This window comes from Osmerus eperlanus, chromosome 27, assembly GCF_963692335.1.
Source record: "Osmerus eperlanus chromosome 27, fOsmEpe2.1, whole genome shotgun sequence".
Lineage (NCBI taxonomy): Eukaryota > Metazoa > Chordata > Actinopteri > Osmeriformes > Osmeridae > Osmerus > Osmerus eperlanus.
In genome coordinates this window covers 7,661,182-7,729,086 of record NC_085044.1, presented here as the reverse complement: position 1 = coordinate 7,729,086, position 67,905 = coordinate 7,661,182, and the positions used below count along the sequence as shown (strand labels likewise).

The 67,905-nt window shown below is 41.8% G+C and overlaps 2 protein-coding genes across 2 annotated transcripts; both read left to right on the top strand.

Moving 5' to 3' along the window:
* Nucleotides 1-23,440: 23,440 nt before the first annotated feature.
* LOC134013849 (solute carrier family 22 member 4-like) lies at nt 23,441-31,422 on the top strand. Its single transcript, XM_062453593.1, has 10 exons — nt 23,441-23,944; nt 25,309-25,412; nt 25,860-26,014; nt 26,246-26,417; nt 26,730-26,856; nt 27,266-27,366; nt 27,796-28,010; nt 28,220-28,402; nt 29,203-29,338; nt 30,849-31,422. Exons 1-10 carry the CDS (start codon nt 23,552-23,554, stop codon nt 30,922-30,924), a joined length of 1,662 nt encoding a protein of 553 aa, XP_062309577.1. The 5' UTR covers nt 23,441-23,551; the 3' UTR covers nt 30,925-31,422.
* Nucleotides 31,423-32,186: 764 nt separating this feature from the next.
* LOC134013573 (organic cation/carnitine transporter 2-like) lies at nt 32,187-62,522 on the top strand. Its single transcript, XM_062453073.1, has 8 exons — nt 32,187-32,615; nt 33,108-33,211; nt 35,621-35,775; nt 36,084-36,255; nt 44,836-44,962; nt 45,136-45,236; nt 61,877-62,008; nt 62,214-62,522. The coding sequence occupies exons 1-8, from the start codon at nt 32,187-32,189 to the stop codon at nt 62,299-62,301; spliced, it is 1,308 nt and encodes a 435-aa protein (XP_062309057.1). The 3' UTR covers nt 62,302-62,522.
* The last annotated feature ends 5,383 nt before the right edge of the window (nt 62,523-67,905 follow it).

The window sequence follows — 67,905 nt, the reverse complement described above, 5'->3', positions numbered from 1 at the left end:
CTATCACCAACTCCTTTGTTTTTGAGGAGTTGAGGACCAGATTGTTGTCAGAGCACCAGGCAGTGAGTTTTTGGACTTCATCTCTGTCGGCAGACTCGTCATTCTTATATATCAGTTCCACTCCAGTAGTGTCATCTGCAAACTTAATAATAATGTTGCTATCGTGGATTGATGTACAGTCATGGGTGTATAGCGTGTATAGCAGAGGACTCAGTACCAAGCCCTGGGGAACCCCAGTGCTGAGGGCCAGGACTGAGGAGTGATGGGACCCCATCCTGACTGACTGTGGACGTACTGTTAAAAAGTCCTTGATCCATCTGCAAGTGTGGTGGCCGACACCCGGGCTGTGGATTTTGGACACCATTCTGCTGGGGATGATAGTATTAAATTCAGAACTAAAAACCACAAGAGCATTCTCGCATATAAGCTGGGTTGTTCCAACCTGATTTCGGTCCGGGCCCGTCCGCGGACCGGAAACGCTGCCCCCTCCTCCCCCAGTTACTACACATTAATTTTTTACAAATATATTTTTTAGACTGCTACACATGTTGTACATCATTGGAAATCTACAATTCTTGTGCTTCCATTGCAATAAACCATTTTAAGATCAAGTCGCAACAGCAAGTACAGTCAACGTCTTTGTCCGGTGACCACTATAAAAACAAAGCCAAAGAAAAAAAGTTGTACTCACCCAAAAAGTTCAGATTGGTCCTGGTATGCAAACAACCCATCAAAACCTGATCTGCGTTACATTCCCAAAGGTCCAAAGTATCTAACCATGTCGAGTAGTTGTCCAAACAATGAATTATATCCACACATAGCCACAATCTTGTTGCTTCATTCTGCATTTGCATTCTGCATTTTTTTTCAGTCTCTCAAGCACTATCGCTCATAGAAATAGATGTGCTTCAAGTATGAATGAGTGGATAGTCTTACAATGGCCGCTACACTGTGCCCTTTCGATTGACACCTTGTTTGACCCAATAGGAGCTTCTATGCCCGGTTGACACCCCTCTACAGCCAACTAGGTCTGTGCGTCCAACCCTCCCCCCCCCCCCCCCCCCCCCCCCCCCACACACACTCGTTCTAAACGAATTTCTCAAACTGGCTTTGACTGGCTCTGAAATTAGCTTGTTAGCCTTGTAGCTTAGGAGATGCTGAAAATGCTAATACCCAACATGCTAGGTATCTGTGGAGCCTTCAAAATCAAAGTCCCGGGCGTAATATAGATAGACACAAGCTGTGTTTCTTTTGCGTCAATCCTGGGAATAAGATAAAGCACTCCATACTCCATATATCCCTTCAACCACATAACAAAAACAATTGGATGTCAACCTTATTGCCAAAGCAATAAGAGAAAAAGTATTCTAATGGTACATTAAGTATTCTAATGGTACATTTGATCTACAGTTTCCTACTTGGCATCTTTAGAAGCACCATGAATGAGTTGTTTCTACTTAAAGCCTCCTTTCAGAGCACAATCACGTGCAGATCCCTGGGTGTTTGAGAAGCTTGGAATGTTGAGTGAAAATGTTGTATGTTCATTGTGCAACAGGGAGAAGTATGGAGGACAGGGATTTGGGCTGAGGCTGAGGTGGGCGGAGGTATGTCTCCCTAAGTGACCTAACGTACTCCAAAGTGTGAGTGTTGAGTTGTTTGTCTTTGAAGGTTCACGTCTTGCCTGGATCCTAGCACCTTCTGGGAGGACTAGATAAAGATGACCATGTCAGGCAGGAGTTGACTCAGTTCTGGGAATGTCTGGGTAGATGATACAGCTGCATTTGGAGGCCCATCAGAGGGGGTGAGACCTATACTTACAGAAAGGGGTCTGTCCCACTGAGAGCTCCCCCTCTTCCGCCCCCTTTCTCCCTCAATCTCACTCGAAAGAGCTGCTTATTAACTCTATACCACATCTCTGGAGTCTCGTGTTTTAGAGGGAGTTGGGGTTTGTTTTGGTATTTTATCACGCTTGTCTGCAACAGGATGGGCAACTATGACGAAGCCGCAGCCTTCCTGCGTCAGAGCGGGCCCTACTTTTGGACAACCTTCTTTTTTTTCAAAACCGTCTTCATCTCCATCGGCTTCAATGGCCTCTGTGCTTGTGGGGGCCACCCCCCAGCACCGCTGCCTGGCCCCTGGGCTGGGTGACCTCAGTGAGGCCTGGAGGGCAGCTGTCATTAGGGATGGGACGTATGGCACTGACGCATCGATGCTTGTGTCGCATAACCAATACCCACAGTTTCGAAAAAGTGTTTTGGAGCTTGTATCAAATTACGATAACCACGTGATTGATGACGTTCAATGCTTCAAACGTCACAAACTGGTTCAAAGTTTTGCCACTCTTCTGAACCAGAGCCATAGAGGGAACAAAGCCACCGCTTCTTGTTAAAGACAAATCACACATGGCCAGAGAAGCAGCACCTCAAAACAACATGACTCCAGGCATCGCTCGAGTTTCTTCCATCGGTCATTATTATTTAGCCTAATCTGTTTTGTAATAATTATAAATATACGTTCACTTATGAAAATGACGTCACCATATTTAGAGTGTTGTTATTTTATTTAAATGAAACGTAACATGATAGGACTAGGTACTCTATACAGTGCCCACAAATGTTGATGATTCGTCAACATTGTGAACAGTAATAATAATTAGTAATAATAAAGTCCCCCCAGTCCACAATAGGCCTACATATCACAAATGTTAAGAATAAGAACAAATCAGTGTAACCTAGTTTAATTGATATAAAGACCGTATCGTATAAAGACCGTCCACCCGCATCAACAAGTAATAACTTTTTCAGTGGTGTAGCTGGTTAAAGCTGTGTGCGACAACGTCTTGTTAAGAGTCTGGATACCCCGATTTCGCGTCCCAGTGCAGGGCACCTTGGACGATATTCTTTTACTGTGAGAAAATGACACAATTATAACGGCCTACAGATGTATCACAACATTTTAATGTGTGAGCACAAATATCAGAACAAAATGAACACATGTAGCCTTAATAAAAATATTGAATAACGTAGGGTAGGCTACTGTTGGAGACAACCACTACACCTCATTCAGACAGTTTAAACGGCTGCTAGATGACACTGTTCATTTTCAATGCGCCGATAGTTCGGCTCTTTGGGCCGGCACAATCCGGAAGAAAGCACCAAAGCTTCACAAGGCATCGTTCGCCCATCCCTAGCTGTCATCCCCCTGGTGGAGGTGAATGGGGTGGAGGAGAAGAGCTACTGTAGTATGTACAGGCTGGATGTGGTGAGGAATCTGTCCGCTTGGGGTGTCATGCCTGGAATGGACATCAATCTGACCGACCTGGAGCACGAGGGCTGTGTGGATGGATGGAGCTATGTCACAGACATCTACCAGTCCACTATAGTCAATGTATGTTAACGGTGTCTGTGTGAGTATGTGTGTGCTTGAGGGTGTTTGTGTGTGTGTGTGTGTGTATGTATGTTAGCTACAGTTCAGACTTCTACTAGTACACTCTAGTTACGTAGGCGTGGGTATGTGTGTGTGGGGGTGTCAGCTACAGTAGAATCCATGTCTAGGTGTGTGTGTTAGCTTCACCAGAGATGTCTAGTAGGAGATTTGTCAACAACGGATACAACTAATAATGTCTGTGGAGATAGAAAACATGAGAATGAGTGAGTGCCTTTGAGCAGCTTGTGTGTTGTGTGTAGGTGACTGATCGGAATCATCACAGTCTTCAGACATCAGTAAAGTTCTCCCCTCCATCTCTAGTGGGACCTTGTGTGCAGTGACGAGTGGAAAGGGACATTTGCGTCCTCCACTCTCTTTATGGGCTACTTGTTTGGTTCCTTGATCTCTGGCCAGATGTCTAACAGGTATGGTCACCTGCACAAGATCACTCAAGATCACTCAGACTACTACATTTCTCTATTACTGCGTAGGCTACATGACCTTTCCCTGGATCACCTATGCCATGAGGGAGTGGAGGATCTTGCTGGTCATCCTCTCCTCTGTTCCCGCTCTGGTGGTACGTTCCCAGTCTGCACACTACACACTCATAACATCACCTCTGCCCTCTACATACGCATACAATTAACCTTTGTCCTGTTGATACTGTTCAATATCTCTACACACTCAAAAGTTTATTATGAGACAAGCATACTTTGATTAGGTGTTGTTTTCGTGAAGCAATTTCATGACCTTGAAATTTATATATTTTCACCCCTTAAAACCAGTAGCGTGAGTGAAAGAACCTGTAAAGACTGTCACCAGCATAGTGCCCATTCTATTGAGTGAGACACATTTCAGGTAGATGACAACAACCAACCAATCATCATCTAGGAGGTGTGAACCCACTGAACGCTCCTCTCCATTTGGTTGCTAGCCAGCCAACATATTAATCAGAATTTTTTTTAAATGGAAGCGAATGACCAAGCACTCAAGCTTGCTTGCTAAATGATGATTCGAGTCATTGTAAGCTTTAGTTGATGTTTACGCAGACGCGTAAGTTAAATATAGACAGTGCAGGCAGTGCAGTCGCACTGGGGCCCGTGCGGTCCGAGGGCCCTTCAAGAGCGGGCCCGGCAGCTGGAAGTTGGGAGGAGAGCAGCGGGCTCCCCTTACAAAAAAGAAGTATATTAAAGTATACTATAAGTATACTAAAATATGGATAGTACACTTTTAGTTCACTTTTGATATACTTTTAAGAAGTATGCTTAGAAACAGAAAAGCTAAAGCTACTTGAGAAAGAAGCAGACAGAAGGGTTGCATTATGCATTTGAAGGTTATACTGTCAAACTGACTGAAGAACAAAATAACGACGTGAAAAAATGAAGATAGAGTGGCTCATTGGCTGGTCAATTACCATGATGCAAGGCGGTAAATAGTGTTAAAATGTGCTGATAAGTTTGCCGTTTGTTCGAAATACAAATGTAACTTCATGAATTTCGTTTTTTAAATGTGTCTGCTTAGAATGTAGTGTTTTGTTGCGTGGTCATTGTTGTGGTGGTTTACCATTGTAACCATGAGTTAAATGACTTTTAAAAGAATTATAGAAAATCGCTAATCTCTGAAAATAGCATGAAATCCACGCTAATCTGAATATCTTTTTCAAACTTGTCTCATAAAATGTCAAATACACACCATATTATTCTAATAATGTCTGGCCTGCTTCCACACCCTTTACTTTTTCAATAAAGGGTGTGGAAGTAGGCCAGACATTGGTACACATAGGCTATTCAACTATCATTACATCCCCTTTCCAAGTCCTGTTATTTTAAATTAACTTTATATATATTTCCATATACAACATTTGTTCACCACCCCACCATTCGATGAAACATACAACTATTATTACATTACTATATATTCTTTTTGTTTTAACAGTGTCACTTATTAACCCCATCACATTTTTGTTAGTTTTCTTTTACTGTTAACTTCAGTTTATACCTTTTCTATAAGTCTCTCTGGTGGCTTACTAGGTCTGGTTGACCTCCTCAGATCTGGTGTGTCAGCCTCTGTGGTTTGTTTTGAGGACTCTTCACCTTGTAAGTCAGATCTAACACTGTCCTTCGACTCTTGCATATTTCCCTGAGATCCCTCTTGTGTTTTGAGCAAACTCCTACGGTTTCTGTGCCTGTGGGTACAGGGGACTGGAGGTGTGTTGAAACTCATACTGCTCTGCAAATTGCTTGAATTCTCTAGCTGTACTGGGGACCATTATCACTAACAACAGTTTGGGGTATACCATGCCTAGCAAAGATACTTTTTATATGTTTTATAATACATTTTGCTGTTGTGTTCGAAAGCTGAGCAATTTCTGGAAAATTTGAATAACAATCAATTACCACTAGATAATCTTTTTCATTCAGATCGAACAGGTCTGTTCCCACTTTTTTCCATGCCTCCGTTGGCATGTCTGCTATCAGCATGGGCTCCTTTGCCTGCTTGTAGTGATGTCTGATACAGGTATCACATTGTCCAATCATTTTTTCTATGTCTATATTGACACCTGGCCAGTAGACTGCCTCCCTCGCTCTTCTCTTACACTTCTTAGTGCCGAGGTTCCCTAAATGAATGCGATGCAGCATATCCTGATGCATTGACTGAGGAATGACCATTCTGTTCTGTCTGAGAAGTAGGCCATCTGCCACACTGAGCTCTGCCCTTACTGGATGGAACTGGGGACAACTTCCTTTTGTCCAGCCATCTTGTAGATTAGTCATCACCCACTTCAGCGTTACGTCTTTTGCGGTTTCCTGTACAATTTTCTGCAGCATGATGTCAGAGACAAGAGAAGATGTCACCATGTACATCAATATCCTCAGATGTGGGAGTGGCTTGTGCTCCCATGCCGGGAAGAGGTGCTCTGGACAAAGCGTCAGCGAGGACACTATGTTCCTGGTGTGTATATGAGCTCAAAGACATACCTTTGCAGTTTCATCATCTGTCACGCTGAGAGGAGGGGTAGGACCCAAATGCAGGAGTGTATGCAGCCATGTTGGAAAAAAAGGTTTTATTCTCAAAAGGGGAAACAGCTAGGGTACTCACACGGACAGGTATTGTAAAGACAAGACAAAGACTGGACACAACAGAAACCTAAATACACAGAACCAAACGACACACAGGTGGACACAATGACGCTAACGAGAACGAGACACAGGTGAAGACAATGACAGGGAAACACTAGGGCAGGGCAAAACCAAAAACAACGGGGCACGGCTGTGACAATACCCCCCTCTCAAGGGACATCACCCGACGTCCCACAAGGCAGGGGGTCGAAGCAGGTCCGGGGGACGACCCGGAGGCAGGGCAGAGGGTCGGGGCAGGTCCGGGGGTCAGCCCGGAGGCAGGGCAGAGGGTCGGGGCAGGTCCGGAGGTAGGGCAGACACAGGGGACGGGCACAGGAGGCGCCTGGGAGCGCGGACGAGGGGGCGCGGACGAGGGGGCGCGGACAAAGGCTCCTGGGAGCGCGGGCACCGTTGCAGGCGGCAGCCAGAAGTCCTCAGGCGGAGGAGGAGGTGGCCAGAAGTCTTCAGGCGGAGGAGGAGGTGGCCAGAAGTCCTCTGGCGGAGGAGGCGGTGGCCGGGGCACAGGGCAGGACCGAGGCTGGGGTACAGGGCAGGACCGAGGCTGGGGCACAGGGCAAGAACGAGGCTGGGGCACAGGGCAGGACCGAGGCTGGGGCACAGGGCAGGACCGAGGCTGGGGCGCAGGACAAGAACGAGGCTAGGGTACAGGGCAGGATCGAGGCAGGGGCCCAGGGCAGGACCGAGGCTGGAGTCGGGGTTCGGGCTGGGGCTGGAACCAGGACTTGGGGTGGGCCTTGAGCTGCAGGCTTCGGGGGCCAACAAAGGCCAGGCGGGTCCCCAGGAAAGGGTTCAGGGAACTCTCTGCTGGGTCCATCTTTGGTCTTGTCCTTCTGTCACGCTGAGAGGAGGGGTAGGACCCAAATGCAGGAGAGTATGCAGCCATGTTGGGAAAAAAGGTTTTATTCTCAAAACGGGAAACAGCTAGGGTACTCACACGGACAGGTATTGTAAGGACAAGACAAAGACTGAACACAAAACAGAAACCTAAATACACAGAACCAAACGACACACAGGTGGACACAATGACGCTAACGAGAACGAGACACAGGTGAAGACAATGACAGGGAAACACTAGGGCAGGGCAAAACCAAAAACAAGGGGGGAACGGCTGTGGCCGTGACAATCATGCGTTGGATTCTTGGGGACATGTCGTTCAAATTATTTTTAATGATCGCAATCAGCGGTTTGTGGTCTGTTTCCACAACAAAGGTAGACCATAAACATAATCATGAAACCTCCCACACCCATACACTAGGCCCAAAGTTTATTTCTCAATTTGAACATATCGTTGCTGTTTTTTGGTAATTGTTCTTGAGGCGTATGCCACTGGTCGCCATTTCTCTCCTTCGACCTGCAGTAGCACTGCACCCAAGCCATCTTTTGAGGTGTCTGTAAAGAGTTTTTGTTCGTTTTTTGGATCGAAGAATGTGAGCACTGGCTCAGTAGAAAGTGACAACATTCCCAATCAGGGTGAACACTCAAATTGTCTAAACTATAGACCATAGCATTACACATATCAAAACAGAACGAACACAACAATAGAACTCCAAACAATGCTTATTTAACTAAGCTAATGCCCTTAACTTAGTAGCTTTTTATCTTGCCGCAGGGCATTCTGGGTACCAACAGCAATGCACGATGGTGATGTCTCTGTCGAACACACTTCGGTTGTGGATAGTATGTCCAGAAATAAATCCAAGTCACTCATTTAGTGGCAGAATCCATTGTTATGTCTACAAAATTATGTAAGGGATAATGCCCGACGAGGTGTCCAATATCACCTGATAATGGACGATGCAGAGGCGTGAACCGAGCAGACAGGCTCTAGGGGTGGCTAACCAGTCCAGCATAAAGAGCCAAAAAAAAACGCGCCGCTGTTGTAGTGCGGCCGTGCATGTGTGGCTCTTTGCTATGGTGCGTTTTTTTGGGGGGCTCTTTATGCTGGACTGGTTAGCCACCCCTGGGTTAGAGCCTGTCTGCTAGCCTGGCTGACTAGCTAGCTAGCCTAGCTCTAGGTTAACTATAATGGGTAAAAAAGCATTGTTAAGTTTGTATGAGTTGAGGTTGACAGTCAGCTCTACGTAGTTTGCCTTTACCCTTCAAAGGCTAAATTCTTCTCTGTTAGCTTTCACCCTTTTCAAGTTGATGCATTATGCTGAGCTTAGGGGATAGTGGAAAGTTAACATTCAAAGATAGAAGTTCACCGTCATGAATCGGTCCAGACTCCAGGATGTGTTGCAGCCAGGCATGTTCTACGGAAGATCTGATCGATACTTCGATCTAAGTTGAATTCTTCGTCTTAGAAAGGTGGCATTGCATGTGTTGTCCGAGTGAAATAAAAAGTTGTGCAAACGGCATGGTAGTCATCCATTCGTCAAAATAGTAATTTTGAATGTAATGCAGGATATTCCAACTCATAATAGAGTTTATTTTAATGTTGTCTCTCTGATTTTTTTTAAATTTCTTTTAGTGAATAATTAGTTAATGATTAGTGAATGTATCATTATGTTATCACTTTACTTGGGGTGGCACATTACTATTAACAAATGATTAAGTACCGTCTCAATCCATGGATGCCGCCATTGTGGTAATTAACACATGAATTAAGGTATTACCATTAGTTTACCCTGTTAACTCAGGGTTTTAGTTCACACAGTTAACTAACAGTATTAGTTCGCACGTTTAACTAAAGTTGTTAACTCACCTATCAGGTAATGTGTTAATATCGATAGGAATTGATACATGATTCCGGTTTTAATTAATAGTAAATCATATGTGACTCCATATTAACAAATGATGTTTTCATGATCAGTGCATAATTAAGTACTTTCTGAGTTATTAACTGATGATGATTCATGCATTAGTTAAAGCATTAATGAACGCTAATTAATGCACCCTTATTGTAAAGTGTTACCAAAACAATATTATAAAACAATAAAACAATATTTTGTGATAATGTTCGGCAAACGTTAAGTTACGCTAACCGCAATGCTAATTTACGCTATGTTAAACACTATTGACTGTTGACACTGTTGAAGTTCAACGTAAGTTAGCCTATTAATATAAATAGCCTACAGTATCCTCCGACCAGTGGTGGCGCTAATACCTCGGCTACACCTGAAAAGAGGGGCCTGAGGAGAGAGGGGCCTGAGGAGAGTTCCGGTTTAGAGGGGCCTGAGGAGGGAGTGCTGCAGTTGGACCCTGTTGGGATTTTTTGAACCTGACCGTTTTACAGCTACATTTTTTTATTGTGATATTTTTTATAGAAAAGAGGTGTCAATTGGACTTGAGGTTCACTGTATGTCCATTTTACCCACCGAACTCGTTATTCAACTAGGACAAGGTAAACTCGGTTTTGCAGTCAATGACTCCTTTAACATAATAAATATAAAATAAATAAAATAGAATAAAAATGTGAGGAAAAAAATATTGCCGCTACATAACTGTAGGCTATAATCAGGAGTTGAAAACATCTGGTGTATCAGTGGCTATCCCGTCTCTCTGCACCTGAATGGTGTGAAACTTGAAACAGACAGCTATCAATAAGACTGAATATCTGTGCATCAACCTGGCAGCCTACTATGTGCACGGTGAGTAAAAGGGGAAGATATTGCTAAGAAGCTTTCATTAACATTAAATAGAGAATCAGTGTTGAGACAGTATTCAGCATTTTACTATGAAGAGCATAGGACTCAAGCAAGGCTAGCTTAACATGACTCGACAGATGGTTTGTAGTTGTTTTTTTGAAGTTCGCAAAACCGAGATATGGTCAGTGCTAGGGGTCGACCGATTATCGGCATGGCCAATTATCGGCGCCGTTATTAAGCATTTTTATGGTTCTCGGAATCGATCATTTTGAAACCGATTTGCAGATTATTATTTTTTTTCATTATTTGTTCATTTGTTGCTTGTTGTGGTTTAAATTTACTTCTTTAAGTTTTACAAAATGTTTACAGAAATCTGCTGGATGCTCCTTGCACTTTTTATTTTATGTTGTTGTTGTTATTATTATTAACATAAATATTCATGTTGTTATTATTAACAGTTCTCAGAATGAAAGATATGGTTAAAAGAATTTAAAGAAAGTTTTTGTCAGAGGCCTTTTCTCGTGGCCGAGAAAAAAAAAGTTAGTATTTTTAAGCAATTATATAATTATATAATTAAGCAATTATTTTTTAGGCCTATTATCAAGCCAGTAAACCTGTAATTATCACTTGTGAACAAATCTCATACATGTCTTACTATACTAAACCTAGCAGTCACGCGAAAGTGAATGATGTAAACAAATCCTTTTTGTTTCCTCTTCTGAGCCTATGTAGATCACATGAAAAATGATCCAAAGACTCGTACCCGAAGATACTGTCGGGAAATGAACAAATCCTTTCGACTTCCTCTACCAGTAGGTAGTAGCAGACTGGCCATCGGGAGCACCGGGAGAATTCCCTGTGGGCCGAAACACTTCTGGGCTGGAGGGCCACTTGCATTATAATTTTTTTAACTACTAATAAAAATGTCGGCAGAAGATTGAGCGACACGGTTGGCCGGCCCCCCTTTCCCCCAGGCCGATTGGTCTATTCCAAATGAACGTCTATGCAGCCCTTAATCCCACCCCCTTTGTCTCGCTTACACACGACAGTGACACTGACAAAAACTGTTGAAAGATAGCTAGTAAAGACTATATAACGATGGAAAACCAGGCTAAGAAATGTAAAGGTGGGGCTGAAAAATGAAGAGACAAAAATACCTTCACAATTGAAAACGACTATGTTTAATTTACTTAAAGCACAAAAAACTATTTTGCGCTCAAATAAAGGCCAAAAAATTTAGCACAAGCTCGCATTAAGCCTAGAACTCCCTAACTAGCCGCACCTCAAACACAGAATGTGCATGCATTGGCAGGGCATCTGTGGTGGCGTATACGGTGGCCTGTTCTGGTGGGCCGGTCTGGATCAAAGTCCTGGGCCTATTTTTACTCCCAGTCCGTCCCTGCCAGTAGGCTACTGAGCCAACGCAGGTCACGTGAGCAACGATCCAAAGACTCGTACCCGAAGACATGGTTGGCAGATGAACGAATCATTGACCCGAAGACATGGTTGGCAGAATATCGAATCATTGACCTGAAGACACGGTCGGCAGATGAACGAATCATTGACTCGAAGACTCAATCGGCAGATTAACTAATCTTTTACCCGAAGACACGGTCGGGAGGGGAAAGATTTGTTCCTTCTTTTGGGTACGAGTTTTTGGATTATTTTTCATGTGACCTGCATAGGCTTAGTAGTTGGTAGAGGAAAATGAAACCAAGAGAAACATTGACTGTGTCTTCGGATACGAGTCTTTGGATCATTTTTCACGTGATCTGAATACATACGCTCTGAAAAGAAAACATAGAGGATTTGTTTTCGTCATTCACTTTCGCAAGACTGCTAGGTTTAGCAGTAAGATGTGAATGATATTCGTTCTTTGATTACAGGTTACATCAATCTTTGATTTGATTGATTAAAGGTTTAGCTATTTTGGTCATTTTTGCAAGTTTTTTTGCAACTTTACTTACAGTTCAGTGCGGTGTAATTGTGTGGCGTGATAATTAAATGCTAGTGTGATAATGAATAATTTCAAATCGTACAAAGTGTCATGATGCTTTGTATTTAATGCAGGATTTTTTCTTCTTCATGTTTATATGTATATGTTTGCAATAGTGGACATATTAAGGCCAGGGAATTGGTTATCGGATGTTGAGCAACAGGCCCCCCACTATTGTCGTGGGCAGATTCAGCAAGATTGCATTCAAGGAAGAACAGAAGTTAGGTTGTTCTTTGGTTCAAATACAAGTTCTTTATTTTATCTCATCAAAGATACAGACAGTGGGCTTTCTGCGGTGAAAGCATAAGCATCAGTCATTCTCATACTCTTTTACACAAAACCCGCCCTTAACTGAACATTGGCATACATGGCATAGGTGGCCTATTCTTGCTATCTCTTCCTGTTGCCTGCTTCGGCTCATCAGCTGTTTGGTACTTTCCAGTCAGTCATAAACTACTAAAGTCCATGTTTCCGTCTGTCGTGTTTAGTTTTATGTGTGCCCTGTTCTATTCCTGTCCATATACTAGGCGTACCCTATGTCAGTTCCTTCCTTTTTGGTGTTTCTTAGGTCAGTTCCCTCCTAGTTGGTGTATTCTAGGTACCTTGGTTCTAACCTTTGGTCAGTGACAGTTCATCTAAGGTAACTAAGATCTTGTTCTCAGAGAATAGATTTTAAGATTTTACTCTTTGTCTATAAGTCTTTCCATAACACCGCTCCTCTCTACCTATCTGAACTTCTTCATCCCTACTCTCCTATTAGAAGTCTTCGTTCATCTGACCAGGCTATGTTAGTGGTCCCTCGTGTACGGCTCAAGCGTAGAGGAGAGCGTGCCTTTTCTGTGGCCGGTCCTAGACTTTGGAACTCCCTGCCATTGGAGACTGGATGACACCCTCCATCTCTAGTTTGAAGTCCAGGCTAAAGACCCACCTATTTTCTCTAGCCTTTTTATGATTGCTCTGGGGTTTATGTCTGTTTATATATGGTTTATATTTATATCACTTTCTTTTTTAATAATTCCTATTTTAGCTCTTTGAACTCTATTTTATGGTGTATGTGTAATTGTCAAACGCTCTGTGAACCACTTTGGCCAGCCGTGTGGCTGTTTGTAAATGTGCTATATAAATAAAGTTGAACTTGAACTTGTTATGTGCTGTGCCTTGTTCTTTTGGTCAATGCTAGTTCACCTGAGGGTAACCCTTCAGTTCTTAGTCACATGGGCATGTGATGACACACATGCCCATATCAGCCTTACTGTATCTCATTTAGTGAGTCTTTACCTTTTTGGAATCTGCTTGTGCTTCTTACTTGGTGGTAATCCAGAACACACAAGCCGCAGTCTTTGCAGTATCTCGAGCCACAGTCTTTGTGGTCTCCCAATATAAATAAAAATGACAAAATATAATGTAACTAATTCAAATCCAAAACACACAATCTCAGGCCTTTTGCAGAGCAGTCCAGAACCTATGTTGCTCAAGCCTTTTGATTGTAAGACGCAGTCTTTGCGGTATCTTGAGCCAGTCTTTGTGGTTTCCCAATATAAATACAATTTAAAAGTAATAAAACCCTTCTGAAAACAGGCCGCAGTCTTTGTGGTAATCCAGAACACACTTTGCGGTATCTTGAGCCTGAAGGATTCAAAATCTATGTGTCTATTCCAATATGTAATGATGGTATTCAATGACACAAATCTGTGTTCTAGAAAGAGTGGTCTGGAGTCGCAGAGGTCCGATAATATCAGCTTTAATGCAGCAGTTGGAAATCAACAAGTACAGAGCTCTGGGGTTGTCTAAGTTTCCCTACCCGCAACAGAGTTTGGGCTGGTTCACGAAGTCCAACTGGCTATCTGTCCCTCCCCAGCATATATTTATACAGTGCAATTGAAACACAAGTATTAAAAAAGGGTTGAGCTTGTTCTCTCGTGCATCAGGGAGTTGTTCTTGCCTATGCGTCCCACCTGCTCGGGTGCCGTCTCCACCCGGTTTCAAGGTTGTTTCTGAAAATGAAGAGATAGAGACACAAAGAACAGCCTGCTTCCCACACCCAGTGTGAGACCCAATGTTTAAGCCTGAGCACACTTCTAAGTTCATAACTTTAATAAGCACAATGCATAACTTTAATAAGAACAATATATTCTTTAATCCCTCTTTTGATCTCTGAAAACACCAGAGATCAATCAACATAGCCCGGACCAACCATCGCCTCCTCGTCCTGGTCAGCCAGCCCCAGCAACGGCATTTGGAACCCCGTCTTTGGGTTCTCCACAGCCGAGACAATTATTCGGATTCACAGGGACCTGATACATGGGATACAGCAACAATCATGTTGATATTGATATAGCACACTCTTAAGTAAAATAGCGGAAACCTTCTTAGTCCAGTACAATTCTAGTGTGGTCAAGCAGTATCACTCTTGACCTAGTCGTAACCCTCTTTTCCGGACTCTCACATTCGTAGCAATAGCAAAAGGTTCAGATGGGGCAGGGTCTCCAAGGGGAAGGGGTAGATCATCCAGTGAGAAGGGGGGGGGGACAGGGTCTCCAGGGGAATGGGGCCTTAGAACAGGGGTTAGGTAGGCAGACCCGCCGGTCTGACTCGTCCTGAAGCAGAAAAGAGTTACAGTCCCAACATCACCTTATCTCCCATGATCAAGCAGTAACTGAGTCAAATGAGATGCGAACAGTCGAACACCAATGATTAAACACAGATATTGAAATCAAGAACCCATTTCAGGATTTAAAGTGGATATTTTTAAAGTTCAAATAAATCCCTCCTTTCACACCCTTATAGGGTGTGACAACAAACCCAAATTTAAAAAATATCCCATTACCGATTACACAATGTTGACATACAAATCAACAATAATGATGAGACTATGCAGCGTTATGGCCAAGTGGTGTGGACACACTGGACACAGTGGGAAAACCCTAATGATGTTATAGGGGAAAACCCACCGTCACTCCACAGAGTGGACATTCGACATCCATGTATCCACGGCAGACCTGGACATGCTCACAGGCCCCATTCACCACATACATACAACTTTAGCCAAGCTTTTAGAATTGTAATAAAATAAAATAAATTCGAAACAAATAGAAAAACCAGAAATTAAACAGGATATTTTAAAGTTTTCATAAGATCCTTCCTTTCATTGCTAACTTTAATCAATACCCAATCTCCTCGTTTGACTCCTCCACTCTTTGGTTTACTGCTTCACCTGGAACAGAATTTAGCAGAAGACATCTCTTTTCTCGTGAGCATTAGGTTTAGGTTTTAAGTTGTGTAATTATGATCTTCTATAATTCAATTCAAATGTTGTTAATGCATCTGGTACAGGACTGGGAAAGATTTCAATCCACTGTAAACATATCTATAATTACCAGTCAGTATTGACCCTTCAGTTTTCTTATTGTTGAGAAAACACATGTAACAGCATCTAATAAGACCATACATCATCATTTGATATTCAACTCCTATTAGTCATGCCTAGAAATGACAATCTGTTTCTTTGTTCCCTTCTTTAGAAAATCAACTGTTAGTCTAATTTCTTACACTCCAAAAAAACCTTTCTGTCTTTTAAAACAGTTAAGTTTAAGACCAATATTGTTTTAGATTCTCTATTTTACCAAATCACACCTCTTTTTATCAAAGATATGATAAAAGCAATTTTCATTATGCCAAACCAGAATCTGTATGCTTCTTAAATTAAATATAGACCAAATAATGTTCTTAATGTAGCTATTAACCAAACATTTTTCCCAAATATATTTTCTATAAAGCTCAGATAGGTAGAACTTCATAACTCGTTTTGTTGCAGTTCAAAACGAGCCAATTAGCTCAAACCATCATAACCACAATTTATCAGACTTGATGAGTGTTCCCAAATTATTTCAGAACTGAATGTTATAATAATCCTCTTCATGCACTAATACCATTTATTAATACAACATTATCACAGCCTAACTGTTTATCCCAAACAGTATGCCAGGCTCTGATAAAACTCTCAAATAAAACTTAAAACCAAATTACAATTAAACTCCAAATAAAAGTACATTTAGTTATGTTCTCTTTCTCATTTTTAACCAAATTATATCTAATACCTTTATCAAAACTCTTAAAAACCCTAGATTTTACTATTTTGACTTAAAATGTTATCCCATATACCATCAAAGTATATTCATAGTTTCCTCTTCAAAACATCAGTGTTTAAACCAATCATCTCTTCACATCCACAAAACGTTCTTGTTTTATTTCATAACCTTCCATGATCCTCTCTAAACCAATCCTTTATGTAACTTTCCAATTGCTTCCTCATAATTTTTCACATACATTTCCTCAAACCATTCTTTGACCAACACAGCTGGTTTGCTCTAGTATAACTCTTCCAATTGTATTAGAACCAATTTATAAACCAGGGGTTCAATTTCTGCATTTTTACTGAATACCATCACACATCACAGATTTTCCGCCTATAAATCCAAGTTCTGGTCGGAAAGGCTTCAAAAAACCTCCCTGTTTGGCTAGGAATTATAACAAATGTTGATCACGCATTTGTTAACCACCAAACTTGGGGTTCATCTAAACGAACACATCTATCAGCATTAATACTCACATAATTATGCAGAACTATACCCTCTGGGATCACCTTTGTAAGATCTCAAGTAACAGGACTCTTTTAGCACCCACCTTTCTCCAACTCTCCTCAGGATTTCTGTAACTTCTTGGTCAAAGAAAAAAAAGCACGAGATTGATAAGGTGAGTCATGTGGCTGAGCGGTTAGGGAAGCGGGCTAGTAATCTGAAGGTTGCCAGTTCGATTCCCGGCTGTGCCAACTGACGTTGTGTCCTTGGGCAAGGCACTTCACCCTACTTGCCTCGGGGAGAATGTCCCTGTACTTACTGTAAGTCGCTCTGGATAAGAGCGTCTGCTAAATGACTAAATGTAAAAGTGAGTGATCTCACAATTTGACAACTTGTTAGATTTTTCACTGAAGGCAATTATGGTCCTTGGAGGACACCTAGTGGATCTTTTTATTTTTTATTTTATTTTTTAAAGAACGACAGATCTGTTTAAAATACCGTTCAACTCATCCCGACTCCACACAAATATTACTTTTTCAGGGACTCTAACCCATGGAGAGGACTCTAACCTCCCCTTGGACAAAGACAACGAGTTTAGGGACTCTAACCCCTGGAGAGGACTCTAACCTCCCCTTGGACAAAGACAAAACACAAAAACGGTTGATTTCCCACCACTGTTGGTTTGACTAGGTACGATGAAACATAGTAATCGTCTAAATTTGGTTCTCAGTTCCGAATAGCAGTACTTTGAATTAACAGGTGTCTGCTTACCTTTTTTTTAATGTTGAGGCGCCTCTGACGATTACGTCTGCCTCCTCGTACCGGTGTATGGGTCTCTCTCCCGATCTGTCGGTCGGGCCGGAACCCTCTGGACTCCCTCTTTTCAGCGTCGGGGTCACCATTTGAAGGATTCAAAATCTATGTGTCTATTCCAATATGTAATGATGGTATTCAATGACACAAATCTGTGTTCTAGAAAGAGTGGTCTGGAGTCGCAGAGGTCCGATAATATCAGCTTTAATGCAGCAGTTGGAAATCAAAAAGTACAGAGCTCTGGGGTTGTCTAAGTTTCCCTACCCGCAACAGAGTTTGGGCTGGTTCACGAAGTCCAACTGGCTATCTGTCCCTCCCCAGCATATATTTATACAGTGCAATTGAAACACAAGTATTAAAAAAGGGTTGAGCTTGTTCTCTCGTGCATCAGGGAGTTGTTCTTGCCTACGCGTCCCACCTGCTCGGGTGCCGTCTCCACCCGGTTTCAAGGTTGTTTCTGAAAATGAAGAGATAGAGACACAAAGAACAGCCTGCTTCCCACACCCAGTGTGAGACCCAATGTTTAAGCCTGAGCACACTTCTAAGATCATAACTTTAATAAGCACAATGCATAACTTTAATAAGCACAATATATTCTTTAAACCACAGTCTTTGCGGTATCTTGAGCCACTGTCTTTGCGATATCTTGAGCCACAGTCTTTGTGGTTCCCCAATATAAGTACAAATTTCCAAATACAATGTAACTAATTCAAATCCAAAACACACAATCTCAGGCCTTTTGCAGAGCAGTCCATGTCCATGTTGCTCAAGCCTTTCGATTACAGGCCGCAGTCTTTGTGGTATCTCGAGCCACAGTCTTTGCGGTATCTCGAGCCACAGTCTTTGTGGTTTCACAATATAATTTAAATGTAACACAATCAGTAAAAACAATAATCCAAGTCAAACACAAGCCGCAGTCTTTGCGGGAATCCAAAAGATAAATAAAAACAATAATACAACTAATAAAAGTAATAAAACCCTTCTGAGATACAATTTGTTAAATGCTTTGGTAAAAAGATTGGTTTTAAGCTGTCTTTTGAAAATGTCTAAACTTTAAACCTTTCTACACATTGTGCAAGAGAGCATGAAGGAGTGCCCGTAAAACAGAAAAAACAGGACAATATAACCAGGGCATGGAAGTCAAGGACAAATTCATGAGCCCAAACTCATGAATTGTCTTGGATTCATCAAAACGCTGGAATCCTGGAATGGATCAAAACCAAGGATTGAAAATGATTCTGCTTAGTATAAATAGTATAAATTAATAGATAATAATATATATAATATCTTACAATTGAGCACTACATGAACACCACCTTATTCCTATATCCATAAGAATCAACTAATTTACACAATTTGACAACACTCACATTGTCCGGCTAATGCTAGGTTTAATGACTGGTTTTCTAATTAAATATCCGTATACATATATACATAAAAAAACGATTCAACTTACTACGATCCTTATCCATTAATTTATACTATTAAGAGTGTAATAACCGAATAATGTTTAAATTAGTGGTGGGCATAGATTTTTTAAAAAAATCTAGATTAATCTCACTGTAATCTTGGCGTTAATCTATATTAATCTAGACTACCCAAATAATGACTAAAAGTAAGTCTTTGAGAACGGGTTTCTCAAGCCAGGTGGCGCATTAGACCAGGGGCTCATCTCCTGTTTACAAAATGCATCACAAACTGCTTGAGAAAGCTGTTCTACTATGATAATTGGTGATGAAAATAAATTATGTTCAATAAGATGTACTTGTGTTTATTAACTGTTTATTAGATTAGTTATCTTAGCTGATAGAGCTGTGCTGACGGGCTTGCCTCGGTTGCACTCAAACATAGTAGTTTGACGACGACTCTTCCCCTGCGCTACATCAGTGCTTGGCCCGGCATCTTCCGCATTAGCTAAGGGATGCTTTGCGTTTAGGTGGTATTTGAGACTGGAAGAACTCCTACAGTAAACTAATTCCGCATAGCACAAGGTGCAAACAACCTTAGTCTTGTCGAGGTTTCCATTGGGAAGCTTCTTAAAAATACATTTTCCCTGAAGCAAACCAGGCGGCTTCATAGCTGCATCCATGTTACCACGTCGCGTTTGATGTGATAATTTCATACACAAGGCATACACACAGGTTCGAAGACTCGTTCTCGCCCCCTACAGTGCAATTCGGCTAGGTATACATCTGCGCTAAAATATCAAGGTGAAAGTCATCATAGTTTGCGTAGTATAGACCCAGCTCCCAACCCAACTTTGAGAATAGATTAACGGCGATATTTTGATTATCGCCCGATAAGAGTCTCACGTTAATGCAGCACGTTAACGCCGATAACGGCCCACCACTAGTTTAAATGTTGCATGAAAGATACATGCCCATTAGGGCTGCAACAACGAATCGATTAAATCGATTAAAATCGATTATTAAAAGCGTTGGCAACGAATTTCATTATCGATTCGTTGTGTCGCGCGATTATTACGCCACTCAATATGTCGCAGAGATGTTTGAGTATAAAAAAAAAAAGTTAAGTTGAGGTAGAGGAAAGGCCATCGGAGAGACGTTGTTAGGTAACGTTGTTGTGAAACACATGGCGGAGGCAGAGAAAACAGTACGACCCAAGTCATCCAAGGTGTGGGAGCATTTCACACTAAATACATCGAAACAGTGTGTTAATTGACCGAGGTGAAGTTATTTTCATATTCGACATTCGTCTCACATTCGGAAGACGCTACTTTGCAGCATCACGTTAGGGACCGGGTGAAAACAACCCATACCATTTTGAATAATATTTTTAGGAATATAAACTTAACAATGTCTGGTATACTTCCACAGCCTTTACTTTTTCAATTAAGTTTCAAATAAAATGATAGAAAATCACTAATCTTTGAAAATAGCTTAATCCTCGCAAATCTTAACTTTTTTCAAAATTGTGTCAAAAAATCGTAAATATACACCAGATTATTCTAATAAAGTCTGGCCTACTTCCACAACCTTTCAATTTTCAATAAAGTTTTAAACAACACTCAAATAAATTGCTCATCTTGGAAAATAGCATTACATCCACACTAATATTAATAACATTTTCAAAATTGTGTGCCTGTTTGTGCACATTCTGAAGATTTTTTGCACTTTGAATTTGCACTGTCAGTTCTGTTTTTGAGGGTTGGAAATTAATGCTTTTTTGTTTTTTTTATACGATTCATCGATTAATCGAAAAAAGAATCGACAGATTAATCGATTATTAAAATAATCGTTAGTTGCAGCCCTAATGCCCATGTATATTTTTTAACTACTTACCAAATGACTTGCGATTGAAATCATCAACATTGTAGTTTTCTTATTTGCTGACGTTCTTTGTGTGATAGACAGACAAAAATGTCCAATGATACTGGACACAGAAATTGCTATATTTGATTGGCTTAGATGGTTTTGGGAGCGGTGTTCCCGCCTCTTTCTACAGACACAAATCTTTTTTTGCAAGTACACAAATCTTTTTCTACAGAGACACAAATCTTTTTTTCCTTCCTCTCCTGGCACTAGTTTCACGCCAAATAAAACTTGCTGATAGAGCTCCTAATATGCTGCTGTGCAATAATAATATTCAAAGAACTTCTCATAGATGGTTTTGGTGCAAAATAATTACTTACAGTATGTACACCATGGAAATGTGTTCCAAGACTTGTGGGTGTGGGTGGGATTTATGGCATGTACTCATTAATATTTTGTATATGTTATGGTATTGGGTGCCATTTTAAGTTCAAGTTCAAGTCTTTTATTGTCAGATGCACAGAACAACACTGGGTCAGACTGGGCACTGAAAGTTTTAGGGCAAGACAACGCAAAGCAATCAGGCATAACATAACATGTAAGTACACAGAACATAGATTACATCTATGATAAGCTAAAATATAGTGAACCTCCTAATATACAATAATATACAATATTCAATACAGTATAGTAAACCTCTAAATACACATAATACACATAATAACCTTTACTAACCTTATAAACCTATACTAACCTAAGACAAGTGAAGTACAATAGTGCAATATTGCTGATAGTGCAACCAGTAGCTGAAATAAACTAACCTTATAAACCTATGCTAACCTATGTCCCCATGTTAGTTTCCTCAAGGATCACAATGACTCTTGCTTAGAGTCTTGTTGCTCTTGTTGGTTAGTGGTAACTGATTTAAATTGTTGTACTCGCTGTGAAATATTTTTTACTGTTGCTTGCTTTTCTACAGGCACACTTGCACTTATAGCGATTCATGTTGTTTAATTGTAACTTGTTTAACTTTTACATTTATTATTTATATAATTACATTTATTCATTTAGCAGACGCTTTTATCCAAAGCGACTTCCAAGAGAGAGCTTTACAAAGTGCATAGGTCACTGATCATAACAACAAGATAGCCACAAAACATTGCGAGTAGCCAAAACATGAAGCACACATTGTGAACAACCAAAGTAAGTGCCAAAGGGAAGAACCATAAGAGCATGTAGTTAAACAAGTTACAATTAAACAACATGAACTGCTATAAGTGCAAGTGTACCTGTGGAAAAAACAAGCAACAATAATAAAAACAATATATCACAGCGAGTACAAAAAATTTAAATCAGTTACCACTAACCACAAGAGCAACAAGTCTCTGAGCAAGAGTCATTGTGATCCTTGAGGAAACTAACATCGGGTCAAGCGAACCATTCCTAAGTACCATTGTACTCCCGGAACAAGTGCGTCTTGAGCCTTTTCTTGAAGGTGGAGAGACAGTCAGTGTCTCTGATGGAGGTGGGGAGTTGATTCCACCACTGGGGGAGCTTTCTTGAGGCATCGTGTGTGGTAGGTGTCCTGTAGGGCTGTGAGCTTCCTGCCGATGATGAACTTAGCAGACCGGACCACACTACGTAGGGCCTTGCAGTCCCTGTCTGTGCAGCTCCCATACCACACTGTGATGCAACCAGTTACAACCAGTTACAAGTGTAACACCACATCTGATTTAAATAAATGTGTGTAAATACATTTAAATGTAAACTTGATAATTGAGTGCTTTGTTTTAGCACTATATGTATCTGCAAGAGTAATGTATTAGGTGAGCCAATATTTTGATAAGATGAAACTGTACAACCAGGGGCGTCGTTAGACCCTTTTTACAGGGGCACGTGCCCCAGTTTAAATCTGCTGTGCCCCAGTAAAATCTAAAGTTTTAACAATTTACTTTATTAGTCATTGCATTAATTTAAATTGATAATCCCAGAAGAAATTAACGCAGTATCCCAATCAACGCGTAAAATCAAAGCAGTTTAACCGAAAACACAAACCGATGCACGCAGAATTCCATGTTAGCGCGCTCTTCTGAGCTTTCCAAATAGCCACTGCAGCACGCACACAGAAGTCCAGGTGTTGGACTCTAATTTCTAAATGATAGGCATCTTATTTTGACTAAAACATAAAAACAATATTACATGAAGCTCAAAAAAACTGTATTTGCGCTCAAATGAATGCGAAAAAATGTGTGTGCTCGCATTAACTATTGATGTCCCTGCCAAAGCTGATATCAAACTTGCGTCCCTGAACTGTTGTATAGTGGGTTAAGCAAGGTGAGTTTATAAAAAAAAGGGATATGAATAGGGGCCTGTGCCCCAGTAGAGTTTTATGTCTAACAACGCCCCTGTGTACAACTATTCAAACTATTCAGTCAGCTATCATATCAATAGACAACTACCTGTAACTAATTTAGAGCCCAGATTTCATGGAATTCATTGACTCCTCCTCCTAAGCTTTTACTGCCTCTCAAATGAATGACTTAGCAAGAGAAAAAAGATTGGTTGACTTGACGTTATCACAGTTTCTATCATATAATAGGGAGAAGGTGTATAAACCAGCTATGAGTCACTCCTGATAAATACAGGGACACACCATACTTTTTTAAAGCAGGTGTATTACTATTTTTATTACCATTGAGAAGTTTCTTGACTTTCGGATGCCGACTTAACAGACAGTATCATGAGGGATTATGATGGAATCATCTCTTTCCTGGGAACATGGGGGCCCTTCCAGCGAATGGTGTTCCTGGCTCTGGCCATCAGCATCCTTCCAAACGGCTTTGTAGGCATCTACATAGTGTTTGTAGGTGACACCCCTCCTCATGAATGCTACATACCTGAGGAGTCCAACATCAGTGAGGTGTGGAGGAACGTGACCATCCCTCTGGTGACTGTAGATGGGGTGACAAAGCAGAGCTCGTGTTCCAGGTTAAACCTGGACATAGTCAGGAACTACTCCAGTCAGAATATCCTACCAGATGTACACATTAACCTGAGTAACATTCCACTGGAGAGCTGTCTGGATGGATGGAAGTACAGCAGAGAGATATACCTGTCAACTATCGTCACAGAGGTGACACCAATGTATTTGATTATTTATGGGCATTCTAACTTAATTCTTCTTCAACAGCATCAGTGTACTCCCCATTATATGGTACTGTGGCAGTTATCCGTTTTCTCCTGCTAAGTCATTTGTTTATACATATAAAATGTCATTCAAATGATATTGAAGGATAATTCAAATTAAGTGTTTATACCTATATTTGGTATAGTTTTTACCCAGTAATTGGGAACATCTATTGAAACACTAATTACTGAATTACTAAAGAGATGTATTGATTAATTCTAAAGACAAATAAACTCAACATCATACATGTGTACACAGGGGCGCCGTATAGGGGGGGGAAATTAGGACGATTCTAAGGGCCCCTGACTGACAATGCCCCCAAAAAATAGGCAAAAAGTAATATAATATTATATTATATAAACCATCATCGAGTATATAATACATTTAAAATATAATAATACAATGAATGATCTCTTTGTTTTTACTTGTGTTTGGCAATAAAGGTTAAATATCCCTATTGACCAAAAAGTAAACATCCATATTGACCGACCATCCCCCTGTATCTGCATGAAATGGTTTGATCCTGCCTTAGCGCACTTATCGGTGACAGTGTTTAGTTGCAGTCAGTAGATGCGCTAGTCGCTAGAATGTCGGGCCGTAAACACAAATCAGGGTTTTGGAAAAGATCAGAGAAAAAAGAAAGAGAGGATAGACAAAAGAGAGGGTTTCAATCACTAACCCAGTTTTTTACCAAGAAAGGTGGGTAGCCAATCTGTGAGTGGTATTAACCTGTTGGTTTAATGTCCATATAAGCTATTTAGCTACCCAGCTAACAAGGGACGTCCTGGGGACGTCATTTTGTTAGCTGGGTACAGTGTTAGCTTACATTTCATCAACATTTAATCAGTGCAGGGTAACACTTAGCAAGATGATCAGATTAAATCATTGTCCCGACTCCCTGCCCCTTTTAACAGACTAACAACAGATGAGTCAGCAGCACCCCAGTCTCCCCATAACTATTATATTCCCCATATTTATTAATGACAGAAACTCAAACTAATTATTTTCTCACATAATGATCATTATGAAATAAAAGTTGAAAATATATATATACTGTCTGTACTGGATGCTGGACAGTGGGGGGGGGGGGGGGGGGGGGGGGGGGGCGGCGGCGCCCCTGTGTGTACAGGGCCATCATGGTCGTCTTTTAACCCAAGTAATTGAATACTCCAAGATCTAAATTAATGGACCAAGTGCTCTGATCAACATCAACCACATTACTGAGTTGTTCAATGAAGTCAAAGTTCACAAATGCTCAGGACAGAGTTGTAAAATAGTTGTTTTCAAAGATCAGTGTTTTTGTTTGACAGTGGGACCTTGTGTGTGAAAACGAGTACAAGAGGCCCCTGACCACATCAATCCACTATGTTGGAGCCCTTTTCGGGACATTCCTCTCTGGGCAGATTGCTGATAGGTCTGTACAATGTATTAAAATCTTCTGATGAATAATCATAACGAATGGTAACAAGACTTTTCAACACTTTTATAAATCTCTGATAATAAGTTACCAAGCATATCCTTGGCCCATATCAATTGTATTGACATTTATATACATCTCTCAGGAAGAAATACTTTGATTGAATCAAGAAATGTATGCAAATCCCTTACGTACACAGGGGCATGTCCCCATGTCCCTCCATGTCCCCTTTAACAAAACATAGCATTAATCTTAGCACTTTAACCATTAACCGTCAACCATTGTGTAACATCGGGCTGTTTTATCATAGGCTACTTGTGACTATGGAACTATAGCTGGTCATTGTAGATAAAGGGATTAAATATTACCTGAGAAATCATCCCAAGAATCTTTGTTTCAATGTTCGTGAACTGAAATGTTGTTAATCAAATGTATGAAACACAGGTTTGGGAGAAAGCCAGTTCTCTTTGTCATGATGGCTGTCCAGACGGTGACGGTAGCTGCCCAGATATTCTCTCCTAACTGGGAGATCTTCAGTTTTATCTTCTTCTTTGTTGGTTTTGGTTCTATCTCCAATTATGTCATCGCCTATGTTCTTGGTAGGTTGAAAATGCAGATTTATTATTATTCAATACAGATGAGTTAAGCTTCTGACTGATTGATATGTCAATAGATGACCACCCCAACCTGTTATCAGGTGAATTAACTGGTTCAGATTGGGATTATTAACATTTATAGATGACAAGGTTTTGACAGTAAATCCAGAACCAAGTAACAGATGTCCATTTTAGCCAAGCCCAATTTGTGATTGGTTCATTCGCTGCCTACAGGATCAGAGATTCTGAGCCCAAAAACCAGAGTAGTGTTCTGCTCTCTCGGAGTGTTCATGAGTTCCGCTCTGGGGTACATGGCCATGCCAGCAGTGGCATATTTCCTGCGGGACTGGCGCGGGCTTCTGGTTGCCATGGCAGCATCTGGACTCATCTACATCCCTTTGTGGAAGTAAGAACAGATCATCTCAAATGCTGTATTATCATTGACTGGTTGGTTAAGGCATTACAATTGGTTGGTTGATAGATTATGATTGGTTAATGTTTTTTTTTTTTCTTCTGTATTGCTAAGTAAACTTGATTTCAAAATACATGTTGGTTATCTTGTATAGAATTCTAATTCATATTCCATCATTCAATCCATCACAGAAAGGTGTCTTTGAAAATCAAACTAGTTGGTTTTCTTAGTTTCTGTTAGCTCTGTATCAACATCGCTGATTTAAAAACAACATTCTGCAGTTACGATAGCTGTTCCTTTGTCCAGGTTCATCCCAGAGTCCCCCCGGTGGCTGCTCTCTCAGGGCAGAGTCGAGGAGTCTGAGGCCATACTTAGGAGAGCTGCCAGACAGAACCAAGTAGAGTTACCAGATGTGATTTTCACTTCAACAGAGGTCTGATAAAAATTTATGTATTCACTCTTACACAATGACTTAATCTCCACGTGTCACAGGTCAATCTTTAAGCAAGCTTTCATAATAGTCTTTCATATCTGCGAAGATAACAAATGTTTTTCTGTAATGGTAACTTGGACACTGTGACCTCATATTGTCAATTTCCGCTGATGTCACTGGTTGTCCATATTTCTGTCAGAATAAGGACATTTATCTTCTTTAAAGTAGTAGAGACCATTTCTAATCTATCACTTTATTATACTAACTTCTATGAATAGTACCAATTGTAAAACATTTAAAATAACTACTGCATATCCTAATGACCATTTTAAAAGTTACCTACATAAAAAAGATTGCAAAAAGTAGTATTTTTCTAATTGTCTATCTATTGCTTTCCTCAATACTCCAGGTGGAAGATGCCTTGGCGATGAAGGAGAAAAAGTACAGCATCCTGGATATCATGAGAAGCTTCAACGTATTATCCATCACCCTCCTGTGTTCCCTGCTGTGGTAAGTGCAACAGCCTGCTTCAGATATGCACTTACAGCAGTAGCATAGCCTAGAGGGGGCATAGACTCCCTCATTTACATGGACAGGAACATTAAGGAATTATATATATATATATATATATATATATATGTGTGTGTGTGTCTGTCATTTTAAGATGGGACCCCCCAAAATGTTATTCTGGCTGCGCCCTTGACTTACAGGGCTTTCGGGAATAAAGAACTATTCACTTGTCTGTCTTTGCTACAAGGAATGATGTGCAATGTTAAATCAGTTTAATTACCTTCCTCACCAAAACTCATAGCACATATAATGTACAAAACATTCTCCAACATGATTCGTTGAGTCCCTTTTACCCTTGCTCACACATCTCAATATAGGCCATGTTTAGAAACGCTTCACCATAGTGTTGCATCTCCTTTTGTGTTCCAGGGTGATCATCACCCTTGGCTACAATGCCTTGATTCTAAACACCTCCAATCTCCATGGCAATGCCTACCTCAACTGCTTCCTGTCAGCAGTGGTCGAAGTTCCTGCCTATTGCATCGCCTTGCTGCTACTGAAGTACTGCCCCAGACACTTCTGTCAGTCCTCCACTCTCTTCCTAGGGGGGGCTGTTATTCTCTGCATCCACCTCATACCATCTGGTGAGACTCATACTCTGTAATATTGTGAGAACAGGAAGATCAAGGCTTGATTTTTCACAAGTCACAAGAAAACAAGTGCTATAGTCTGTCATAAACATGAACAAGCCGTATGACCTGAAACGTGGGTGGGGGATGGCCCTGGGAGGAGGGGGGCTTGGTGATATACTAGCCTAAACCTCTAACCCTAGCCCTGTGCATCCATGTTGCAGACCTCCCGGCAGTGGCCATCTTCCTGGAGATGATGGGGAAGTTCGGCATCACATCTGCATTCTGCGTGGTGTACGCTGTTACGTCGGAGCTGTTCCCCACCGTGGTGAGGACTATGGCCATGGGGACCTGCTCCATGGCTGCCCGCATCGGCACCATCATCTCCCCGTTTGTCATCTACCTTGGTGAGCTTTCTCACAATCATGATATGCCTAGTGAAACCTGGACATCCTCATTTCTCACATCAGAATCAGATTTTTGGTAACTTGCATAACAAATTTGGTTCTGGTCATTGGTTACTCTCAAAGCAGGACAGGATTCATATTGTACTTTGTCACCTGAGTGAGACCTGGACATCCTCATTCCTGACACATAGAATTTGATACTGTAATATATCCTACTCCTATGTAAGACCTAGAGGTAAATCATATCTAACTTTTACTAACTTACTTGAAATAAAATCGAACTAAATGCTAAAGTACATAACACTAATCCGGGGGTACTCAATAGGCGGACTCTGGTCCGGAACCAGACCCGGATGCAATACAATTCGGACCGAAGACAAAATAACCTTTTAATTTAGTCATGATCCAAGCAAGTTTTCATTGGTGCGTGATTTCGTGCTATAGCCTATATTTTGTTCCTACTAGATGTGGTTTCTATCTTCCGTGTCCAATCCAAAGGTCCAATCAGGAGCTGTAATAACTGTTGGCCGCAACCTCTGTGGGTCACACAGGTTGTGTGTGTCATTCGCAACAACGGAGGCTAATCGATTTGCTGACGGTACTAGTTTCTTCCTTAGCGAAAATCATGGTGTGCTCTAAACCCGACAAAAAGCGAAAAGTACATTCAGAAAATTGCAAATTTCAGACCGAGTGGACTGACAAGTATGTATTTGTTCTGCCGGTGGGGAGCACAAAACCGATGTGTCCAGAATATCTTCTCTGATGAATAGATTGATCCTTACATCTCCATTCCTTCTCAGGTAAATACTACAGGTATCTGCCATACCTACTGATTGGAAGCCTGGCCATATTTGGAGGTCTGTTATGTTTCCTGCTCCCAGAGAGCTTTGGTAAGGTTTTACCTGAGACCATGGATCAGATGCAGACCGTCATTGGGTGAGTTAAAGATTGTCAGTATGTAGGAGGTCTGGATAACATAAGATATCTGGATGATGTAGGAGGTGTGGATAATGTAGGAGATCTGGATGATATAGGAGATCTGGATGACGTAGGACAGAGGTGTCAAACTATATTTCACTAAGGGCCACACTGGGAAATGAGAATCACATCAAGGGCCAGAAATGTATAGTTTATTGATTTGCCCTATATAGCCTTCTCACATACAATTGGGTCCACATCAAATCCCAAAGAAATCAACTCAAAAGGTCAACAAAAAAAACTGCATCTATCTACTCCATTCTACTGGTCATGGTGTTTCTAGCAAGACTGGCATTTGAAAATGCTTGTTGTTTGCATACAATGTCACAAACCTTTAGCATACAGTTTTTCCGAAAATCTCCCTTTGTGAATGGCCTCCCTGATTTGGCTATTTCCTCTGCTATTATTAAACTTGCCTTTACAGCGTCATCACTCGAATAAACATATTTTGCTGTGACTGCATGCCTCTCTTCAGTTTGATGACTTTCTAAAGCCTGTTCCCTTTCCATGGCTCCATATCTCTGCTTGTGTGTGTTATATATATTCTATATGACAACGCAAATTATATTGTTTGAAAATGGAGATCATCTCAGCAAATATGACACAAGGGCTTCTCTTTACACTCGGTAAAGAAGTACTCAGTCTCCCACCTCTTTTTAAATTGTCTGCCTTCAAAGTCACCTTTTCTTTTTTGTGCCATTCTGTTAGCCAACTTGTAGGTGCACTGGTGGCATGTCTCTGTGTTTGGTTTGGTGTCATTGTGCAGACCACAGCTAGCTACAACTCAGTGGCTGTTCAATAACCTAAATTGAGATGTGGGCCGGATAAAAAGTTGGGGCCAGATTTGGCCCAGGGGTCATGAGTTTGACACATGTGATGTTGGAGGGCTGCATGATGTAGGAGGTCAGGATGGTGTATGAGGTATGGATGATTTAGGAGGCCTGGATAATGTTGGAGGTCAATCTGCATATTATAACTCTAAACTTAATGGTTAACCAAATGCTTCTTAATGTACAAAATACAGAGGTTGACTCCATGAAAATGTATTAAACTGTATCCTTACACCAATGTAATTCTACATTATAGAGGAAATATAGTAAGTAAACAGAGTAAATATTTATTTACACAGACTACCATGTGTATTCCAGGATTTGGGTCAAGACATGGGACAGAATTTGGTTGTAAGATATTACTGTTGAACATGCACTGTGTTAAAACACGTAATCAGTCAAAGCTGTTTGAAGGGTATGGGATCATGTCAGATTAGGTCAGAGGTACTGCAGACGCTTTTTTCCAGAGCAATGTGCAGATAGTCCATATAGAAATTGCAGCAGAAGATCAAGAATCAGTTCAGAGTTCTACAGTATTTCTTTATATCATTGACATATTTAACTGTTAAACATTTCTGCATTGTGCGAATGAGTAACTTTAATAGCCTCATGTTATATACCTGTTTCACCTGTTACAGACTGCAAGGCAGCAAGAAAAAAGCCACCAAGAAAGGAAACAGCAAAGACGAATTCTGTAAAGAATCAAAGTTGTAATTGTTTTCATTTCATGTTTTCTTTGTTTGTTAGTTTTTACAGTATTCCTTCTGGGCACTTGTAGACATTACAGTTGTTGCATGAATGTTGTTCCAAACTGAATATAAACTACAGAGCTAAACATTTACTGTATTTAAAACAACTTTTTATTTTATTTGTATAATACCCTAACGTATTATACTATGGTAGAACTAAAAATTGATGTTGATCATGTTTGTAAAATGTATTTAAAAAGGATAATTGTTCTGTCAATATATGCTGTAAAGACTGTACAGAGTTAGTTGGACTATATAATTCTGGGTAATGAATATTGTACAATATAGCATTCACAAGTTGAGTTGTTTGACACTGCTTCAAAATCTATTTAAAGATGATTTTGTGATTAAACAGCTTTCTTGTGTAAACCCTAGCTTCCTGTTCCTCCAGTACTTCTCCTTATACTGTGTGCAAAACTATTGTTTGTGTATGAGACAACAGTTTGTGTTGTGTGTGTGAATGTGTGTTTGAATACATGTGTGTGAAACAACAATTTGTGCAACTGAGTGTGTATGTGAAGGTACTCACAAAGAACAATGAATGTCATAGTTTGGGAAATAAGTAGTGTAGGGAGTGGATGTGGGGTCAGTACATAAGTAGGGTAAAGTGTAAAATGAAAGTTAAGTTTTGCCAGAATTCTTTTTTTTAAATGTGTTGTTACAGAGAGAGCTCCATTTCACTGACGGAGATGCCCAAGGACCAGGGCACAGGTCATAGCAATCAAGGCTCCACCTGCCTGCCATCTTGCAACTCAAACAAAAATACAGAGTTACAACAGACGAGAGGAGGTTGTCACAGTGTGTGTGTGTGTGTACATTTCAAGTCTGGGAGAGGTAATAGTTCAGCTGCAGCACAGACTGAGCTAGCTGCTTATTGAGGTGCCTATAGCTTCCTGAGAGAGGATAAGTGTTCTTCTCAGTCTTCAGACAGGTATAGTAGAACCCTCAAGGTGACAAGACAGATAATCATATAGATAGCAGTTAAATCCTACACGTGTGGACTTTATCCCCCTACCAGAGAGGAAATATACCCAGGCTATAGAACTGTGGTTACATGAGACAGATAAAAAGATAAAAAAGATGGGCAGATTGAAGTGAAAAAACACAAGCTTCAGTGTTTGAGTCAAACTGTGTGCAAATCAGCCAATTATACTTAGTAACAAAAGTGTGTATCTCTGGGAAACACAAAGCAAATCGCGGCTCAACGTTTTCTCCGTAGGAAGGGACATGGACAAGGAAAATGTAGTGAAGAGGGTCGCAGAGGTGCGAGACTTTGACGAAATCACTGCCTTTCTTGGATCGTGGGGGCCCTACCAGCGAATGGTGTTCCTGGCTCTGGCCATCAGCATCCTTCCAAACGGCTTTGTAGGTATCTACATAGTGTTTGTAGGTGACACCCCTCCTCATGAATGCTACATACCTGAGGAGTCCAACATCAGTGAGGTGTGGAGGAATGTGACCATCCCTCTGGTGACTGTAGATGGGGTGACAAAGCAGAGCTCGTGTTCCAGGTTAAACCTGGACATAGTCAGGAACTACTCCAGTCAGAATATCCTACCAGATGTACACATTAACCTGAGTAACATTCCACTGGAGAGCTGTCTGGATGGATGGAAGTACAGCAGAGAGATATACCTGTCAACTATCGTCACAGAGGTGAGTCCTAGACCACTTATATGTAACAATTTGAGACACTAAACAAGAAAACACAGCTTGAGTAAACATTAGCAATAATAATGCAGATAGTACTTGGCTTTAGAGGCGATATGATTAGAATAAAAAATGTCAATACATTTTCAAATACGTTTTTATTGCTTGACAGATTACCACAGACCATACATCTTTGCACTGTTTCTGGAAATTCTATGGTGCTGACTATCAAACTCATGTTAAACTATTCACTTCTGATCCCTAATCTTATGCTGTACACGACATGTATGTCCCCTAGGATTAAAGTATTTGCTACATTGATACATGTCAATAGTAATGTCTCTTAAATCAAAAGGCTCCAGTATTAAATTGTATTTGAATTTAATTCTAATTTGATTCACGTTGAAAATAATTGGGAAAAGTAATTTTCAAATGTTGTCATGTAATATACAGTATATGTATACTTTCCAAGTATTTGGAGTCATGTGTGTTTGGTAGTGGGACCTGGTGTGTGACAACGCATTTAAGGAGCCTCTGACGTCCTCCATCTACTTCATGGGTGTCCTGGTGGGGACATTCATCTCTGGCCAGCTGTCTGACAGGTATGCATGTGTGTGTCTGTACAGTTTGTTTGTTTGTACAGCGTGTGTGCATCAATCAAGTTTGTCACATCCAGTTATCCGGGTACAAATGAAAAAAACTTTTTTGTATTGGTCCGACAGCACAGTTAAAGTAAATAGGTAATTTAGGATAGATAAGTAGACATGAAAGGTGTTAAAATGTATAAATAAATAATAGGGTTAATAATATAAATACTAGTATTTATTATGTATAATTGTATTAGTTAATAAAAATGCTTGTGGCCGCTGTAGCTAGGAAGAGTTTTTTTTAACTACATCACCACCAAAACCCTGTTCAACCCTAACCCTATTTATATGTTGGTGTCAGTTATAACTTCCTTTGTGTCATAAAGAAAAGCTTAGCGGTATTGGTTGTAGCCAAACTGAGACAAAAAATGTCTGAGAAGCATCATTCACACCTCCCACTAAAGCTGTGGGCTAAAAAGTGCAAAAGAACAACTAGCGCTTAAATAAATTAATATAAATATGTTTGAAATGCGATTTTTTTTTTCAAAACTATAGAATGCATAAAGCTTTGTGAGCTATAGCCGGTGTGAATCGGTGAAACTCACTCCTCAAGTATGTAATAGGCCACCCGCGTCAAAGAATAGCTAGCTTTTCTTTGGCGTAGCTGGTAGTGGTTGTGATGCCTGAGGTGGCAGGTTCGAATCCCGGTGGGAGCAATCATTGGCCAAGTGAACCCTCTGATGGAGCAAGACTACGTCTGTGACATACAACTGGTGACATCAATACACAAGGAGTACACAACCGCTACACTATTACAAAATATTTGATTGGAAAATCTTTTTTTTTTTTTTGAAGCCTTGTTTTTGGTTTCAGTTACTTTATGACAACAAAAAAGTACAATTAGTTATTTTGCTGCTGGTCAACAACAAAAACGGTGATTGCCAAAGTAGCAGAAAGTCACCAAATTTGTCGCTAGTCGCCAGATACAAATTTGCAAAACCTACTTAGTGCAAAACCTGAGGGAGGAGTTAGGGTGGGAAATAATTAGTTTAACTGTAACTATAGTATATCATTTTAGATACAGAAAAGGACAGGGGCCATGGGTTCATATGCCTGATGGTTTGGAGGGAAATCAGTACTGCGATACTGGCTGTTTATCAATCTACGTTTTTCTCCGTTCTTGTGTTGTTGCAAACTCGTTTTACGTCATTTTTCATTGCAAAGTACGGTTCCAATCCAAAGAAAACAAGTCACCAAGTACTCCAAAAATACCCGGAAGTGTTCTTAATCCGCCCCTTTTATCGAGGATGCATCGGATGCATAGAGTTAATATAACTGCACAGGGATCTTCTACGCTACGGTATAGACAAATATCAGCCATGCACGTCTAGTCAATGTTAGCTAGACTCTAGCTCATCTGCTTTTTATTAACGCTGATTTGCAAGGAATGCTAGATAGCGAAAACAGACTGTAGGCATGTAAACTAGTTTAGCTGGCTGACGCAAGAGCATAGGTAGAATGTGTGATGATTTAGCCTATATATTGGCAATGGGGATAACGTTGTTTCATGTTCCTGACTGTGTTTCATTCAAATAAATAACCCGTGTTGTCATGTAAATCTACAATTCAAGCATGTTTGTCCAGATCTATTTTTCAGCAAGATAGCTAGAGCTAACTGAAGCTGAGTTGAATCACGATAGTTTGTTTGCTAAGCTGTACTGCTAACGTTACCCACCTAAGGCGATCCTGTTTGCTTCAACGACAGAAGTGTAAACAACTAACATAATCATTTGAAATGATATCTAGTCAATCTGTTGAAAACAGTGTTGTGTAGACACAATAGATTTATTTGTACGTTTTTATTTCAAGTCTCCACCTTCGTTGTTTCAGTGAGTGCTGTGGCCGTGTTGCGTCTTTGCTCCGCAGCTTCACTCGTTGTAAACCAACCAATCAGCGCGCAGCTTATCTATATATTCATGAGCATACCATAAAAGGAGAAAACCTAGCGTTTTTTCCCGGGAAAATTTCAGAGGATGTATCAGGGGGCATAGAACAGCACCTGGGGCATTTTCAGCTCAACCAATGTTACATACTCTATTCGGAGACCTTAAGGAACAGTGTGAAATACCCCAAAAACCCAGTCAATCGCCCCTTTAAGTTACTTGACCCAGGTACGTGTTCCCTGGCCGCAAACATTTCTCTCACACCGCGCTGCCTAAACTTTATGCCGAGTGTAGGGAAAAAGTTGAGGAAGAGACTTATTTTGCTACTACTACGGATCTGTGGTCTTATCGTCTTAATTATCGTTATCGAATGGAAATATAAATATGTATATCAATAATTTTTTTTACCCATATCGCCCAGCCCTAGTATTCATGTGTGCGTGTGTGCTTGTTCGTGTGTGTACTTGTATGTGTCCTTCAGATTTGGTCGGCGGCCCGTGCTCTTCGTAATGATGGTTCTGCAGACGCTTGCTATCCTCGCACAAGTCTTCTCCCCCAGCTGGGAGGTCTTCTCCGCTATCTTCTTCTTTGTTGGTTTTGGAGGGTTTTCCAACTACGTGGTGGCTTACGTTCTAGGTCAGTGATGCTGACAGCGTTCGATGCCAAAGGGGTGCTTAAATACTTTTATGGTGAACTTCGTCAGTGTGTCTGAGTTACAGAGCAACCCCTTTATAGTTTTTTTTCTAAACCTAACTTGGTATAAATGTCTATACTACCCAGCCTGGGAAGGGCAACTGATTAACTGTTGTGGATTATGTGTGTGTGTGTGTGTGTGTGTGTGTGTGTGTGTGTGTGTGTGTGTGTGTGTGTGTGTGTGTGTGTGTGTGTATGTGTATGTTTGTGTGTGAATGAATGTATGTATGTGTGTGCGTGTGTATTTGCAGGCTCTGAGATCCTCAGTCCCAGGATGCGGGTAATGTTCTGCTCCCTGGGGGTGTTTATGGGCTCTGGAATTGGCCAGATGGCCATGCCTTGTGCCGCCTACTTCCTCAGGGACTGGCGGAGCCTGGTGCTGTCCATGGCTGTCTCTGGAGTAATCTACATACCCCTCTGGTGGTGAGTTATGGAACTACACCTTCAAATGGGATTTTCGAATAGTGCTATTTTTTACCTTTATTTAACCAGGAAGGTCCCATTTAGATTAAAATCAATTTTTCAAGGGAGACCTGGCCAAGACAGGCCGCAACATAAAAACAGGTAGTTACAGACAGAAGAACACAGAAATGAGAAAAGTTCAACAAATAAAATAAAAATTTAAAAACAACTAAAAGTTTGAGCCAGTTTCATAAACTGGTTAATTTAAAAACATTGACATTTTTGGGAACCTGCCTCAATTTCTTTCATTTTAGATTTAAAAGCAGTAAGTGGTATCAGTTCTGAGTTTTAAATCATTCTGCAACACATTCCATGATAAGGGTGCCCAATACATGAAGCACTTTTTCCAATTTGCGTTCTGGCATTTGGGACAGTGGGCATAAAGAAGTCCTGAGAACGCAAGGAGTGTTGCCTGGCACTTTTCTGCATAATGAAAACACACAGGTAGTTTGGGAGCAGACCAAGGATTGCCTTATAAATGAAGGTGTACCAATGACAGAGCCTACGGGTGGCAGCAACTAATCGCTTTTTTACATTAAATGAAAAGCACAGTTTATATCGAAAATAAAAACCCAGTTTTAACCTCAATTTTTTCACCAGGTACTGCACATGTGGCTTAAAAGTGAGTGAGTCATCAATCAAAATACCCAGATATTTATAAGAGTCAACAACCTCTTTCACTTCCTTCAAGAGTGACCACCGAGGGGATATTCTGTGGCCTTCTCCGAGACTTTGAAAACAACATAAGTTTAGTCTTATCTGTATTCAGAACAAGTTTCAGTTGGAAAAGGGTATTTTGAACAACATTAAAAGCATTTAGCAAGAGATCAATTGCCTGCACAAGAGTTGACGCACAGCAATATATCAGTCTCATCAACATAGAAATGAAACTTAGCGTCCAACACATTTTGACCCAGATTATTGATATAAATAGCAAATAAGAGGACCTAATACCGCCTTTGCAGACGGTTGCAGTATCAGAGCATAGGCCATCATGTCTGATGCACTGCGATCTATTTTCAAGGTAGCTCGTGAACCAAGCTACCGCTCGCTCCGAGAGCCGAGTTGAGTAGCCTTAGCTTTAAAACATCATGGTCAACTGCATCAAATGCTTTGGACAGATCAATAAACAGTGACGCACAATGTTGCTTTTTGTCATAAGCAACAGAAATTTAATTTCCGACTTTCAGACAGGGCTCTAGAGTGCGACCAAAATGTGTACGGGTGCGACTAAATTTTTTCCTAGGTCGCACCGGTGCACCTAACCTCCTCGCATCCGCTGTCTCTCCACAAACGAAGCGTTTGTCATCCTAAAACGGAACTGACACTCATGGTTGGATCATATCGTGGTCTAAACCAATCAGAGACAGAGATGGGGCGGGTCTTTGCCTCTGATTGGCTGTGGTCCAGATATTCCTGTAGCTCCGTGCTGTGTGATTTGAAATTACGACCTGAGCACCAGAGAGTCAGTTTAGCAGACCTGGGCATTGTCCGGCCACAGGCTGTCTCAATCCGGCCCGCGTGAGGTAAATCAAAAATGTAAAATAAATAAATGTGTTGAGCGGTAGTAAATATGTAGTCCTGAAAGACTACAGCGATCAGGCGATTTACATATGTGCACTTGCGCAACCTCACTGACAGGAGAGTTAGCTGTTGGTTAGCCCTCGAAAATGAAAAACTTTGCCACTGATTAACTTTTAACAAGACATGGACTTCTAAGTATCTGTTTACTGAGGTCAAAGTGAAAGCTGTGAAGAAAAAAAACTAACGCGGACATAATAAGAACTTGACTGATTCAGTGGGCGCGGGCTGATGGTTTGCTAGTTGAACTGCAGACCCTGATCATTAGTGATGGGTCGTTCGCGAACGATCCGGCTCTAAGAGCCGGCTCTTGAAGGTGAACGTCGGGAGCTGGCTCGCATATCTGAAGAACCGACTCTATTTTTAATAGATGAATACAGCCTATAAAAACTAAATTATTATGAAATAATGAATTTTAATTGGGTGTGCTCAAGCCTTCGGCGAGAGCACAACCTTTGTTCTCTCACATATATATTATTATTATTATTATTTTTTTTATTTCTTTTTGCCCCCCTAAAACTCAGTCAATATTTGGCCTACATAGACAACGTAGGTGTCAAAAGTTTCGTCTTGGTAGCGATTGAGTTGCTTCTATTGGAATTTACGTTCCGTTGCATGGTTTAGGCTGAAGTTAAGTTTTTGTGGCGAAAAGTGAAGCTAACGGTGGCTAATTTGCTAGCCACAGTCACTGACGTTACTAACGTCACTACGTCACTAACGTCACGAAAACACGCGTGACTACCTTTGGCAGAACATTCGTTTCGCATCTGTTAACTTGGGGGATAGCTAGGCTAACTATAGCTTTACTGCAAGGCAGCTGCAGAAACGCCACAAGCAAAGAGGCCAGGGTGATAACTATTTACTCATTTTACTTTGTGATATGACACACAATTGTGATGTGTAATGTACAGTATAAGCTGATATTATTAAGGAAGTACATCTACTTTCGGAAACAGTAGTCTACTATTTCACTGAAGTATTAGCATCATGACATTAGCCTGTGTTGCCCGGGCAACACATACTACAGTGGTCTATGATGTAGCGTTATCTGTTTTCAATCGTTAAAATAAACATTCCTCACATATACATTTTCGTTGTAGGATTTATTCTGACATTAGTAAACGATTTGTTGGTGAAATTACCATTACCTGTGGTTTCAAACCAGTGTTGCTCAATGCAACGCTGTAGCCTACGCGAGACACACTACAAAAACATCTACAGTACACAGCTGTTTAGGAAATCAAACGGCGACAGAACATGTTTGGCACTCCCCTTACTTAAATCAAAAGTCTCTGACCACTAACCTGAACTTCATTGCCACAGCCTAAACTTTGTCAATCTGTTCATGAAAATAATTAATTTCAGCTTAAACCGTACAACGGAACGTTAAATCCAATTCAACCAACGCAATCGCTACCAAGACGAACACAGCAGTAGTCTAGTATTGTACCGTAGTAGTACAATTTACCGGGGCAGCTTCTCCACACAGGGCTATATCGCATTTTGCGTTGTTACTGACAATGATCGCTACCAGTGAGCTTTTTATGAATGAGCGATTTTCCACTAAATAAATGTCAAGCTTATTTACGTTTTGGGGGCATATTTTCAGTTAGCAGATGGTACTGTTTGAATCGCGATTCCATCTTCTACTGCCCGGTAACGTCGTAGAATAATCTTCAAAGGGGGTTCTTTATTAATGAATGAATGCAATGAGTAGGCTAAATGCCTGAAAATATCATGAGAAGGGAAAAACTTAAAATGACGTTTAAATCATAGAGATTAGGTCAATTTTTACACCGGTCTGCCAAATTTATTAGTTTTGATTCAACGATGAGGCTGCCTCTTGCAGGGGAAATGAGAAGACATCTATTTCATTCTACACTTCACTCGTATTTTCAGTTGTAAATGAGCAGCAAAAAAAATATGCTTTTAAATCTATGTAATCTTTATAAATAATAAGTATGCATTTTTATATAACATATACAGAAATATCAGTTGTAAAAATGTCATTCAAAAACGGACCCCTTTGCAAGCAAGCACACCCTACAATTTCCCCAGAAATTGTACCCTCTCTAGTTGTATTTAAAATAATTGACTAATTCAAAGAACAACAAAAAAATACTTGTAGGCTTAAAGGCGCACACGATCATCCTCACATTCTGTTCCTGTCAATCCTGCATGAGGGAGGGCCGAGCCAACTCACACACAGTGAGAGAGTAGTCAAAACTCGGAGGAGAGCCATGACAAATCAATGCATTTTTAAAGATATGTGGTTATGGTCGAGTATGATTTCATTTCATAATTTAATTCAAATTGTTTTCACACCTATCATAGTCAAATTCATAGTTAAAACATGTATTTTTTAAAGAGCCGTTCGGGAGCCAAAAGAGCCGGCTCTTTTTAGTGAGCTGAGCCATACGAGCCGGCTCACGAAAAAGAGCCGGAATGCCCATCACTACTGATCATTACCTGTCAGCTGTCCTTCGCATATCCACCTCAGACATTCAGACAGATTTTGATGCACTTGTTCAAGCCCACTGGATTTCTCTCACAGAACAAAATGAACTGAAAAAACGTATTGCTTTTTGTATAAAGTTGATCAATTCCACATCTTTAACATACTGCAAAACAACTTTTCAGTGTTTGTGAAGATTAACTGGTTACAAATAAAATGAAACACTGTTGTTGTTGTTTATACTGTTTATTACTTCTATAATCTTTCCTATTTGACCTACACCAAAATCTAAACCCCTGAGTTACGAAGCTAGGTCATGGAGCTAACCCATGGAGCTAGGATTTTGATGCTAGGGAGAGTGTGGCAAGATGATTTAGCCAAGGCCATAGGGCAAGAAGGCCAAATTACAGGTGTTGGCCATCTGAAGGGCATGGGACAGCAAGGTGGGACCCGCTATAAGACTTTGAGCCATGAAATGTTAGGTCTCAGTTCAGGGAAGCACTTTTAAACAGTAGCACTTTCTATTTTGAAATGTTTTATTTTGCTTAAAATGTTTTAGTTTGGTAGCTCAGGGAAGCACTTAAAATATATTTTTTAATATATATACAGTATGATTGTGCTTCAAATAAAAAATATATTTACCTACACCTTATTCTTGATTAAGATCATTTACATAAAATATATGAATGTATATGGAGCGTGATAAAAAGGTGACCTTGAAATTGTGGCGACGCAAGGACAAATTTGGGTGCACCTAAATTTTGTGCTGGTGCACCTAAATAAAAAAAGTTAGGCGCACCGGTGCAACCAAGGCAACAAGTTAGTCTGGAGCCCTGTTCAGAGCAGCTGTAGTAGTGCTATGTTTTTTCCTAAAGCCTGACTGACTGACTAATGTACAGACGAACCCTGGCTCAGGTCCAGGGTTCGTCCATATAATAAAATTATATGGCAATTCCTTTGCCAATCCATATTGTTGGAGCCGTATCTAGGGTTTTGTGCACTACTATTAATATGAACTTGTGGAGATTATAGAGTTTGCCAAAAAGTTTGCCAAAAAACATCTAAAAGACCCTGTACAGTTCTGGAACAACATCCTATGGACAGATGAGACCAAGATCAACTTACCTTAACCCTTGTGCTGCCTTCGGGTCACATGACCCAAAGGTTCATAACGAACCATCGTTGTGTTTACCCAATTTTACCCAATACAAAAACAAATAAAAATAATTTTCTTTTAACCTTCGCAATGTGGGGGGTCTGAGACAGCCCAACGGTTAAAAGAAAATGCTTCACTTTGTTTTTGTATGCGGTAAAGTTGTCGCAATACGATGGTGGGTCACAATGACTGATGGGTCAGAATGACCCGAAGATAACACAAGGGTTAACGTACCAGAATGATGGGAAGAGAAGAGTATGGAGAAGGGAAGGAACTGCTCATGATCCAAAGCATACCACCTCATCAGTGAAGCATGGTGGAGGTAGTGTTATGGCCTGTAGTATAATATACTACAGGAATAAGTAGTGTAGGCTTCAGGTGAGTAAATTGATACGGTGGCCTCCTAAAGTGCATGTGATTGAAAACTAGCTGAAATTCACATCCCCACCCACCTAATCCTAATAGTGTCAGTGAGACGCCCCTACCCCAAGGTAAGTTTAAAGATACTGTCAGATGTCTTAATTTTAACAACAAGTAATTTATTTTTCTTCCCTTAGGTTACTGTATTTCTTCTGGAAGGATATATTTTAATAGAAGAAAATAACAAAAAGTTAGATAAAACAAACCGTTATTCAGGATTTCTTAAACAAAACACTTCAAATCTTAACACTGAAAAACAAGCGGAGCTGGTTCATGCAGGGGGACGCGAGACCTAGCGCGTCATTAGCAAATCGTCATCACGCGTCAAGGCACACCTTCCTAATAGGGCGGAGTATATAGCAGGGATCCCGGCACTTGCATTGCTAGTGCGACACAGACGCTCTCGGTCTCCTGCGGCCTCCGCCTCCCCGGCCTCCGTCCTTTGTCTGGTTCTTCTTTTTTCTTCTTACTCAGTTATCACAAACACGGTTCAAATTGACAGTTCAAATTGACAGTTGAAACCCTCAGTAAATTCAAACACTCAGTTCGGTTCAATCTGTATCAGTGAAATGTCCGTGTGTTTGTGTGTGTGTCAAACTGTTGTACCAGTCTGTGGCAACGAAGACTTTGATGCGATGACTTGTGATGACTAAATAAACAGCTGAGACAGGACAGCGATATGTCTAACGCCTGGGACACACTGCCTGCGATCGGCTGCGATCTGCTGCGACGCGCCTGTGTAGCCGATGTGTATCGGTGAAACTCACTCCTCAGGTATGTAACAGGGCACCCGCATCAACGAATAGCTAGCTTTTCGTTGGCGTAGTTGGTAGTGGTGGCGCTTGGGAAGCCAGAGGTGGTAAGTTCGAACCCAGTGCGGGACGATTTGCCCGATACCTCTGACGGAGCTTGCAAGACCACGTCTGTTACACCTGGAAGCACCTCCTTTTTTCTTTCAGCGCCCATGTTATCAAATGGGACCGACCACACTGGCTGCGAAGCGCCGCGATTGCCTGCGATCGCCTGCGATCTGCAGCGATCGTTTCGGCAGTTGGTCGAATTTTTTCGCGAGACGCTTGCGAAATCGGCTGCAGGATGATGAAATTCACCATATTAGTTGATATATTTGAATAAAAAAACATGTTATTAAGATTTTACTCTTAATTGTAGACTACGGTGAACATTTGCAAAGTTGTAGACTTTATAATTACACAATGTTGGTAACGAACGTCCTTTACATGAAATGAAAATAAACGTATTGATCCGTTGAGCTAGCATGCCCGTAGTTGTTTGGTTTGTTTGAGAGAAACGAGTTGTCACGCGTTGCACACAACACACACGCAGACATAGCCTACCGAGAGAGAACCCCCAAGTCGATTTCTAAAATCAGCATCAAATGAATTCTCGAAGTTGAAAAGCACAGGGAGTTGTTGTATGTCAGCAACATTTTTACAAGGACAACGTAGATAAGGATCAATGCTGGGATATAGCCAATGCCATGTTTATGTACCATGTCAGCGTAAAGGAAAGCTCAGAGTAGCTGAAAGGCTTGTTGACCGGCGCGGAGAAATGCGCGTCTGGTGTGAACAGCTTTTGCTCAGTCGTAGCCGATCGTGGCGCTGCGCGGCGCGTCCGGGCGCTTCGCAGCCAGTGTGTCCCAGGCGTAAGGATGGCAGGGCAATAAACAAAAAAAACAAGAAGTTTCTGCGCTGCCCAGGAAAACTCAGGAAACTTCCTGGAACAAAATGGCGCAGCTCAGCACGAGGCACGCACTGAATGATCTGAATCACAGAATGTCTCTCCAAAAACAAATCTTGATCATAGGCGATCGTCAGTCTCTCTTAAAAAGCCCCCAAAAAACAAAAAAAAATATATATAAATCCCTCCTTCAAAACCAATCGTACGCATTCTAGTTCACTGACAAATGCACTCTATTGATTTGTAGAAAGAAATCAACGTCTCTCGCTCCGACCCAGTTCATGGATGACTCACAAAAATACAATGCCTATAGTATGAATAACGCCCCAAAAAACAGTGTTCTGAATGAAACTCACGGCTCCAGCAACTCTCTCGTGCCCTCAGCCAGTCTCCAACACCGTTCTCCGTCCGATGACGCAATTAACTGAATTTCTGCTAGGGACCGAAAGTCCCCAGTTTCACACAACCATGATAGCGTACACTAAAATTGTGAAACTTAAACTGACCGTGCGCCACTGTCTTATATTACAGCTCCAACGTAACAATGTCGACTTCTCGTACAGCAATCATGGAGTGTCAGCTCTTTTTCTGCTAGCTCTTCTTCTACCCAGTCTTTGCATCTCCCGCTAGCGCGCCGGAGAAAAGAGACCTCTGTTACATATTTTTGCATAGTGGACGTATTCAGGACGGGGAATTGGTTATCAGATGTTGAGCAACAGCCCCCACCCCCGTTGAAATGAATGAATGACTCGGAAAATGATTCGTTCTTTTTAATGAACGACATTCAAAGAACCGAGTCCGTAAAATGATCCGAATCACTAGATAGTACCAAATTGCAGTGAAAGTACCAAGTCAATGAAGTAAATTGCCTAGTACAAGTTCAAGACTAAATCAATTTATTATAGATCTATAAGGTGCAGGTGTCTGATACACTCAAGTTGAGCATCTCAGAAGACTGGACCAAGAATACAGGAATCAGGGCAGTTAAATAGTATCACAGTATGGTTTTTTTTACTCGCACAAGAAACGTCAAGGGGATGACAATCAACATAGCCTTTGCAAGCACAGAAAGAGGAAACCATATGCTAGATTGCTTTTGTTTAGGCTTTGATAGGCCTCCGAGAAATGTCCCTGACGTTCCATGTTCTCATGAGCTAATATAGCAAATAAATGGTGTCATAGTGAAAAAGTAAACCTGAAAGTCAGAGTCCTGCGCCTTTCTGGTGTCCAGGTTCATCCCAGAGTCCCCCCGGTGGCTGCTCTCTCAGGGCAGAGTGGAGGAAGCTGAGGCCATACTGAGGAGAGCTGCCAGACAGAACAAGGTGGACGCTCCTGATGTCATCTTCTCTCCAACAGAGGTGAGGAATCAACATGTAACCTGGAGCTGGTGTTCCCCTTTAGAAAAAGAGAGAAAGAGAAACAAAAAGCTTTCGAAAGACCTGCATGAATACATAAAAGGAATGTGTAGCAGAATAGCAGGTAAAACAAACGTATCTATGAGACTTTCTTCTTGAAACATACAACTCTACAGGTTGCAGATGCTCACGAGCGGCAGCAGAAGAAACACAACTTCCTGGATATCCTGCATAGCTGCAACATGGTGTCCATCATCACCCTCTGCTCTCTGCTGTGGTAGGTCTCTATCCTGTGGTGGGTCTCTCTCCTGTGGCGGGTCTCTCCTGTGGTGGGTTTTTCTTCTGTGGTAGATCTCTCTCCTGTAGCAACTGCAAAGACCTTTATCACTAGAAGCGCCAAGATCTGGTCATTTGACTGCATTGTTGAGAGATAAAAAGATTAAAATAAATATATAATTTAATTCTTGACTTTTCCTATGCATGTTTTATCATCCTGTGCTGTCCTCAGTATCCTGTATATAGCTCCTCAGTATCCTGTATGTAGCTTGACAGTCAGAATGCAGATCAGCATTCCAAACATCCAAGACTCTGAAGACAGTTTACTTCTTGTCCACTGGTTTATTGAAGTTGCAAGGGAGGCGTGAAACTAAAACATACAAAAAGCATTATCAACACGGCTTGCTTTTAACCTGTACAAATATCCCGCAAATCTAATTAAATATATTTTTGTCTATTACAAGTTTTGTGTTCATTATACATCTCACTCTAAATTTACATTTACAATTATTCATTTAGCGGACACTTTTATCCAAAGCGACTTACAAGAAAGAGCTTTACAAAAAGTGCATATAGGTCAATGATCATAAACAACGAGATAGCCCCAAAAACATTGCGGGTAGCCAAAACATGAAGCATACATTGTGAACAGCAAATAAGTGCCAATGGGTAGAACCACAAGAGCATGTAGTTAAACAAATTACAACAACATTATCCTCGAAAGTGCTAGAGTGTACCTGGAGGAAAGCGAGTAACAATAATATAATTCACAGCGAGTACAAGTAGTTAGTTACAACTAACCAACAAGTGCAACAAGTCCCTCAATAAGTGTCAATGTGTCCCTGGAGGAAATAAACTAACATCTAAATGTAAGAACTATATTTTAACATGTAACCAAGAATCTATTGATTTATTTACTTGTAAATAGTCTAAATAGTCCTATGTTAGTAAATAAAGTCAATATATGAATATATTAACTTTCTATGCCTCTCCGGGAACCATCACCTTATCGTGGTGGAGAGGTTTGTGCGTCCTCATGAACCTGAGGGCTGTGTTGTCTGGAGCCTGGTGCTCCTGGTAGGGTCTCCCAAGGCAAAGTGGTCTCAGGTGAGAGGCCAGACTAAGAATGGTTAGAAAAAAGACGACACACTTTTATCTCTCTACAAATCGCGGGGAGAAGAAGCTCTGTTTCTGTAACAGGTCTAAGAAAGAGTGTAGTCCCTCCTGGTTTAATGATCTTCACCTCGACCTGGTGCACCTTTCCGTCTTTGCTAGGGAAAGTCTGTGCTACCAGTCCAAGAGTCCATTCATTCCTTGGTACTTGGTTGTTTTTGTAGAAGAACAGCACAACGTTTGGATGAATGGCCTGTAGTGTTGGGAAAAACGGCTTTCGCTATTTGTCCCAAAAGGTGTTGGACGGGCTGAACTTTTCGCCACTAGCGTTTGCAGAAGTCTGAAGATCCAAACTCGCCTGCAAGAAGCCTGGCATTGATAATGGATGCTACTGCTGCCATGAATGTCACCAGCACTTCATGGGTAAGTTTGTCTTTCATTTGGAGGAATATGGAGTCTAGAATTCTCCTTGTGAGACCAATCATTCTTTCCCATTTTCCACTGAAATGGTAAACATGCAGAGGATTGAAAGTCCAAGAGGAGATGTACTCAATTAGAAACCAAAAAGGTCCACTCACCAAATGTCCATTCAGTCCAGGGTCCGGAACAGTGAGTGTTTATTTTTCTGGCCCTTACCTCAGAGTTCTGGGGGTAATTTTGTTAAAAGTGTCCAATGCTTTGTGTCATAGTGATGTTTCACATTACCACTTTTGACAAGGGAAACCGTCTCATTGCAGTACAAATGCATACTTGTCAGTCCACTCTGTCTGAAATTTGCAATTTTCGGAATCAACTTTTTGCTCTTTGTCCGGTTTAGAGCACGCCATGTTTTTTGCATAGGAAAAAACAGGTACCGTTATCAAATTGATTAGCCTGCTTTGTTGCTAATGACACACACAACCTGCGTGACCCACAGAGGTTGTGGCCAACATTGATTGAGTGAGTTGTCATGGTGATTACAGTTACTAGCGTCCTTACAGGCACCAACAAAGTTTGTGCCATGGTCCAAATTCATGTTCTTGACTTCTTGCACAGCAAGAAAATGCCCTGCATTTTTTAAGAAGGATGTGTCGAGGGATTCTATGACTTCAATATGATGGTTCTTACACTCATACATGTAAAGATTACAGTCCACCGTTTACTATGTGACACTCCAAGGGCCAAACACATCTAACCAAACATTTGTGAAGGGAGGGTCTGTTGAAAGGCAATCTGTTGGAAGGCTGGCCATTTTGTGGGTGCTAATAATCGGCCCACATTGCTGCGGTCTCCCGGTCGTGTAGATTCACCCTCTACAAAATCCAGAAGATCAGGAGATACCTGTCTGAGCACTCCACCCAGCTGCTAGTCCAAGCACTTGTCCTCTCCAAGTTGGACTATTGCAACTCGCTGCTCGCTGGTCTCCCAGCATGTGCAACCCGCCCTCTTCAGAGGATTCAGAACGCAGCGGCCCGCCTGGTCTACAATCTACCCAGACGCTCCCATGTTACCCCGCTCCTCATCTCTCTCCACTGGCTACTTATCATGGCCCGTATCAGATTCAAGACCCTGGTACTGACCTTCCGAGCAGTGAACGGGACTGCACCCTTCTACATCAAGTCTCTCCTGCAGCCTTACACCCCCACCCGTCACCTACGGTCTTCTTCAGACAACCGCCTGGTGGTCCCACCGCTCAAGACCGCCCGGTCCCAACACAAGCTCTTTTCCTGTCTGGCCCCCCAGTGGTGGAATCAACTCCCCACCTCCATCAGAGACACTGTCTCTCCACCTTCAAGAAAAGGCTCAAGACGCACTTGTTCCGGGAGTACAACGGTACTTAGGAATGGTTCGCTTGACCCGATGTTAGTTTCCTCAAGGATCACAATGACTCTTGCTTAGAGACTTGTTGCTCTTGTGGTTAGTGGTAACTGATTTAAAAATTTTGTACTCGCTGTGATATATTGTTTTTATTATTGTTGCTTGTTTTTTTTTTCACAGGTACACTTGCACTTATAGCGGTTCATGCTGTTTAATTGTAACTTGTTTAACTACATGCTCTTATGGTTCTTCCCTTTGGCACTTACTTTGGTTGTTCACAATGTGTGCTTCATGTTTTGGCTACACGCAATGTTTTTGTGGCTATCTTGTTGTTATGATCAGTGACCTATGCACTTTGTAAAGCTCTCTCTTGGAAGTCGCTTTGGATAAAAGCGTCTTCTAAATGAATAAATGTAAATGTAATTGGAGCTCTAAGCCATCTGCAAGTTATGCATTGGTGGATGTTACGCTCACCCTTCTCTTTTCACCAAATATCCAAAAGCCAGCTTGTTACGAACCTTGCGAAACCATAATGCGTTTATTACAAAACCAAAACAATACTCGAAGGCAGCATGGGTCAGTAAAATCAATAGGGTGTTGGCATGAGTGTCATGTGCTGTGTGCATGTTATGATGTCCACTTTCCCCCCTGGGAATGGAGTAGAAGCTGTATTTGTAACTTCCGGAGCACACCTGCGCGCTAGTGTAGCCGATCAGTCACCAAGCACCACGTCCTTTGTTCCTGTGTGCAGAATAGGGGAAGAACACAGAAAACAAACAGACGACCCTGCGGGCCATCACCCCTTGGACAAACTGGCTGCGAAGCGCCTGGAAGCGCAGCCTTTCTCCTTTCGGCGCCCATGTTATCACATTGGACGAAGCACCGTGAAGAGCTGTGAAGCGCTGTGAAGCACTGTGAAGCACTGTGAAGCACTGTGAAGCACTGTGAAGCACTGTGAAGCACTGTGAAGCACTGTGAAGCACTGTGAAGCGTTCTGCAGCGATCGTTTCTACAGCTGGTTGAATTCTTCCGCGGAACGCTTTCGAATTCTGCTGCAGGATCATAAAATACACCATAATTAAATGATAGATTTGGATAAACAAAGATGTTATTAAGATTTTACTACGTTAGTTGTAGGCTATAGCCTATCACTTAACATCCAACTTCACTACGCTGGTAACAAACGGCCAACCATGTGTTTACCCCAATAGAAACGATATCCGATCAATTAAAAAAATGTAAACATTTTAAAATTAAAATAAACTGATTGATGATTGCATTGTCTGTCAAGCCAACATATTCTTCAGTTGTTTCTAAACAGTTTGTTTAAGAGTGAGACAGACAACCTGGCACACACTCAAGCAGAAGAGACACCAAAACCTTACATCACAAACCAGCAGAGACATTTGGAACTTTACTTTAGTTTTTTTTACTTATTCAAGTTACTTATTTTTATATAATAAACCAAAGATATTTTGGTTTGAATCAGAGCTAAAATTGCTAGAGGTTTGCTAAATGTAGCTACCCTGTCTTTAAGTTCAATGTTAGAGTAATACAGTAAAACCTGCAACCGATCTCCAGGCTATATAGAATGGTAAACTCGCCTTTTGTTTTCGCCTCTGAGCAAAGTTTGCAGAGAACCCCGCAAGCTTCTTCGTAGCTAAATATATCAGAAAGCTTCACCAGCCTACCTGGACCATCGCTTGTGTCTGTTTGAACAATTTCACCAAGCCATTCGTGTATAAATGTTAAACTGCCCTTTTTGGAGGCGCCTGTAAAGGTGACGTTCCTGATTTTCGTTTAGCCATTGCTGCGTTGCTAGTCAAAGCTTGAGCTGAGCGCGGAATGGACGTTCAGAATGAATGGAGGTCTATGGAGCTATACCCCTCAAAATCCACTTCAGGATGTAATTTTTTGTCTAGTAATTTGAATGCTGCATTCGAAAGAGGAGGCAAAGAAAATACACACTGCTGGGTGTTAGATTTTTTTAAAGTCGCTTTTTTGTTATAAAAAGCATTTTAAAATGTAATTGACGTCATACAATCAGCATTCATTAGCAGAATGCTAGCATGTTATGGGCAACAACGACTCACCTAGTAAGAAATCGAAAGGACATAAGTACTCGTTCATTCAACTTTCGACCTATAATCCATGTTGAAATTCCAAAAACTACAATCAAATCTGAGATTTCTCAACGACAATCAGGCGAAAGAGACCAATTTAGCCGTCTAGCTCCATAGACTCCCTTTCATTTTGCACTCATTGCCTCATGCCGGCGATCACCCCCAGTGGTATGGAAGCAAATCGTTACCAAAATTCAAATGCAAATGCATTTCCAGAAATGCATTTGCATTTTAAGAATGTGGCTGCATTATTTGACTCATAAATGAAATTAGTAATCAATCATCCTATTTGCATTTTAATTTTCTTCTTCAAGAGTGCTCAATCTTTCACTTAATTAAAATGAAAAAGAAATAGACATTTGAGATTTAATTTTCAAAACATGCCCCAGCAAATAGATACCAAAATTCAATTTGAAATGTAAAATTTGAAAATTAAAATGCATTTCCAGAAATGCATTTTCATTTTAAGAATGTGGCTGCAAAATCCTGACCACAATTCAAATTCAAATGCATTTCCAGAAATGCATTTTCATTTTCAAGAACGTGGCTGCAAAATCGTGACCACAATTCAAATTCAAATGCATTTCCAGAAATGCATTTTCATTTTAAGAACGTGGCTGCAAAATCGTGACCACAATTCAAATTCAAATACATTTCCAGAAATGCATTTTCATTTTAAGAACGTGGCTGTAAAATCGTGACCACAATTCAAATTCAAATGCATTTGCAGAAATGCAAAATGAACGAAAAAGCATTCTGAGCGGCGCAGCAGAGTGACGTCAGTAGCCGCTCTTCTTCAGCTCCCTGCTGACCGAGCTACCCATCTTGTTCGGTAGGGAGCGGTGTGCACATCTGCATTGCAATTACATTGCAAATGTGCCGGGAAATTGATTGAATTGCCGGGTCTTTAGAGGACGCATCACAGACTGAGCAACTTGATGTCAAACAATGACTAAAACAGTGGCAGAGCTACTATTAATGTGTAAATCTGTGACGGCAGAGTATGCAGCCAAGCTCTCTATGACTTGTTCTACTCGGTCACGGGCATCAGACTCAGATATATTATTAGATTCTACCTGTTCAGCTAATTCTAACAGTGTTTGCACAATTTGAGGGAGCGCCATGGTCTGTGATGCGTCCTCTAAAGCAGCGGTCCCCAACCTTTTTTGCGCCACGGACCGCTTTCATGTAAGACATATTTTCACGGACCGGCAGAACGGACTGGGAGGAAAGATAGGCCCTGGACAGCTGCGCTGCTAATGCATGTACATTCTGGGTTTGATCCTAGTCAGTGACTTCCACACCTAATGCGAGCGCGCGGAGCGCGCGAGAAAAATAGTTTAGCTGATTTGAGCGAAAAATAGTTTTTGGAGTTTTATGTAAAATAAACAGCCGTTTTTTCAATTGACCCATCTTTAAGTTTCTTAGCCTGGTTTTCCATCGTTATATTGTTACTATCTAGCTTTCGATGTGTCAGTCCCACTGTTGTGTGTGACTATAAGCTACGACAGTGACACCCGAAGTGCGTTCCTTATATCCAGTTCAGGCCTATTCCATAATTTTGTTTGATTGCTGTCACGGCAGAAAATCCCGCTTGATGTTGGAAATGGAAGCAGGGTTTTCAGTGCTTTAGTGGCGATCTCAGGATAGCCTTCATCCAAAACACCGATAGAGTTGTTGTCTCAAACAGGCTTCATTGAGTGGTAACTATCACTTGTCATGTGTCAAGAGGAAGAGACGCGCACGATACCGTTGTAGCGGGGTTTGCTCGTTTAAGATTAGCAATACTTAATTTATAATAAAGTATGTAGTTCTTGGGGCACCACCTCTTATTGTTAAAGGGATAGAGGAAACCTTATTGAATAATATTTAAATAATAGCCTTCGTAATAATCAGTCTAATCTTAAAGTTGTGAATTCTATGAAAGTAGAGCAGATCAGATAACGTGAGTGATACGCGAATATTATACACAATGATTTATTTAGGAGAATGTAATTATAATGAACAAATACCAGATAAGTTATGGGTTAGTCAGAATAGTACAGTGGCTGGATGCAAATGAGGGCGAGCAACACAATGGCTGTGTAGAGCGTGTAAAGGGGGGAGGGAGAGAGAGAGAGGGGTAGAGAGGGACAGGTAGGCCTTTGTGGTAACAATGGACGAGCAAGGGCAACTGACTTAGCGAGGGTTAAGCTAACTCATTTGTAAAATACAATCAAACATCAACAATTTAATCACAACATGCCAATATGTCACAGGTAAGAAATATTGCAAATCGTAGTTACTTTTGTCGGTTTGAAGAAAGGTAGAGTCAATGGTTTCGTTATCGTCCAACGAAAATAGAACAACGGAATCTTTGGCCAAAGTTCCGGGCGCTCAGTGAATTTGCAGGTTGAGAGGAATAGTTTAGAAATGTAGCTAGCACTTCAGTTTAATCCTACGAACAAGCGAGGGTGATTGTACGTTTGGGGGTTTTATACTCCAAAGAACAAGGGGGGTCCCCGTGAAGGTGACCTCTTTCATTGGTCAGTTTCCCCCCACCTGGGCGTCGTCCTGAGATCTGCCTAGGTGTGAAGTAGCTGTACCTTTTGAGTTCCGTTATTTCAACTGTCCATGGAATGCTCAAACTTCAGAATATAACAATACAACATTCGTAAATGGTTTTGTTAGTATGGTACAATCATTTTGATATCAAGATTGGCTGACTTAACTATACTTGAAGGGAAGTTATAATCAAACCTCAATTAAACAACGTTCTAAGTAAATGGGAAAAACACACATTATAACACATCAACTACTGTCATTGAAATAGTGTCCATGAGCCATGTAGTCCTTGAGAATATGCTTGTAAATCCACATAAGAAAGTTCTTCCTTGTAAATCCTTTGTCTGATACTGTGGGCCGTGTGGCCTCTGTATCTGACCCCATGCTGGGTCAGAAGCTTTGAAGCTTCTCCTCTGGGAGAAGGACAAAGGGGGAAGACCCTTTCCTTGTCGGGGGTAGGAGAAGGTGTGATGGTACCGTGCTTTGTCTGTGGACTGTGCTACATATCCCCCTGCTGGCAACGTCCGATGATTCGACGTTGTCGGGCTGTTGGCACGTAAGAAGAGCAGAGAACAGACAAACACGACAGTACGATAGCATTTCTACTGGACACATTGGCATGAGTGGACTCTAAACAATGTAGGAATCAATGGGGCTAACTTGGGTCCTATTACTAAGTTTCTCTGGGCTAAGGTTCTATGCCTAAAAATGAAAGGAAATAAAAGGAAAAAGGAAAGGGAAAGAAAGGAGAAAGATTAAAATAAAATGATAGGAGTGGGAGTGGGCTTTGACTTCCTGGAGTCATAAACCTCATTTGTCAGGGACCAGGGTAGTTTGGTTATGAGGCGTTGTAGCCTATTATTTTGACAGTACCTCAAGGTCATTCATGTTGGGTTTTCTGGTAACAGATTAAAAAATTTGATAGATTGGTGGAGCCATATTTGTCTCATGATAGTATTTTCCTATTATTTCTGGTTTAAAGGAACATTCATTCTTGAACTTTGAGGCATTTTGGCTAAGGCACCTGTTGTGCACTTGTTTCGTCAGCAGTTTGACAGGGTCAGGTTGCTGGTATAAGGCCAGGCCAGGCCTCTGTGCATGGCCTGTTGTCCCCGCGAGTAGTGATGGTTTCTTCCGGGGGTTTTGCCAGCTTGTTGCAGCTGGGGTGCTTCTTCTGGGATGCTTGGTGGCCATAGTAGGTCTTCCTACTTTCTGCACTCTCATCCAGTTGGCATCATATGACTTCTTTTGGACCTGTGATGCTTCTCGTCGCAGGTGGGTTTCTGATGGCACCCGACGGTCATGGCGTTGTGTTGATTTTGTTTGAGTCTTGTGTCTTGATGGGTGAGTGGCGTAGCTCTGGGGCGGTCTGGAGCGGCCATCTAGCTCATGGATTCGGTCCTCTTCTGAGAGATGTGGATCAGACGTGGAATCTCCCCCCCCTTCCACTGTGAAGACTGTGTTTTGGACTTCAGGGTGAGGCAGTGGATAGGGCTTCTCGACGTTGGTCCACATCTGGTTTCGTTTGAAGTCAATGAGGGGTTCCAGTCTGTTGAGTAGATCGTGTCCAATCAGCAGCTTTTCGGTCTCAAGCGGTGAGACATGGATGGGGTGGATTAGGGACATTTCCCCAAACGTTAGCTTCAAGTACAGCGTCTCTGTGACTGGAGCTTTGTTTTGGGTGAAGCTTGTGATGTTGAATTCACTATCTTCACTTTTAATCCATCTTCTGTTTGACCTGGCTATTCCTTTTAGCTGAGCGGCCAAGGTGGGTGCAATCAGGCAGATTTCTGCACCCGTGTCCAGCAATCCTTCGCAGGGCACTTCATCTTCAAGTGTGATGGGGACATAGCTTCGGTTAGCTCTTCCTTTTCTGGAAAGCTCACCCAGAAATGTGTGTAACTGTGGGGCTTGTTTGTGTGTTGTTGTTTCTGGAGGTCGTCTTCTTGTGGGTTTGTGGTGTTTTCGGGTCCTGTTCCCTTTCTTCCATCCAATGGGGAGCATTTGAGGTGTGTTTTCCGTGTTGGGGCCTTCTAGTCATGCTGGGTCTGACGGATGTCGTCCAGGGCTGTTGTGTTCGTTTTTGTACGGTGTGGGTCTTGTTGAGTGGTTTCTTGCGTGATAGGAGTGTTGTTTGTATTCATAGTTGTTGTCGGGTTGTCTGTTGTAATTGTTTTGATATTGTTCGGGTCTTGTTGAGTGGTCTCGTGCATTATAGGAGGGTTGCTTGCAGGCGGGTCTGGGTTCGTAGGGTCTCTGGAGTTCTCTTCCTTCTAGTTGTAGGTGTGAGTCTGATTCCACCACATGGACATTTGAGTCTTGGGATCGATTGTTGTTCGCCCATGATTTATATGCCATGTCCCTCAGCTGCAGAGCCGTCATGGTTTCCTGGTTCGCGAAGGTCGTCATGAAGGGTTTTATGGATTGGGAGAGGTTGTTGATGAACACTGACTTGAACATGGGAGTTTCTTCTCCTCCGGGTTGGTTTTCTGTTGCGAAATAGGCTTTCCGGAGCCTCTCATAGAATGTCTTTGGGTTTTCGTTGGCCTTTTGTTTTGTGTGCAGGGCGATAGTGCAGCAGGAGCCTTTACTTTCTGAGTGCCAAGCCTTGAGGGTCCGGCAAGCCATGTCATAGCTGTGGCGTTCTCCAGCAGGTTGCCTGTCAAGCAGGGCTCTGATTGAGCTGGAAGAGGTGTTCTTCAACAGGTACAGCTTGTCCGCGTCTGTAGCTGTAGGCAGGCGTTCGAGATTAGAGTTCAGTTGTTCTAGATACATCTCAATGCTCTGAGTGGGATTGTCTGGATCGAACTTCTCTATGTTCCTGCTAATTTTCAATAGCAGATCTAGTGACACTGCTGGTGGCAGGTCATGCATTTCCCATGCATTTTGTGGATAGGCTGAACGTGAGGGTTCATCATGGTCATCCCATCTGTTTGGGGCTGTGGTCTGACCGCGACGTTCAGGTTGGAATTGTAGCTCCATTTTCTGGTCATACAGTCTTCTGCTCTGCTGTTCCACATCTTCTGTTCTCCTCATCCTTCGTGGATTCGTGTCAGCTTGGTACAGAGATTGGCTGGGAGGGGATGTATCCCTATATGGTCTTCTTGTTTCGTATTCTGAGTGGAGCGGTGCTTCAGGTGATTGCAGCTGTCTTGGGTTTTGGTTTCTTGAATGCCGATCTACTTCTCTGTCGTCTCTTCCCCACCTTCGGTTGGTGTTGGGGTCTTCTGTGGACTGGATTGTGGCGTTCGCTTTGTTCAGCTTATGAATGGTAGATAGTAGTTCCACTTTTGTTTCATGTAACTCCTCCTTCATTGTCTCCCTGTCAGCTGTGATGTGTGAGAGATCTTGGTCCAGGTGTTGGAATTTTGTGTAGAGAGTGTGCCATTCTTCTTTTTGGTGGTCGTAGTCTGCTACTTTTTCATTAGCTTCATCCAACATCTTAATAGTGTTTTCCATGAGGGCGGTTGAGTCCTTTTTGCTTTTCTGAACCCCCTGCATTTCTTCTTTTAGGTCTCCCAGTTCCGTAGCGAGTTCCTTGTTCTCCTGTTGAAGTGTTTCCCGGATATCTCGTTCAGTTTCTTTCGCCTTGAGGGCATCCCTGAGGGTTGTTTTCTGTTCCATTAGCTGTTGTCTAGCTCTATCCAGTTCTCCAGTCAGGTCACTGGTTTCTTGTTCCATTAGCTCCCGTCGGTCCTGTTCCTTTTCCTTTTCTTTGAGGGCATCTTTGAGGGTTATTTCCTTTTCCATTAGTTGTGTCTTAGCTCTTTCCAGTTCTCTTTGTGCCATTTGCTCCCGTCGGTCCTGTTCCTTTTCTTTTTCTTTGAGGGCATCTTTGAGGGTTATTTCCTGTTGTATTAGCTGTGTTTCCTGTTCCGTTAGCTGTGCTTTAGCTCTATCTAGTTCAACAGCCAGGTCGCTGGTTTCCTGTTCCAATCGTTTCCTGTGCTCTTGTTCTCTTTGTGCCGCCTTGAGAGCATCCTCTCGATCCTGGAGAGCCTGTGTCCATTGTGTGTTGACTTTTGTTATTGATAACCTGAGTAGTGCAGCATAGTTGAGACCGAGGCTGGATAGGCATTTGACAATTTGGGATTTGCTCAATATTTGGCCTACATTTTCTATGACCACTTCTTGAGTTTTCCTGGTGATCATATCGGAATGATCGGTCAGCGTTTCCACATATCTTGGGTTTTCTTTTTCGGATAGGTGGACAATCAGTTTCTCAGCTTCCGTGAGGTGAGACATGTTTGGTTCGGCTACTGGAAGTTATTAACACAATGCTATTGTGATAATTGTTGATAGGCACTTTAGTTTTGTAGTGGTTCTCTTTTTGGCAGCAATATATATACTTTTCTTTTCCCTTTTTTTTTTTGTTTACCAACTTAATATTAAAATTAAAATCAGAAGTTAATATTCAAAGATTAACAATCAAAAACTGAGATTAATATTCAGAAATTAAAATCAATATTAAAGTCACCATCCAGGATCAAAGATTCAGAAAATAAATAAAATTGTTTACCAAATTAATATTAAGGTTAAAATCAGAAGTCAATATTCAAAGATTAACAATCAAAAACTGAGATTGATATCCAGAAATTAAAATTAATATTAAAGTCACCACCCAGGATCAAAGATTAAAAAAAATTGTTTATCAAATCAATACTAAAATTAAAATCAGAAGTTAATATTCAAAGATTAACAATCAAAAACTGAGATTAATATTCAGAAATTAAAATTAATATTAAAGTCACCTTCCAGGATCAAAGATTCAAACAAATTATTTATTCTTTTAGGCCTATATTAAATCTTAATTTCAGTAATCTTGTTATAGTATCTATAAACGATTAGAGAATTTAGATTGAGTAGCTGTTGATTTGTTTTAGCCTAAACTGGACTGAGAAAGTACAATGTATTTAAATACTATAGCACATTAAGTTAGCCGGTTTAGCTTGTAGAATCAAACAGATAATGAACTAAATTGTTGCTGCATCTATAATGTAGCTTTAAATTGGGCAAGGGTTTTACATTCACCTCGAATTGAATGCGAAACAGTGAAGCTTCTTTTCGAAAAGCTAGTTTATCAATTTCGGAATTGTTTAACAATATTGTGGCAGTACAGGCTGCGTTGTTCGGCTACTTCCAAACAAAAGTCCTTTTGGACTGATCGCAGATAGAGTGGGCAAACTAAAAATAATACACTTTACGTTTAATTATTATTTAGCGATTGTTGTTAAAGTTGTATATTGATGAGGGATAAATAGGATTACAGTTCAGTATGGTCAACAACGCCGATATTCTGACAACTTCCACTTTTAAGTGCGCGGAATGAAAATCAAATTACAGGTCTTTGTTCACGAAAGGTAACTATTTCCGGTTAAGCAACAATAAAGGTCCTTAAATAAGCAGCTTCTCCTGTCTCAATAATTATTTTACTGTTACTTTACTGATTCTAGAGGTTGAGTGTTTACATTAATGTTGAATTACATGCAAAACAAAGTGAAGCTTTTTCCGAAAAGCTAAGTTAATCAATTTACCAATTGTTTAACAAGGTAGAAGCATATAGCTTAATGTAGAGAGCTGCGTAGTCTCCTTCAAAATCAAAGTCCTTTTGGACTGATCAATGTCTGTTATCTACCTCTAACTAGACAATGGCAACTTATCAGTTGCTTGGTTGATTTACTCAACCCAAATGGCCAACACTACTATAATACACCTTTCCGAAGCGTGTATGGTACCAAAATAGTAGTGTTGTGACTCTATAAAAAGGTTCTTACGCCTTCATGTAGAAGCGCTGCCTTTGTTTCACAAGATGAAATGAGACGGGTCGCAGTGTCACTGCGCACGCGCGTACCTCCGCTCAAGTCTAGCTTTTCCGAAGCTAGTTAGCTACACACAAATAGCCAATTGTTCACGACAAAGCCAATTCAATGAGTACACAGCACAGTATTCAAACAGTGTTTAAAACCGTAGCTATCTGGGGGAATAGTTAAATACAACGGAGCGTTAATTTAACCAAAAGGGTGGGAGGGTGGGTTTCAGACGGAAAATGTATCTCCGTTATAGATCGCTCATTTCAATCTGTTTCAAAGCCTATCACGGGGCTCCAATATGTAGCGGGGTTTGCTCGTTTAAGATTAGCAATACTTAATTTATAATAAAGTATGTAGTTCTTGGGGCACCACCTCTTATTGTTAAAGGGATAGAGGAAACCTTATTGAATAATATTTAAATAATAGCCTTCGTAATAATCAGTCTAATCTTAAAGTTGTGAATTCTATGAAATTAGAGCAGATAAGATAACGTGAGTGATACGCGAATATTATACACAATGATTTATTTAGGAGAATGTAATTATAATGAACAAATACCAGATAAGTTATGGGTTAGTCAGAATAGTACAGTGGCTGGATGCAAATGAGGGCGAGCAACACAATGGCTGTGTAGAGCGTGTAAAGGGGGGAGGGAGAGAGAGAGAGGGGTAGAGAGGGACAGGTAGGCCTTTGTGGTAACAATGGACGAGCAAGGGCAACTGACTTAGCGAGGGTTAAGCTAACTCATTTGTAAAATACAATCAAACATCAACAATTTAATCACAACATGCCAATATGTCACAGGTAAGAAATATTGCAAATCGTAGTTACTTTTGTCGGTTTGAAGAAAGGTAGAGTCAATGGTTTCGTTATCGTCCAACGAAAATAGAACAACGGAATCTTTGGCCAAAGTTCCGGGCGCTCAGTGAATTTGCAGGTTGAGAGGAATAGTTTAGAAATGTAGCTAGCACTTCAGTTTAATCCTACGAACAAGCGAGGGTGATTGTACGTTTGGGGGTTTTATACTCCAAAGAACAAGGGGGGTCCCCGTGAAGGTGACCTCTTTCATTGGTCAGTTTCCCCCCACCTGGGCGTCGTCCTGAGATCTGCCTAGGTGTGAAGTAGCTGTACCTTTTGAGTTCCGTTATTTCAACTGTCCATGGAATGCTCAAACTTCAGAATATAACAATACAACATTCGTAAATGGTTTTGTTAGTATGGTACAATCATTTTGATATCAAGATTGGCTGACTTAACTATACTTGAAGGGAAGTTATAATTAAACCTCAATTAAACAACGTTCTAAGTAAATGGGAAAAACACACATTATAACACATCAACTACTGTCATTGAAATAGTGTCCATGAGCCATGTAGTCCTTGAGAATATGCTTGTAAATCCACATAAGAAAGTTCTTCCTTGTAAATCCTTTGTCTGATACTGTGGGCCGTGTGGCCTCTGTATCTGACCCCATGCTGGGTCAGAAGCTTTGAAGCTTCTCCTCTGGGAGAAGGACAAAGGGGGAAGACCCTTTCCTTGTCGGGGGTAGGAGAAGGTGTGATGGTACCGTGCTTTGTCTGTGGACTGTGCTACACCGTTCAATAAAGCCCACAAACTTGCTAAAAAATTAGTAAACACACGTCTTTGCAGAGCTTTTTTGCTCAGGGGAAAAGGCCCGCGGAGAAGGAGAGAATCAGGTCATTTTTCAGAATAAAACGTCTTTAAGACTCTGATAATCAATTAAAAGGAAATAATGTTATTAATTCTTTTTTGTGCGGCCCGGTACGAAATGACCCACGGACCGGTACCGGTCCGCGGACCGGTGGGCACCGGTTGGGGAACGCTGCTCTAAAGACCCGGCAATTCAATCAATTTCCCGGCACATTTGCAATGTAATGCAATGCAGATGTGCACACCGCTCCCTACCGAACAAGATGGGTAGCTCGGTCAGCAGGGAGCTGAAGAAGACTGACGTCACTCTGCTGCGCCGCTCAGAATGCTTTTTCGTTCATTTTGCATTTCTGGAAATGAATTTGAATTGTGGTCACGATTTTGCAGCCACGTTCTTGAAAATGAAAATGCATTTCTGGAAATGCATTTGAATTTGAATTGTGGTCAGGATTTTGCAGCCACATTCTTAAAATGAAAATGCATTTCTGGAAATGCATTTTAATTTTCAAATTTTACATTTCAAATTGAATTTTGGTATCTATTTGCTGGGGCATGTTTTGAAAATTAAATCTCAAATGTCTATTTTTCATTTTAATTAAGTGAAAGATTGAGCACTCTTGAAGAAGAAAATTAAAATGCAAATAGGATGATTGATTACTAATTTCATTTGAGTCAAATAATGCAGCCACATTCTTAAAATGCAAATGCATTTCTGGAAATGCATTTGCATTTTGGTAACGATTTGCTTCCATACAGTGGAACTCTGATGGAACCAAATTCGGTACAATGGGGCTTAATAGGGAGTGGACAGTCTCTCTGTCAACAGGCTCTGTTGCTAAGGAAAATGATATGATTGTTGTCAGCTGCTAATAGACTGTTGATAATGTCAGGCAACAAATTGATAGACCAACTGCAGTCTAACCTGCAACATGTGTTGCACTATCAGCAATATTGCACTATTGTACTTCACTTGTCTCAGGTTAGTATAGCTTTATAAGGTTAGTATAGGTTATTATGTGTATTATGTGTATTTAGAGGTTTAGTATACTGTATTGAATATTGTATATTATTTTATTTTAGCTTATCATAGATGTAAGCTATGTTCTGTGTACTTGTGTTATGTTATGCCAGGTTGCTTTGCGTTGTCTTGTCCTAAGAATTTCAGTGCCCAGTCTGACCCTGTGTTGTTCTGTGCATCTGACAATAAAAGATTTGAACTTGATGTGTAACATCCTTTATAATAAATTTCATTTAGCAGAATGATTGAACTCGACAACAAACGTTCTTATGTAATAATCAACGACTATCAACATGGAAATGAATGACAAAGGCAAGTTCATTTTCCAATCTTGAATCCCTGTCAGAAAACTCAGCTGTCATTTGACCACCTATCCACTAAAGAAAGGAAAAACCGTCTTCAACTGTTCAACTGTTAAAGGAATCTCCAGACGAATAGTCATGAAAAGTTTGGTTGTGAGGTTAACTCTTTCATGCCAACTCCTTGTCGGATGTAGGTCTGATAAACACACATTCATCTCGGTCTCTGCTCTGACCCATTTCTTTCTGTTTTTCCTTTTCACCAGGATGGTTATTACCATGGCCTACTACGCACTACTCCTTAACACCAACAACCTGCATGGAGACCCTTACGTCAACTTCCTCCTATCTGCTGTGGTCGAGCTTCCTGCTTACATCATAGCCATGCTGCTGCTGAGGTAAAAGAAAATGTATCAATCAATTTTACAACCCATCCATGCATCTGCTACTCAATTAGTTGGTTGATCAAACTATTATCGTTTAGCATTCATGCAGTTATCATATAGCCATTGCATGAATGAATGAATCATTAAATTGCTCATTTAATCCTGCTTTATTAATATAGCCTATATGCTACAGAGAGCGCCATTCAATTCCCTGCAGGTACTGCCCACGCAGATTCTGTCAGTCCTCCACCCTGTTCCTAGGGGGCGCCATCATCCTCTTCATTCAGCTGGTGCCTGCAGGTTAGACACCACAGATAAACTTCCCTCTATTCTGACATTCTCTCTCTCCATACCCTCTCCATCCTGACATTCTGTCTCTCTATTTCTCTCTCTCGTGACACCCTCTTTCCATCCTTACATCGTCTCTCCATCCTGACACACTCTCCAGTCAAATAAATCATTCTTTATTGGCATGAATTTGTTAACATTGTTGCCAATGCCATATAAGATTGAACACAATACATTAATTATGAAACTACATTTGTAAAAATGTAATTACTTAAACACAACAAGAAAGCAAATAGTTTTTCTGGCGGGGTCCCCTCGACGGAACGGACCGGCCACTTGATGGCGAGGGCCTCCCGCTCCACCGTAGCGTAGCGGCTCTCAGCTACCACATCCATCAGGCACTGAAACAGGGCTGGAGCTCCATGCAGGCCAAAGGGAAGGATACGTTAATGCCAGTGGCCGCTGGACATACGGAAGGCCATCTTCTCCTTAGCAGAGGCCGTCAGGGGCACCAGCCAGTACCCCTTGGTCAGGTCCAGCATGGATATGGCGTTTGATTAGGTCATCCATGGCATTGTCCAGGGCATGGGGTAACTGTCGAACAGAGACACCTCATTCAGACAGCGACAGTCATTACAAAACGGGAGGGTGCAGTCAAGCTTTGAAACCACTGTGACCAGACTACATCAGGGGCTACAGGGCTCCTCGATGACACCAAGCTTACAAATCCATTGGACCTCCTCCTCTATAGCCAATGGGTTGCTGGAATACCATGTTGTGGAAGAATTCTAGTGGCACTGTGTAGATTTGAATAGTCAAGAGATGGCGGTTTCAATATAATTTATTTAACTTGTACAAATTAAGAATTAACAAAGTACTTTGTGATCAGTCATAACGAAGGGGGTGCTAGCCACAGATCGTTCACAAGAGTGATGAAGAACAACCCTAAAACCATGCCTTATATACAGTTAGGTCCATAAATATTTGGACATTGACACAATTTTCATCATTTTGGCTCTGTATACCACCACAATGGATTTGAAATGAAACAATCAAGATATGCTTTAAGTGCAGACTTTCAGCTTTAATTTCAGGGTATTTACATCCAAATCAGGTGAACGGTGTAGGAATTACAACACATTTGATATGTGGCCCCCCCCTTTTTAAGGGACCAAAAGTAATTGGACAATTGGCTGCTCAGCTGTTCCATGGCCAGGTGTATGTTATTCCTTCATGGGAGTTCGTTATTTCATTGACAAGGAGCAGATAAAATGTCTAGAGTTCATTTCAAGTATGGTATTTGTGTTTGGAATCTGTTGCTGTCAACTCTCAATATGAAGTCCAAAGAGCTGTCACCATCAGTGAAGCAAGCCATCGTTAGGCTGTAAAATCAAAACAAACCTATCAGAGAGATAGCAAAAACATTAGGTGTGGCCAAATCAACTGTTTGGTACATTCTTAAAAAGAAAGAACGCACTGGTGAGCTCAGCAACACCAAAAGACCCGGAAGACCACGGAAAACAACTGTGGTGGATGACAGAAGAATTCTTTCCCTGGTGAAGAAAAACCCCTTCACAACAGTTGGCCAGATCAAGAACACTCTCCAGGAGGTAGGCGTATCTGTGTCAAAGTCAACAATTAAGAGAAGACTTCACCAGAGTAAATACAGAGGGTTCACCACAAGATGTAAACCATTGGTGAGTCTCAAAAACAGGAAGACCAGATTAGAGTTTGCCAAAAAACATCTAAAAGAGCCTGTACAGTTCTGGAACAACATCCTATGGACAGATGAGACCAAGATCAACTTGTACCAGAATGATGGGAAGAGAAGAGTATGGAGAAGGGAAGGAACTGCTCATGATCCAAAGCATACCACCTCATTAGTGAAGCATGGTGGAGGTAGTGTTATGGCGTGGGCATGTATGGCTGCCAATGGAACTGGTTCCCTTGTATTTATCGATGATGTGACTGCTGACAAAAGCAGTAGGATGAATTATGAAGTGTTTCGGGAAATATTATCTGCTCAGATTCAGCCAAATGCTTCAGAACTCATAGGACGGCGCTTCACAGTGCAGATGGACAATGACCCGAAGCATACTGCGAAAGCAACCAAAGAGTTTTTTAAGGCAAAGAAGTGGAATGTTCTGCAATGGCCAAGTCAATCACCTGACCTAAATCCAATTGAGCATGCATTTCACATGCTAAAGACAAAACATGAAGGTAAAATGCCCCAAGAACAAGCAGGAACTGAAGACATTTGCAGTAGAGGCCTGGCAGAGCATCACCAGGGACGAAACCCAGCATCTGGTGATGTCTATGGGTTCCAGACTTCAGGCTGTCATTGACTGCAAAGGATTTGCAACCAAGTATTAAAAGTGACAATTAGATTTATGATTATGTTAGTTTGTCCAATTATTTTTGGTCCCTTAAAAAGGGGGGGGCCACATATAAAATGTGTTGTAATTCTTACACCGTTCACCTGATTTGGATGTAAATACCCTGAAATTAAAGCTGAAAGTCTGCACTTAAAGCACATTTTGATTGTTTCATTTCAAATCCATTGTGGTGGTATACAGAGCCAAAATGATGAAAATTGTGTCAATGTCCAAATATTTATGGACCTAACTGTAAACTTTAGATCAAATGGTTCTTCTGATGGTCAATCCATCAATGTAGCAAACTCTGTGATTGGCTAACTCAACTCAGTGACAGTTTGAAACAATACATCTCCATACCATTTGTCCCACAGTTATTTGATGTGGCATCTCTCCCCAAACCAGTAGATACTAAAGCCACAGGAGTTCACCAGTCAAATGGTCAACTCTCCTTTGTGTGGACATCTTCAAACAAGTATTTAATTAACACCACCCATGCAACAGGAAGGGTCAGAGCAGCTTAATCAGTTCATCTACACTTCTCCCTTTAGGCCACGGGAACTCAAGAATCCCCCAACCTCCAGAAAACAACACCATAAATACCTTAAACCAACCGCTACATCCATTCTACAGAGTAAACCACACCACAGAGCCTCAGTTTCTCACATTCGACTGTCTATAACAAAGGAACTAACTTTTTACCGCTTAAAGAAACATAGATATTGTAACTATGTCAAAAACTGCCATTACAACCACCATCCCTGGTTGCGTCCAGATGTTATGGGAAACCACGTTGGTCCGGCCCAGGCAGTTGGTGAACACCTTCCGGTACTAGTCTACCATGTCCTTGAACTCCTGGCATTGGGCAGGAGCCAGGTCTTCTCCCAGTTGGACGAGGTCCTGGACCCTGTTGCCAGGGCTGCCAGGTGTGGTAGTTGGCTCAGACCATCTCTTCAGGAAATTAATGTGGTACAGCTGGGCTGTGTGTGGGCATGGGCTCATCTCAGGACCACCAGCTCAGTGGTATCCTTAGTGACCTACCACCTGCTGTATTTCGGCTGGGAGGCCCCTAAGAAAAACATCCATGGAGGACTGGGCCGCCATCTCAATGGGTGAGAGCCGGTTGGGCTCCAGCCAGTGGTGGACCAGGGCGCTGCACTTGAGCCATCTGGGCTCTTGCTGGAGTGCCAGGGATGTAGCGCCAGACCTGTGCAGCCATGATGGGGGTCAGCCCCATTTGGGCCAGGATTTCCCTTTTCAGGCATGGATAGTCTTGGGAATACAGGAGGGGGAGGGTATAGTATGTTTGCTGCATGTCACCTGACAGGAACGGCACCAGGATGGTGGCCCACTGCTCGGGATCCCAGGCCTCCCGCAGGGCCACCCTTTAGAAGGTGGTCAGGAAGGCCTTCATGTTGTCTTGGGTCAGCTTTGTGATGGGGTGGCCTGAGAGGTGGCTGAGAGGCTGCAGATGCCTTGACACAACAACATTTAGCCTGTCATAGTTATTTAAGCACAACAAATCCTACAAGGAGCAGTGATACAGAATTTGCTATCATGCAATGATGGCAAACATCAGGTTCAGGTAGGTGTCCTTTCTACAGAGAAAATGTGACTTTAACTGAAGACCTGCCTTGATGAGAGGTTTGACGGATTGCATTTTTATTATACACTCACTGGCCACTTTATTAGGTACACCTCGCTAGTACCGGGTTGGAGATTATTTGAGCTTTGTGACCAGGGGTGTGTCCAGGGAGTGGCCAGGGGTGGCACTGGCCACTGAATATAAAACCATCATTTAGATAATTAGGACACGCAAACCCCTCCCTGAGTCACGACCTTACTGCGGTGGAGGGGTTTGCGTGTCCTAATGATCCTGGAAGCTATGTTGTCGGGGGCTTTATGCCCCTGGTAGGGTCACCCAGGGCAAACAGGTTCCAGGTGAAAGACCAGACAAAGCATGGCTCAAAAAACCTACCATAAAGAAACACAACAATGGTTCCCATTTGCCCTTGCCCGGACGCGGGTCACCGGGGTCCCCCCGGGGATGGGACCCGATGGCGAGCGCCTGGTGGCCGGGCCTTTTCCCTCGTTCACCCCGGTGGACGAGAGGGTAGCCTCCCTCCGCCTTCGGGTGGGGGGACGGGTCCTCACTGTTGTTTGTGCTTACGCACCAAACAGCAGCTCAGAGTACCCACCCTTTTTGGAGTCTCTGGGGGGGTGCTGGAAAGCACTCCTCCCGGAGATGCTCTCGTCCTCCTGGGGGACTTCAATGCTCATGTGGGCAACGACAGTGAGACCTGGAGGGGCATGATTGGGAGGAACGGCACCCCCGATCTGAACCCGAGCGGTGTTTTGTTGTTGGACTTCTGTGCTAGACACGGCTTGTCCATAACGAACACCATGTTCAAGCATAAGGGTGTCCATATGTGCACTTCGCACCAGGACACCTGAGGTCTCAGTTTGATGATCGACTTTGTAGTCGTGTCGTTGGACCTGGGTGAGGAGAGGGGCGGAGCTGTCAACTGATCACCACCTGGTGGTGAGTTGGCTACGATGGTGGGGGAGGACGCCGGTCAGGCCTGGCAGGCCCAAACGTAATGTGAGGGTCTGCTGGGAACGGCTGGCAGAATCCCCTGTCAGAAGGAGCTTCAACTCCCACCTCCGGGAGAGCTTCAATTATGTCTCGGGGGCCGGGGACATTGAGTCCGAATGGGCCAAGTTCCGGGCCTCCATTGTTGAGGCGGCTGACCGGAGCTGCGGCCACAAGGTGGTTGGTGCATGTCGCGGCGGTAACCCTCGAACCCGGTGGTGGACGCCGGAGGTGAGGGATGCCGTCAAGCTGAAGAAGGAGGCCTATCGGACTTTATTGGCTGGTAGGACTCCAGAGGCAGCTGATGTGTACCGGCAGGTACACAATACAAGCGGAATGCGGCTTTGGTGGTCGCGGAGGCAAAAACACGGGCGTGGGAGGAGTTCGGCGAGGCCATGGAGAACGGCTTCGAAAAGGTTCTGGACCACCATCCGGCGACTCAGGAGGGGGAAGCAGTGCACTGTCAACGCTGTATATGGTGGGGATGGTGCGCTGCTGACCTCGACGGGGGATGTCCTGGATCGGTGGAAGGAATACTTTAAAGACCTCCTTAAAGGAGTCATTGATTGCAAAACCGATTTTACCTTGTCATAGTTGAATAACGACAGTTCGGTGGGTAAAATGAACATACAGTGAACCTCAAACTCCATTGA

Coding starts and splice junctions, on each gene's coding strand:
- LOC134013849 (XM_062453593.1), top strand. CDS start 23,552: ATGAGGGATTATGATGGAATCATCTCTTTCCTGGGAACATGGGGGCCC. Junction 26,418..26,729: donor ATCTACATCCCTTTGTGGAA/GTAAGAACAGAT, acceptor TCCTTTGTCCAG/GTTCATCCCAGAGTCCCCCC. Junction 29,339..30,848: donor CAGATGCAGACCGTCATTGG/GTGAGTTAAAGA, acceptor CACCTGTTACAG/ACTGCAAGGCAGCAAGAAAA.
- LOC134013573 (XM_062453073.1), top strand. CDS start 32,187: ATGGACAAGGAAAATGTAGTGAAGAGGGTCGCAGAGGTGCGAGACTTT. Junction 35,776..36,083: donor CGTGGTGGCTTACGTTCTAG/GTCAGTGATGCT, acceptor GTGTATTTGCAG/GCTCTGAGATCCTCAGTCCC. Junction 36,256..44,835: donor ATCTACATACCCCTCTGGTG/GTGAGTTATGGA, acceptor TCTGGTGTCCAG/GTTCATCCCAGAGTCCCCCC.